Source organism: Ipomoea nil, unplaced genomic scaffold (assembly GCF_001879475.1).
Source record: "Ipomoea nil cultivar Tokyo-kokei standard unplaced genomic scaffold, Asagao_1.1 scaffold2647, whole genome shotgun sequence".
Lineage (NCBI taxonomy): Eukaryota > Viridiplantae > Streptophyta > Magnoliopsida > Solanales > Convolvulaceae > Ipomoea > Ipomoea nil.
Window position 1 is genome coordinate 513,707 of NW_017619075.1, and position 60,948 is coordinate 574,654.

Here is a 60,948-nt window from a genome sequence, read left to right on the forward strand (position 1 = left end):
AGGTTTAATTGCTATTTTAAAAAGTTTAGGGGCCTAATTGACTTTTTAAGTAAAGTTCGAGAGCTTATTTGATCATTTTCTCATTTTTTACTAACATTGCCCTTCACTTTCTATCGTGTTGCTTTGTTTTTGACCGAAAAGTTAAAAAACATAGAAACTAACCTTTCGGTCAAAGCAAGCAAATTTACTTTGCTTAACATAATCCAACATTCCATAACCAAATAGCTTTATATTACATATATCAATTTTAACCAAACACAGCAATCCAACATTATATTTCCTAAAATAATCTGACATTTCGTGAACTAACCAAACTCATAACCCGAATCATCACCCGTAATTCTTTGTCGTGGCACTATTAAACTAGATATCGGCCAAGAACCTTGTGGTTTAGTGGCACCAAGTTGTTCCCTTATATGGGAGGTTGTTAGTACTCTTTATGCTTCAGTTGATTGAGAAAGTATTTATGAACAGATAACCGTTACAGAGTCAATAGTACGAGTTTGGTGTAACCTAAAGACTATACGTCACATCAACATAACCCGGTAAGGCTGGGATTATCCCAGCCAATATTGGCTTTGCAAGCTGATGTGGCAAAGCCACATATACATTTTTTATTTTTTTTTAATGAAATGGGTTTGCAAATTTGCACTGCAAGCAAATTTGCAAACCTTGAAAAAGCTGCCGCGGCTGTACTGCCGCGGCAGCTTTTGTATATATTTTTTTTAAATTTTATTTGATTTTTGTACTTTTTAGTATTTTAATATTATTAATAATGTTATTTTAATATGTTGAGCTCACTTTTGAAGGTTGATTGGATTTGCAGGGTTGTAGTGTGAATAGTAGATGATTTACAAATGGGATGATGTGGAAATGGGACCTATTTTTGAGAGTGGGAGATGTTTGTAGGGATAAGGACAGCCTAACGAGTCAAATTTGGTCCGTATTTGATATTGATAAATTTTGGCAAGAGGTGTAGGGTGCAGGCAGGCAGGCAGGCAGGGGCATTTCATATCACACGTCCATTTCTGATGACAACATTCTGATTTCTGAATACTCCCAAACAGTACACTATCCATCCATCCATCCCCTTTCCCTCTCATCTGCACTTTCGACATCATATCTCACAAACTTCCCATCTTTCACTCCCATACATCCCGCCCATACACACGTTTTTTAATTCTCCATTTCATAATTAAACCATTCCGACTTTTATACAACTTTTGGTTGAAAAGAAGGAATACGAGAGAGATGAATTGTAATTCTATAGAAAAAAAATAAGGGAAAAATAAAATAAAAATTCAAATTTTATTGTTTGGTGAACAAGAGTAAAATCATTGAGAATTGAAAGAGAATAAATTATAAAAATTAAAATGTTTTTGTATAATAATAATAATAATAATAATAATAATGGCAAAGTTGTTATTTGCTGTGAAATTTCAATTTCAAGAAGGTCCTAGGAATTTCAATTCAATGGTGGGAGAGAATTAACCAAATTATGAATTGTACATTTGATAGAATTTGGTAGAATGGAATTGCAATTCAATCCTACCAAACGTCCTGTTATTACTCGAGCAAATGTCTTATGATAAAATATTGTATTTTATTTTACTAGTATTTTAAATTTGTTGTAATATATTACGAATATTTGGATCCATATATAATTATTTAAATTAGAACATCAAATACTCTGTATTATACTATTATATAATGCAATTGAAAATGTGGTTTGGATCATTTGTGTATTTTGAAGTTATCATTACTTGAATTTGGACAAATAATTGCTCAAATTAATAGATAATGTGTAGATGTATGCATACAATGCTGTAACTTTGGAGATTTTATTTAGCATTATTTAGTATTTTTTATAAATTAGACAAATGTGTTCGTTCTCTAGCAACTCAGTTAGGGCATCCTCAATAGTTGGAGATTTTACCCCTAATTTTTGTGGGCCCCAACCTCCACCTCATCATCCACTATCTCACTCAATCACAAAATCTCTTCTTCCCATTAGTTTTAAGTTTTTTAACAACTTTTTGTGGACCCACCATTTTATCTCCATATTTTAATTAATTATTTATTTATTTCATTTATAAATTTATAATTTTAGTGATAAACATAAATGATACCTAAAAATAATATGTAAATTAATATACGTAAAAATTGTAAATAAAAAATGTTAAAAATTGTGAAAAATGTGTTATTTATAGCAAATAAAATCATAATTATTAATTACAAAACTCATATGTAAAAATCATGATTATAACAAAAATCATATTATTAATATATAAAAATCATAAAAATAAAAACAAAAAAAAAAATTAATTGGCAACAAGGCCGTTGCCAATCCAAAATCAATTTAATCAATTGATTTCAGAGTGGCCGCCAGTTGGCGGCCACTCTGAAACGCCTTGGCGGGCGCGTGTGTTACACGCGCCCGCCAGGCTGAAGGGTGAGACGCACCTGCGCGTCTCACCCTTCTTTTTTCTTTTTTTTTTTTTTTTTTTTTTAAAAATTCTGACAATTTTTTTTTTTTTTTTTTTTTTTTTTTTTTTTTTTTTTTTTTTTTGCAGGAGAAAAATGTGGTATGTTTTTTTGCTTCCCATTTGTTAAAAAGTTAAACATGGAGATTTTATTGTTCCAAAATTAGGGAAAGAACTCCTATTGGGGATGTCCTTATAGGAATGAATTGCTATCTTAATTCATTTATATGGAAGATATATTTTTTTGTCTAGATATATAGCAATTTTGTCATTTAAAAAAACATAATATCAACGATTATATTTACACATTATTGAAACCTCTTTGTAGACGACATTGGTAGTAGCAACACAATCTCGTCCATCATCTCCTAGAGCTAACACCTTCAGTCCATCAAGATGGGTGACTCGCGTGAAATATATATAATGATAAAATATTAGTCAATTAACAATCCTTTTATATTTTAAGTCAATTAGTAATATCAGATTCATTTTCAGTCAATTATTCTTTTTTATTTTTAGTCAATTAGTCAATTATAATATAACAAGGTAGAAATGTTGACGTTGGATTAGGGTGCAGCCATGCACGTGGCGCCAGCCAAGTATCGAGTACCGCATTCTCCGTTGCAGTCGCCGTTTTCGTACCTTTTCGGTGACCTGGGCGCTATGGTGGGACTCGTCACTTGCGCAATCTTCATCCTTATGTGCTGTAACAGGTGCCTCTCCGGGCCGCGGGGTGGCGATGGGGCCGTGCGGGACCTTGAGGCCGGAGATGACAGGGACTTTGAGGCTGGAGAATAATTTGTTTCTTGATGAAATGGGTTGTATCGATTATATTTTCTAATGTTATCCTTGCTTGAATTCGAACAAATATTTGTCCAATTATTCGTGCAGTGCGCGTGCAGTGCACGTGCGATGCACGGATAACAATTTTTTCCACAAAAGGTCCCTTGTCTATATAAACTTGGGTTCGATTTTTATTGGTAACCATATTCCATAATCATATGAAATCATAATTTCAAGAGTTGTAAATCATATTAAATACTCTGAGGCATCTTTGCCACTCAAATAGTCGTTGCCAAGCATGCTCTCATTGGTTTATGCGACCATTGGTACAATATGAGAAAACCAACTTGACTGAAGGACATACAAACCCTTCAGATTTTCTCTTCTTTAAATTCTCTCTACCGTTCTCTTCTTCTCTACCTCTTTTCTACTGTTAGCCCTCACAATCTCTTGGCGCTACAAGGTAGAAATGTTGACGTTGGATTAGGGTGCGGACGTGTACGTGGCACCAGGCACGTATCCAGTATCGCATTCTCCGTTGCAGTCGCCGTTGCCGTACCTTTTCGGTGGCCTGGGCGCTTTGGTGGGACTCGTCACTTGCGCAATCTTCATCCTTATGTGCTGTAACTGGTGCCTCTCCAGGCTGCTCGGTGACAATGGGGTCGTGCGGGGCCTTGAGGCCGGAGATGACGGGGACCTTGATGCTGGAGAATAATTTGTTTCTTGATGAAATGAGTTGTATTGATTATAGTTTCTAATGTTATCCTTGCTTGAATTCGAGCAAATAATTGTCCAATTATTTGTGCAGTACGCGTGCAATGCACGTGCGATGCACAGATACAAGTTTTTTCCACATAAGGTCCGTTGTCTATATAAACTTGGGTTCGATTTTTATTGGTAACCATATTCCATAATCATATGAAATAATAATTTCAAGAGTTGTAAATCATATTAAATACTCTGAGGCATCTTTGCCACTCAAATAGTCGTTGCCAAACATGCTCTCATTGTTTTATGCGACCATTGGTACAATATGAGAAAACCAACTTGACTGAAGGACATACAAACCCTTCAAATTTTCTCTTCTTTAATTCCTCTCTACAGTTCTCTTCTTCTCTACCTCTTTTTTACTGTTAGCCCTCACAATCTCTTGGCGCTACAAGGTATAAATGTTGACGACGTTGGATTAGGGTGCAGACGTGCACGTGGCGCCAGCCACGTATCCAGTACCGCATTCTCCGCTGCAGTCGCCGTTGCCGTACCTTTTCGGTGGCCTGGGCGCTATGGTGGGACTCGTCACTTGCGCAATCTTCATCCTTATGTGCTGTAACAGGTGCCTCTCTCAGCTGCTGGGTAGCAATGGGGCCGTGCGGGACCTTGAGGCCGGAGATGACGGGGACCTTGAGGCTGGAGAATAATTTGTTTCTTGATGAAACGGGTTGTATCGGTTATATTTTCTGATGTTATCCTTGCTTGAATTCGAGCAAATAATTGTCCAATTATTCGTGCAGTGCGCGTGCAATACACGTGCGATGCACGGATAAAAGTTTTTTCCACATAAGGTCCGTTGTCTATATAAACTTGGGTTAGATTTTTTTTGGTAACCATATTCCATAATATGAAATCATAATTCTAGAGTTGTAAATCATATTAAATACTCTGAGGCATCTTTGCCACTCAAATAGTCGTTGCCAAGCATGCTCTCATTGTTTTATGCGACCATTGGTACAATATGAGAAAACCAACTTGACTGAAGGATATACAAACCCTTCAGATTTTCTCTTCTTTAATTTCTTCTACAATTCTCTTCTTCTTTACCTCTTTTCTACTGTTAGCCCTCACAATCTCTTGGCGCTACTAGGTAGAAATGTTGACGTTGGATGAGGGTGCGACCGTGCACGTGGCGCCAGCCAAGTATCCAGTACTGCATTCTCCGTTGCCGTACCTTTTCGGTGGCCTGGGCGCTATGATGGGACTCGTCACTTGCACTATCTTCAATAATTTTGACTAAAATAATTATGAGTTTGGTTTTACAAAAATGCCCTTAAATTTGGGCGGGAAAATGGTAAAAGGAAGATTTTAGTTTTAATTATATATAGATATAGATATAGATATAGATATAGATTTTATATGCAATTTCTCATTCTTACTTTATATACTTCGCATGGTTGAACCTTAAAGGGATGTTTATTTATTACTAGGAATATAATAATAAATATTTTGTTAAGAATTAAATAATATATTGACCTAAACAGTAAATTAAATTAAATTTGATGAAATAATTTAAACGTGAAGATAGATGCAATAATATACAGATTGTTTTTTTTTTTGGTAAGAAAAAGGGCCGAAGCCTCGGGGATTAATGAAATCTACTAAAAGTTACGCTGTTGGCATCACGAACCAAGAGCGGTTTGATGTCATCAGGAGGTTGATCGAGGATCGTTGTACCCCATGACGCGCCTTGCCCCAAATTAGCAAGATAATCAGCACACTGATTGCCTTCACGAAGAACATGCTTGAGTTCGAAGACGAGAAAGGACTGCATTAAGGTCTTGCAATCCGCAATGAGCGTATCGGCCTCCGGAGTGTTGCCTGAGCTGTTATGAAGAACCTGGGTGGTGGACAAGGAGTCTGTCTCAGCAATGAGCTTGTCGTAGCCCCTGTCTTTTGCTAGGCGGAGCCCTTCTCGGATACCCCAAAGCTCGGCGATGAAGCTGTTGGTGACCCCAATTTTAGTTATGAAGCCTGCCAGCCAATTTCCCTGGTGGTCTCTAAGGATGCCACCCGCACTGGCAAGGCCGGATAGAGCTTTCCTTGCGCCATCCGAATTGAGCTTAATGAAACCCGATTGGGGTGGGGACCAGTGAACCCAAATCTGTGACGCTGGTAAAGGACCCTTTCTGGAAGCGAGAGACTGGCTGGCCTCCGAGGCTTCTGAACAAGCACGTTTGATAATGACTGGAGAAGGTGTGATTTGGTTATTGAAGGTCACATTGTTCCTAGCCTTCCAAATGTTCCATAAGACGTAGGGGAAGAGAGACCGCCACTTCAAATCTGGAGAATACCCCACGCCGCCTGCACAGTTCTGCTCGATCCAGCGTCCAATGGGGAGGTGATTGCTAGCGTTGAAGTTCCGCGGTGGTGAAGTGATGCTCCAGCAGTTCCTCGAATCTTCACACTGCCGGAAGAGATGGTCAAGTGTTTCTTCCTCAGCGCCACACCTTGGACAAGAGCTGTCGATCGTCAAGCCCCGTCTTTTCCTCTCTGTGTTCACTAACAGACCATTTTTGACGATTTTCCAAACGAAGAGCTTGACTCTTTCGATTGCTTTGATCTTCCATATCCACTCGTGAGAGGCCGCTGAATCATCAGTACCTGAAAGAAAGGAAAAGGCAGAGCTAACAGTGACAAGCCCTGTGCCTGAGTGAGGCCAGTTGAGCTTGTCTTGTTGGCCATTAGTCAAGGGGACGGGAATAGCTCTAATACGGTCCACCATGTCTCCCGGAAGGAGGCTTTCGAGGGCCGCATAGTTCCACCCACCATTACTGATAATAAAATCCTTAACATGCATGTTACCACCACCATCCGGTACAACAATATTAGGGGAAGTGGCTAGACTTTTATTCCCTAGCCAGTTGTCATACCAAGAATTAACGGAAGAACCCGTCCCAATTTTCCAAGCAATACCTTCAGTGAGAATGTTTTTCCCTTTTAGGATGCTGCGCCAATTCCAGGAACAGTTGGTGTAGACATTGTTGTCAAGGAAATTTCTGTTTTTGACGTACTTTTCCCACATGACCTTAACCCACAGCTTACGTGGGTTGGTGAGGACCTCCCAGGCTAACTTGGTAAGGAAGGCTAAGTTGAAATCTCCTGCCTTACGAAGACCTAATCCGCCAAGATCTCGAGGCTTGCATATTTCTGACCAGTTTATCGTATGGATTTTCTTAGTATTCTCCGCGTGGCCCCAAAGAAAGTTCCTGCACACTTTGTCAATTTGTTTACAGGTACTTACCGGGAGGGCCATGGACTGCATAGTATAGGTCGGGATCGTAGCTAAAGAGGATTGCACTAGTACTCTACGACCCGCCATACTAAGGGAACTGGCTTTCCATGTCGCTAGTTTCCTGCGCATTTTGTCCACAACAGAGGTGAAAGAATCTTTGGAAACTCGTCTTTGGAGGATAGGTATACCAAGGTACGAGCCAAGGTTTTCCGTTATCGGGATACCCAACCTATTCTCAATAATATTTTTAACACCTGCAGTAGTGTTAGGAGAGCAGAAAATCTGAGATTTAGCAAGATTTACCTTAAGGCCAGAGGCTTTGCTGAAACGCTCGAGGCAGTTAAGAATAGTTCTGGCTTGGCGGTCCGAGGCTTCGTCGAAAAGCATAAGATCGTCGACGAAGAAGAGATGGGAAATCCCAATACCCCCACGAGAGATATGCACTGGTTTCCAGGAGCCTACAGCGACAAGGGATTGGATTTCATAGGCCAATCTTTCCATCACGAGGTTGAAGAGATAGGGTGCAAGCGGATCGCCCTGTCGAAGCCCTCTCCCAGGCACAAAAGAGGGTAACCGGCCTCCGTTCCAAAGGATCGAGATATCACTTTCTTTAAGTGAGAACATAATAAGATTGATCAACTTTCTCGGGAAGCCGAAACCAGCAAGAGTGTTGTCAAGAAACCCCCAATCCACACTGTCATACGCTTTGTGCAAATCGATTTTTATAACCATGATTCCTTTGCGGCCCCGTTTTTTATGCATGGTGTGGACCATTTCTTGGGTAAGAATCACGTTATCTTGCGTTGAGCGCCCAGGTAGGAAACTATTCTGATGGGGGCCAATAAGATCACACATCAGTGGCCTCATTCTATTCACAATAGTCTTAGAGATTACCTTAAAAGCTACGTTGAGTAGCGTGATTGGTCTAAAGTCTGCAGCCGATTCCGGATTATCTTTCTTTGGAATTAGAGTCATGAACGCATGGAGAAGGGACTTAGGAACCATACTAGAGTTAAGGGCCTGATTCACCAAGTGAGTTAGAGTTGGCCCCACATCTTCCCAGAAATGCTGGTAGAAGGCTGCTTGGATTCCATCCGGTCCCGGACTACCGAATTTTTTCATTCCAAAGGCAGCTTTTTTGACCTCCTCCACGGAAGCTCTCCTAAGCAGGTTGTTAGCCCTGACTGCCGAGATTTTGTGGGGTTGCCCGACTGGTACCAGCTCCGTGTTTCCCTCTAGATCAACTCTGCAAAAGAGAGAAGAAAAATAGCCGATGATATGAGTAGATAGGATATTTGGGTCATCGGTCCACTCCCCTTGAGGTTTAAGAAATCTAATGCGATTCCTGTTTCTTCGGATCATGGCAGAATTATGATAGAACCTTGTGTTTCTGTCACCATCTCTAATCCAGTCCATTCGAGACTTTTGAAACCAAAGAGCTTCTTCTTGGTCAAGGACCATGTTGAGCTCGTCAGCGAGCTCTCTTTCGAGGGACTGGAGAACACAAGAGGTGGCATAATTATTCGCCAATTGAATTCCCCGAATTCTAGCTTCCAGACGTTTTTTCCTATTAAAGATGTTCCCAAAGACTTTTTTATTCCAATGCAAGCTCTCCTTAGTAACTGAAGAAATAAGGGCCTCGATATTATGGTCACCAAGGGCCGCTGCATCCTTCCAGATCCTTTTGTAATCTTCTCTTGTCAGCCACGCCGCCTCAAAACGGATTGGTCGGTTACTAGGGTCCGGCGGCCTACCAGCTTGTTCTACAAACATAATCGGGTTGTGGTCTGAGTGAAGTCTCGGAAGGACCATAATTTTTCCTTCCGGGAAGGAGTGCTGGGCATTAAGATTCCAAAGCACTCGATCCAACCTGCGCAGCTGAACGACTCTGTTACCTGCAAAACAACACCAAGTGTAATTTTGACCCGAATACCCCGGATCTATTAGGCCACAAAGACTAAAAGCATCAATAAATCTTTGTAGCGAAATATTATTAACAGAAGTACTTCCCCATTGTTCCCCGATAGACGCGATGTCATTAAAGTCTCCAATGACGATCCAGGGACTGTGAATGGAGCTTCCAAAAATTTTACAATCCTCCCAAAACCTGTGCTTAGCCATCAAATTAGGCCTAACGTAGGCAAAGGTAATGTACACATCCTCCGGCCTCCGGTTCACCCTAACATGGATGGACTGAGAGGTGTGCCGGATGATCTCAAGGTCGATTTGACCTTGTTTCCAAAACAAAAGCAAACCTCCTGCGAAGCCCAGGGGTTCGACAATGAAATGATTCACATAGCCTAAAGAGTGGGCTAGCTTAATCATATTACTCGCCTTAGAAGAACGAATTTCAAGAAGGCAAAGAGCATCGGCTTTAGACGTATTCAGAAGCTGTTTAACGTGCCTCCGAACTCGTCCATTCACAATGCCTCTACAATTCCAAGAGATGATCTTCATTAAGAAGGGATGGCGGAAGGGGAAGTTTGGGAACCGCCTTCCCTAGGCGTGAAACAAACAGCAGCTCCATCCACCTCAAGGAGGGGAGCGCCCGTAGCCAAGTCCATGGTGGCAGTTTGCATGCCACCAAATTGGAACGTCAAGGCAGATCCAACATGATCGTGCCATAAGTCGGGAGGCCGGGAACTAGCGAGACCACCACGGCTAGCCCCCAGGTTACCCCCTCTACCTCTAGCGGTACCAGTGGGTATTTGTCGGAGATCGTCGTGCCTACCGGCCACTGTAGGCGAAGGGGACGAAACCTGGGGAACCTGTCTGTGAGGTTGCCGCCGGGGATGGGTGGCAGAAGACCTACCTTTGGAACTTTCTCCAAGTTCCCTAACTGGCTGCTGATACTGAGGCGGAGCCGGTTGGACGTTGTTGATCCCATTCTCCTCCAAGTCAGCCAAAGAACTAAACTGGTTTCCTTTCGAGTGCTGCTGTGGTGGAGTCGGTCGCCCTGTTGGTTTATTCCCCCTGGAATGACGACCCTGCTTCTTGGTGTGTTTCTCTCTCGTTTTCCTAGTCACAAGCATCCACGAGCCATGCCGTGGGTCATCAGGAGACGGGTAAGGAGAAACCTTACCATTAACAGTTGTGTGTTGGTCCTCTTTCTCGTACTCCATGACTGGTGAGGAGTTGAGGTCCATGTCATTAGACACCGGTTGTTTACCTTTATTTCGCGGGCAAGCTTGTTCCCGATGTCCAACCACGCCACAACCATAACAAACCACATGAAGCCCTTCAAACTCGATGATTTGAAGTTGGTCTTGTACCCAAACCTGTGTAACCAATGGTTTATCGAGGTCCACCTCAACCGCAGCTCGTGCAAAACTTCCTCTTGCCACCATGGTTGTGGTACGGTCAATTTTCAAGGGCTTGCCAACTCCCTCAAGAATGCTTTTAATGATATCATCTCTGTAAAATTCAACCCACAAGTTAGGTAGCCGGACCCAAACAGCAATTTTTGAAAGCTTCGCGGTGGACGGGTTAAACTCCGGTTCCCATCTCTGAACCACCAGATACTGGTCAAAAATTTTCCACGGGCCATCAAGGAGTACGTGGAGATAGTCTGTGCTATTGCTAAAGCGAGCCACAAAGCAGTTATATCCAAGATCAATGAAGTCCATCCTCCCTTGGATACCCCACAGGATCGGGAGTCTGCGACTCAGCACGTTATAGTTTGCATTCTTCCCCAAGAACTTGATGATCAGGGCCATCTTCCATTGTTGGCACAACTCCATCCGAACGCTTTTCGGGATCCAGACTCTAGGTCTACCATCATCCTCATATTGTTTATCTGGTGGAGGGTCGTCCGTCAGAACTGGATCTGCGAAGGCCCAATCCGTAGAATCTACACGCGGCGGTTCCCCACCATTAAAGGTGCTGAAGGAGGCTGTTGCATCTGCAAACGTTCTCTTCGCTGTTCTAGATTTTTTCTGCGATCCTTGAACCGGATCGTCGTCAAGCATCGGTTGCACCGTGTCGTCATCAAGCATCGGCTCCTCCAGGGGAGGATCCGATTCTTCCGCCGGCGGTTGCATGGCAGCCACCCACCGCACGCCGCCAGTAACGGCTAGGGTGAGCGGGAAAATTACCTTAAATAACTGTCAAGAAAGAGGGAAGAAAATCGCTTAGTAGAGAGAAAATATTCCCATCCCCTTTAGATCACAAGCATATTAGCCCTTATAATATACAGATTGTGAATTAATATACGTGATGTTTCACAACCCTTCATCACTAGCTAAGTCACTGTATGTGGAGTAATTTATTTTGTCCATCCACTTGCCCTTGTCCGCCTTTGTATTCATTATTTATTAGTACCCAAAAACTAATACTAAGCTTCTAGCTAGTCTACTCTCACCACAACAATTTTAATTTTTACCTAATCAAACACGTACTATACCTCTCACCCCTCTCATATGATAGGTTACGTTACAACTCTAAATTGTAAATATAATTACAATAGTTTAAAACAATCTCTTTAAATGCACATGTTCAACCTACTATACGATGCATTGATCCAACAGTTTAAAATAGTTACTCAGCGGATTATTGATACAATTTCGAAAAATTGGATGGTTAACTCTTGGGTGCACACGAAGAGGCGTTGTATAGAAAAAGAAATGCAACTTATGTTTTTAAAAGTACATATATTTTTATCACGTGATATGTATTGGTTGGATGTAAGAGAAAGTATTTTTTTTCTAAAAAAGAGAATGGGTTCCCCGGCTCATAAAACTAATAATTAGTCGATATGTTATTAGATAATAATAGATGTAGTAGATCAAACTCTTTGGATAAAAAGATACATACTACCCTATCATTTTATATATGTTTGATTTTCGAAAAACAGTAGATAACTAATTTAGTAAACATCTACAAAATATGAACTTAATAAGAGTCAATAAAGTTAGGTCCTAACATGAACTAAAAAATATTGGTGTAATTGTTTGGTAAAATTAATGGTTCATATTATTTTGATTTTAGTTTTTTTTTTCTACTTTACCCTCTATTATATAATTTTCTTCCCTTAAATATCCCTACATTCCGTTAATATAAACTTTAGTAACAGAATATTCCGTTAAATATTTTATTATTCTTAACTTACTCATTGATTTCTATAATAAAGTTTTTAGGTTCGAACCCCATCTCAATCAAAGTTTGCATAATTGTTGACCATATAATACACGAATATATCGTGTATTAAAAAATACAATATAAAATTTAACATGAACTTTAGTCAAATAAATAGCTTGGCTAAATACATAGTATTCAAAGTTGCGCATAAAAAAAGTACAAATAAGGAACATTGAAAATCATTTTCTTGCAATTTTTTTTTAAATTAGGTTAATTTTTTTTTTTTTAACTATATCATTATAACAATATCTATTGTAACCATATATTTCGAATTATTTATCTTCAATTCATCCTCTATTGACAACAATTGTTATTGACAAACTTCCAAAACAATTTGTCTCAACAACAAATGGAAATAAAAAAGAAAAAATCAACGATTTCATTGTTGTGGATAGAAAATAGGAAAAAGTATCCAATTGGCCCCCTAAGTCATTCGGATAGTGCAATTAGATCCGCTAAGTAAAAATGGCTCCATTTAGATCTCCTAAACTTATAAAATAGTTCAATTGAGTCAAAGTTAACCTGTATAGCAGGTTAATTCATCCCACGTTTGATACATGTCGCTTTTAAAATATTTTATTATTATTATTTTTATTATTTAAAAAACTTTTTATTTATTATTAAAAATAAAAAAACTAAAAAGAATTTCAGCCACCTTCGGACAGCCGGTGGCTGCCTCCTTCACGAACAGTCGTGGCTGTCCGGCGAGGACAACCACAGTTGTCAAACATGAGGTCCCGATCTAGACCTCAAACGGCCGGGAACGTGGGCAATGACCATGGTCGCCGCCCTCGTTCTAAACGACCATGGCCGTCCGGGCCGTCCCCAGATAGCCATGGCCGTTGAAAAAAAATTCAACTTTTTTAGACGTCCATGGCTGTCAAGGGACGGCCCCGGACATCCATGGTCATTTGGAACGAGGGCGGAGGCCATGGCTACCGCCCTCGTTCCGTCCGTTTGTCAAACATGAGGTCCAGATCTAGACCTCATGTTGACAACCGTGGTTGTCCTCGCCGGGCAGGCGATGACTGAAATTTATTTATTTATTTATATTTTTTATTTTTAATAATTTAGTAATAATTTTTTTTTAAAAGAATAAAAATAAAAAAATTTAAAACGACACATGTCAATCTTGGGATGAATTAACCTGCTATTCAAGTTAATTTAGACTCAATTGAACTAGTTTATAGGTTTAGGGGATCTGAATGGAGATTTTTTTACTTAGGGGACCTAATTGGACTATCCGAATGACTTAGGGGACCAATTTGACATTGTTTTCCTAAAAATAAGTACTCCACTCTATTAATCTTATTAAATTAAATAAATTAGTAGATATAATTTATTTAATTTAGAATTATATGTTTACAATGTCTTTATTCAAAAAATTAAAAAAGAAATATAATTTTATTAGTTATATTATTTTTATTTGCTACAATTCTAAGATTCTTTACCTTCAAATTTATTAATTAATTATATTAACTAGATTATCCATTGTCTTCTTTTTACACTATATCTTGTAATTAAATATCAAAGATATAATACAAAATAATGTTATATATTTATTTACCAAGTATTTTATTAATACCATAGAAAAATAAAAAACAATTTGAAGCCAATCATATTAACTACTTGGGGAGAATTTGTTGCTAAAGAGGGTATTCAAATAACTCAATGAATTGTAGTGGAAAACTTCCCCGTAATATCTCTGGACTACACCACATTTGTTCACTTTAACGGGACGTTTGGTTGGAGGGAGGGAATTAATGAATTGCAATTCCATGGGAGATAACCTACTATCAGGTGAAATTACATACATTTGGGACTACCTCGCATTTTCTTTTTATTTTTTTCATTTTTTATTAAAAATTATTTTAAATGCTAACTCACCATCCACATAAGCAGACAACCTGATAAATGGGTGATAATCTATTATCAGAAATTGCATACATTTGGAGTGTTCAATGATTTAATTGTATTTTTTTTCGTTCAATAGCCTAATTGCTCTTTTCGGTTATGTTCAAGGACTAATTTGAACATTATTCCCATTTATAAATATGTTGGATATGTGTTAATGAACCTATACTAGTACGTAGTAGGATATACATGCTAGCTAGCTAACCTGGGACAACGAGTCTATGATAATACCTGCAAGTTGGTGAGAATATAAATACCATATCATGCAACTCTGCTAGCTGCACCATTTATAACTCCAAATAGAAATATACCCTGATTTCCCAATTGGGGTTTAAAAAAAAAAATTACTTCAATTTCCCACTTCATCTGACTATATTATGAACCCAATAAACTCATCCAAGACAAATAAAAAAGTAAATTAAGTCAACTTAATTTTAAGACTCAACACTAAATTATACACTTCTGTTCACAAGGAACCCAATTCAAATTCAAATCCCCCATGTTTGTGGCAAGAATCTAACCCCCATGCACCCTGTTATTGAAATCAAGTTTAAGTGAAACTTTTCATCTACTAGAATAACATCTAATAGTTTGGAAGCAGATAATAGCTTTGAATTCCATTGTCTTCCCACAGGTTTCCACACCGAAAATCAATTTCACTGTTTCTAAATCCTAATAGTCAAAACAGTTTTGCTCTTCACTCCAGTAATTGATGAAGTTTGGGCAGTTGTTGCAAGATTATATATATTGTCAAAGATTCTGCTTATAATTATTGTAATGGATTACTTATTATTTTAGTGTTTAATGAATATTATGGGAAGAGATGATTTGTATTTAGCATATTTTTTGTCTTGATTTATGTATACTGCGCTGCTATGCTGAATAATAATAATTTGTGATATTTTTTCTTTTTGGTTTTGCCATTTTCTTGCTCATTTTTTTTTAATAGAAAATGAAAACATACAAAGACAATTTTCTGTTGTGCAGTCAAATACCCGAAATAAAAATATTTTTTGAAAATGACTCATTTTTCAGAAGTTATTTTTCTACTTTCCAAACAGACTCTTAATGTTTACCTAACCAAACACGTTCTACACCTCTCACCTGCCCCTCTCATTATTTTTATTTTGTGATGATATAAGGTATGGTAACGTTACCGCTCTAAATTGTAATTCACGTTAGTTCAACCTACGTTGCATTAATCCAACAGTTTAAAATAGTTACTAAGCGGACTATATATTGATACAATTATGAAAAATTGGATGGTTAACTCTTGGGTGCACGCGAAGAGATGTTGTATAGAAAAAGAAATGCAACTTATATTTTTAAAAGTACATATATTATATTTTTATCACGTGATCTGTATTGATTGCAGTGGCGGACCCAGGAATTTTTTTCAGCGGGGGCAAAATATTAAAGGAAAATTGATAATTAGAAGAAAAAAAATGAAACACTTAAAAAGTATAACCATAAATAATGTTGGATATAGGAAAATTATAAAACACATCAAAACATTATAAAAATATTCATAACAAAATATGAATATAATCAATTTGATAAAATAATTTGAATAAAAGATCCATTATAAATTACACGTCTCATCTCATTATTAATATCAATGAAGATTATATTATTGTGTTGAAGCAATATGCACTATTAATAATATTGAAAATGTGAAATAATGTGAAAAGATAGTGTTAATGGTGAAAATGTGAAATAAAATGTCAAAAAAATTGAAAACAGACCACACACTCAGCCACAGATTCAAACCCTAGCCTACCTTTAAGCCAACCATGCGCTCTGCCAACTAAGCTAAGTTACATTCTGTTATCATTTCTCTATTTTTTAATACTTATACTAAAACTTCTAGTATATATACACATATACATACAAGGGTTATATAAGAGGTGGGGGTGGGGTGAGTGGGGGCAGCTGACTCCACTGCCCCCACTGTGGGTCCGCCTCTGATTGATTGGATGTAAGAGAAAGTAACTAATAATCTCAGCCGATATGTTATTAGACAATAATACATGTAGTCGATCAAACTCTTTGGATAAAAAGAAAAACACTCTCCTATCATTTTATATATGTTTAATTAATATGCATATGTTACCCCCTAACCGTAGACAACTAATTTAGTAAACATCTTTTTATAAACCGCTAATACTACCAGCTAGTCTAAACAACGTACACAATCAACTATCAACTATTAACTAGTTAATTGCCAAACATTCTAGACCTGTGTGTACACAAAAGTGTTAGTTTAGAGCAATGAATACATAATATGTAATGGTGGGAGTACAGTTTAACAGGATTATTGCATTGGTTTGATTTGTTTGGATGGCAAAATGGAAAAGAATTGAATTCATCATATCAGGTGATGAAAGATTCAAAAATGGAATGGAGAAGGAAGCCTTTCTTTGGAAAACTGTACTTATGATTTGATTTGGAATATATTGATTGGTACTACTTCGTTAGAGCGTATTTAAATAATTAAATAAATGTTGCATTTATTAAATATGTGTTGATGAACCTATACTAGTACAAGGATATTCATGCTAGCTAACCTACGACTATGACTCTATGAGTCTATGACTATACCTGCAAGTTGGTGAGAATATAAATACCATATCATGAACTCGGCTAGCTAGCTGCACCATTTATAACCCCAAATATAAATATGCCCTAATTTCCCAATTGGTTTTTTAAAATAAATAAACTTCAGTCCCCGACTTCGACTAACTATATTATGAACCCAATGAACTTATCCAATACAAATAAAAGATAAATCGAGTCAATTTAATTTTGAAACTCAACGCCAAACTGTACACTTCTGTGCACAAACAACCCTGATAGGGATATACCCCTGGGATCCGAGCTATATAACCGGTAACCACCTGTACACCCGACCTCGGCCAAGACGGGCATGCCACGCCATCCCGCACGATGACCCGACCGACCGACTGAAGGCGCTTGCCCCGACCGTGTCCCTTCCTTGTGTTGGATCGCTGCTAAACCGACCGGCCCGCTCTTGCCGGTCGGACCCGATCCGGCTAATGGTCCATGAACCCAGAAAGGGTCAGACTGTGATCGCCGTGTGGCGGCGAGACATTCAACCCCACCTGTGACCGGTGCATGCCCGCCACGTGCCCACCATGCCGAGAACTCGGAGATGCCTTCTCTCACCCTCTATATAAAGCGCATTAAATACAACTTGAGAGGGGCTTTTGGCATGAGGCAAGACCGGAGCTTCCCGACCCTTCGTTAGGAACCCGAGCCTCGGCCTTTACCCGTATACGTATTGTACCCCGTATATACTATATCAAACCCAATTCAAACTCAAATCTCCTACTTTCAAAAAACTCAAATCCCTATTATTCGTGGCAAAAATCTAACCCCATGCACCATACTATTGAAAGTAAGTTTAAGTGAAACTTTTCATCTACTAAACTAATGCATTGAGGGCTAATTTATAAATTGTTGTTGGCTATGGTTAGCCCATCATATTCATCTAAGTGTAATCAAGAGTATTTAATTTAAATCAATCTATAACTTCTTTTTCTTTTTCTTTTTGTTTTTTTTTTTGAAAAAAAAAAACTAATTTCTGAAATATTATGGATCAATTATTGTCATATTTTTATGAATTGAATAATGAAATATTCTATAAGCTTTTTTAAATTATTCTCAATTCTATATCTTGTAAACTTAATTTTATACTATTATTACAAATGGAAGTCGCCTCAATATAACATATAATAGAAAGAATTAATACCCAAAATGGTCATCGACTATTTTTTTTTTTTTTTAATTTCGTCCTAAACGACTTTGATGACTTAATGTAGTTCCAGACTTTTGTATTTTTGCTCAATTTAGCATCCGTTTGTTATCCCGTCAAATTTGTGTTAAATAAAGGGATAATTAAGTCATCTCAATATTGGTCTTTCTTTACTCTCAGCCCTGCGAAGTATGAAATCACTTTTTCTTTTACGAATTACTCCCAAACCTACGAATCAAATTTTATATTCATAGGTCTGGGAGTAATTCGTAAAAGAAAGAGAGATTTCGCATTTCGCAGGTCTAGGAGTAAAGAGATGCCAATATTAAAATTACTGAATTGTCACTCTATTTACACTACTGTAAATTATGGAATTTCCGACCACCTGAAAATGATCTTAAATTAAGTTGATACCAAAAAGTCCAAAAAGTGGTCGGAAATAGCAACAAAGGTTTTTCCGGATACTAAAAGTGGTCGGAACAAGGCTTTTGACTTGATTTAAGATCACTTTCAGGTGGTCAGAAATTTCATAATTTCCAGTAGTGTTAACACCAAATGGATGGAATAACAAATGAATGGCTAAATTGAGAAAAAATACAAAAGTCTGGGAGTACATTAAGTCACCAAATACGTTTAGGTCGAAATTGTAAAAAACGATTATAGTCTAGGATCATTTTGGATATTAATTCTAATAGAAACTAATTTATAGGTAAAATGTTCTAATTGCATATTTTAAAGAGTTTGAAAGGTAATATAGAAATGTTTGTATATGATTTTTTTTGAGGGGATGTTTGTATATGATTGATTTTCTCTAAATAATTAATTGGAACTTATTTGGTCATTTTTCCTTCTTATTTTGTGTATTATATGCACTTTTTTCGGAATATCACTGACCCTGTTACAATATAGTATTTGTTCATATATACTTTCTCAACTTATTGAATCACAAAGAGTCGCACAAAAAGTCGTAGGCACTTTATTCTCTCCTTTTTCTTTTCCATTTTATCAATCTAGTTTACTATTCACTAATCAAATCAACAATTCTTTCTCTATTTATTTTCTTTAATTTTTGTTTAACACATTTTAAATTTGACTTATTATTATTTTAATATATACTTTTTCTGACACATTTTACATTGTCATGTTTGCTATTTATTTGCCAAGTCATTTTTTTTTTTTGGTACGAGTCAATTATTTTTCTTTGATTATATTCTTTAGTATTTTATTATAAATTTTAAATTTACTCTTTGGGTATTTAATAGAACTTTTAATATAACTTCTAAATATATAAATTTTATATACTAATTTAATAGGAAACTTTTTGAAATATATACTAATAAACTTAATGTTATGAATATCTAAATTGTAAATAACTTAAATTAAATCTTGTTAACAGAACTAGACACAAAAAGAATAAAGGAAATAGTACTTTTGGCATAAGTTTTAAATATATATATATATATATATATATATATATATATATATATATATATATATAATTTATATACTAATACTAAATTAAATACAAAAAAAAAAATGAATAGTAAATAATCAATTTAACCTTCAATAGTTGAACCAACTACATATAATGTAACAAATGAATATTACAATAATTTTTGAGTTGACACTGAAATATGACTTTATTTTTTAAGTACTATTGACTCTATTACACTGTAGTATTCGTTCTATACTTTTTTTTATATGTTGCAGTCCAAAGAATCAATACTCCACCAGAATTAGACGTGCCATCTAGCACAAAGTACTTGACAATTGTGAGTTTATGTTAAAATTAATGTCATAAAATATAATGACTTGACCTTTCAAATTTATTTTATATCTAAAAATTATTTTTTTTTTTAAAAAAAACATAACATAAAAGTTTGAAAGTAATAAAAAGGCAAAAAAATGAAGTATAGATTGCAATCAAAGTAATAATTCAATCCTAATGTACTTCAATTCGGTTCCCCACACACCAAAGACTAAAATTAAACATTAATTTGAACCACTTTTTTTAGGGTTGACAGTGAAAACTTTTAAGTAAAAATATTAAGGTCTCCAGCCGGCCGGCCGGCGACGATGGTTCACGGTTGATTAATCTGATCTTCATCATGCTCGTTATCCTGCTCAATTTCCGAAGCGGGTTCGTCTTCTTCGTCGAAGCAGTCGATGGCGTAGGCGGCGTGGGCGTCCCCGAAGGCCTTGATGTGGTCTTTGAGGGACCTCTTGTGCTTGAAGTCGGAGCCGCAGGTGCAGTACCAGAGCTTGCCGCAGTTCTTCTCGTGGGTTCGCCAGTCGCCCCTCACCGCGAAAGCTTTGCCGCATTTCCGGCACATGAACGGCTTGATCCCGTGCTTCCGCTTGTAATGCGTCTGAAGGGTTCGGAAATCCTTCAGCGGCTTCGCCCTGGGGTGGTCGATGTTGTTCCGGCACCCCGCCGCGCAGCAGTAGCACGGCAGCCGGAGCATCGCCGTCGGCTGCGTTCCCCGAAGAGACTCCGGCCCTTTCCTGTACTGCGATCCGTGACCCCACATATGCATCTAATTCACGTAAATTAAATTACACTTCAAAGTACCACCCAACATATACATACATACTCAACATTTTAATTTCTTCATCAAAACAATGTGCAGGCAGTATTAATTGCATATATAAACTCGACCTTTGATATTGACTTGATAACCACATATTTACAGTTTATATACCCCAGCCAAATTAATCAGGATGTTGACTTGATAACCATGTAGTTACAATTTATATATATAAATAAAAAATGGACAACCCCAACCAAGTTGGTCAGGACGTTGACTTGATAACCACAAAGTTACAGTTTAATTAACTTCCACTAGAGTGAGCTCTTAACATTTTTTATTTGAGCTAATCAGCTATGGGCAATTTATGTTAGTTTATCTTCTTATAGTCCTTTGCCGGTTAGGACTACAAGATAGGACTTACCTAATACACATCCAAATTAAACTACCTTGTAATGATCTTTTGTTGGTTAGGGTTATAAGAATTGAAGCAATAAATCAAAGTAATTACTAAGGATTTTACTTTTTTTTTTTATTTAAAAAAAAAAAAAAAAGGATTTTGTGTGAACTCATTGCATTCTCATACAGTCCAGGGAGTATAATGAATCTGCAATGTCACACAACAAACCCATCATCATGTGAAGAAACAGAATCACTATTTGTATTTATTGAGTGGATTTGCTTTTGGAATGGGGAATAAGGCTTGTCTTTGATATATATATATATGCTAAAGTCAAAAATCTTTCATTTCCTTAAGATTTCCTTAATATTTGATGATCCTGTAGAGAGCTGCACAAAATGATTACCATCAAATATATAATTATACCTGATCTGAGTATGCATCTACAAATTAAAGAGATAAAATATATTTTTTAACTAAAAATCTTGAACTGAAGATACGAGGATCAAGAAAGAAAGAAAGAGAGAAATAGGGGGTCTACATGGGGAATTTCTCTTAAGGTTGAGTTCTGAGACTGAGAATACCTTTCCCTTTTGTTTTGATGAGGGGCCATGTTTGTGTATAGAGACCCCAGGAAACGGAAAAAGAAACTGGGCAAATGTTTTGTGCAGTTTGACACAGATACCGATGTTACAAAAATTACAAAATTCAAGGACAAAAAGCATAATGGATGTGTTGTTAAATCAAACAAAAGACTGTCCGATGACCATGTTTTCAGTTTGGACCAGGTAGGCTGCTAGCTAGGATCGATGATGGATAGATTTATTCCATCAGAATTTCAGATCCCCAAAACCCCATGCAGAAAAAGGGCAGATGATATACGAATATATGATGATGATGAGAAAGAAATATACATATATATATATATATATATTAGTATATTACTCCCTCCCTAGTCCATAGTATCCAAAGATGAAAGTGTGAAATTTGTTCTTTAAGAAAGAAAGAAGGAAAAAGCAAATTAAACCCTAACAATAAGGACCCATGTTGTACTGTCGTTCATTCATTCATACCCATATCAATCAAGCTTGGGAATCAAAAGCAAAAGGTTGAAATTATAAGTGAGCAAACAAGCACAAGGGATGGGGTTTCTCTTTTTTTCTGCAAAATCATAAAGGGGAAAGAAGAGAGAGAGAGAGAAAAAGAAAAGGGAAGCTTTTGGCCTTCTGGATAAATTAAATCATTGTACGTTCTCCTTCCATCTTATTAATTGTTTGGTTCATCAAATTAAATCAAGCTTTGATGTAATAACATACATACCTGCATGTTATTGTATCTATTGAAAGTCTTGAAGCAAAGAGGGCAAGAGAACTGTGTAGGGCCAATCAAAATCTGGGCAGGGGTGGGGATCCAATACTGACCCTTGTGGAGAGTGCTCGTAGAGGGAGAAGATGAAGAAGAAGAAGAAGAAGATGATGAACACCAGTACTGATGATGATTAGTACCCACCACACTCACTTCTTGATCTTCCACCTTGTTGTTAATATTATTATTATTATTATCCTCAGAGTTTGAATAAGAAGAAAGCCTTGAGATGAGATCAGCATCGCCTGGGAGCCCCAAGTGCAAAGCCACACTAACATCACTTTCTTCTCCCTCCTCATCTCCCTCGCCATAATTGGACACAAAGCCGCTGTCCTCTTGATTCTTGGCACTGACGTCATCAACTTCCATGGCGGAGAAAGATGATGATGAATCTTGCTGGGCAGGCCTTGTTGGGCTTAAACTGAGGAGAGGGAGAGCTTGTTTGAGAGGTGGAGAAGGTGGGGGGAATTGGAAGTTGTAGTTGTAGGAGTGAAAAGATGATGGAGGAGAGGAGGAGGAGGAAGAAGAAGGAGGGTGATGGTGAAAAGGGTTGAAATTATTGAAGCAACCATGGAAATAATTGTAATTGGTGTAGGGATCACTCATGATGATGATGTGAGGGTAGTAGTAGGAGAAACAGTAAAGTGGATGGGAAGCTAAATAGGTACATACATAAAGGAGGAGAGGGACAAGATATAAAATAATACTCCGTAAATAATTAAAGATATAGTAAAAACTTAAAGAAGCTGTAAACTCCTGGTGGCCTGGGTAGATCTCTTGTGCGTATGGACATTTGATTCTGTCTGTTGAACAAATAAGTTATTGGGATTTACAATTTACATCTTCTTATATATACTTTGTCAGGCCAGGGCGTGAGAGACCCTTAGGATTAAGAATTCAACCTTTTGAGAGAAGAAGCGACAGGACAGAGATGATCCATGATAATTCAAGTCCGTAATCTAGTTGACAATTGAACGATTTGATATAGTTTTTTTTTTAAAAGTTAAAATTTGCTTAAAAATATAAAAAGAAACAAACATTGCAGACAAATCTTGAGAATTCTTATTGGTAGTTATCTTGAAGTTTTGATGAAAGAGGCATCTCAATGAGTTACAAGTTCTCTAAAGTGTTTATATATACACTAATATCCATAGTAGGATCAATCGAACACATGCATCTTAGCTTTTTATTGTCAACGAAGAGAGTTATTATTAATCTTATTTGGATTAGTCAATCAATTAAAATATGTAATGTGACAAGTTTAAATTTTATTTCATATATATAACATACATGAGTGTGATATATTGTCATCGATACCACATACTTATGTATGTTGCGTTGAGTAGATTCATTAAACTTGTCTTGATGTTGTCTACCTACTTTGAATCATTTTTGTTTTTATAGATAATTTATGATCGGTTAAAATTTTGTAATTTTGAATTATATAATTAGAGATTATTTTAATCCATTATTTTTCATAAAACAACATGATATTTTATATGATTAATCAATAAATTAAAAATTTATAAAGTCAATGCACTAGCAAATTAAAGACACAAGCTAAGCTAGCTAAGTCCATACATCATAGATGAAGAATCTATATAAAGGGAGAATTAGAGAGATGGAGTTGAGTAAAAAAATCTTCCAAGAAAAAGGGTATGTTGAAATGTAACAAAGTAAAAACCCTAGTGAATTAAAAAGGAGAGACAAGATGTTACTTGTGAAATGTGACTAAACAGGATAGAAAAGAAATGCCAAAACAAAGCATTGGATTGAGAGAGAGGGAGAGAGATTGTAAGCATGGAAAGAAAAGAGAAAAGAATGGGTGAGGTGATAATCTTGGGACTTGAAAGAAGAAATCTTTTCAAGTTTCAACAGTGATAGAAAAAATAAAAAGTAAATTCACACTCAGACCCACTGATTTCTTTTTTCACCACAGTAAAAGAAACTGCCAATTAAGACAATGTCAAGAAATTAGGGTTGGCTGCTGTCTCCTGTTTCTTCTTGAGATTGAGAGAGATACATACATATATATCGGTATATTGTATGTATATATGTGCCGTGTAGACATATATATATATGTACGAAATAAAAAAACACAGATAGCAAGATTGTGTTGGAGAAGAAAAGCAGCAGCGGGAAATGGGAATTGATGAAGTGATGGAATTTTTGTGAGAATAAATGGGGTGTCAAGTTTTGGGAAACATGGCGTTTCAATACTCTCCGGCAATCTCTTTGGTGGAAGAGCCTTTGGTCGATCGGTCTGAGTTACAACGTAACCAAAGTGAGAATTGAAATTGTGAGCAAATTTCTTTCCCGGAGGTTAGTGAACAAGGTAAATTATTGAAGATTGAAATGAGTAAAGGATGTCATTTCTTTAAAATAATAAGGACAAAGATGAAAAAAAAAAAATTAAGAAACTATTAACTTATTTTGAAAGGCTACTTAAAAGTAGTGTTTCAAAATAAGATCTTATTTTAAGCTACAAGTTTATTTTGGAAACATTATCAAACAAAACTTATAGCTTATTAGTAGCTTAAAATAAGCTATAAGCTCCTAAATAAGCTCTGTCAAACAAAGCTTAATGTATCGTTTCAAAAATAAATTCCTAACTTTTTTTTTTTATCTTTATCCTTATTATTTTAAATAAATGACATCCTTTACCCCTTTCAATTAAAACCCTTCACCACCCAGCAACTTTTTAAAGTTCTAACTCCAATCGTCCGTTCAAGTAGTTATAATATCTCCATCAACGAAAATTTAAGTGAGATCTATATTGAGATGAATGAAGGAGATTCGCAACAATATTGCTACTTCATTATGGGATGCTATCATGATTATGCTAATAGTTTCATTTCAAACTGTTAAATTTTAATATGTAAACAAACTTATTATTTAAATTTTATGAAGATGTCTTTTTTAGTCTTTTTACATTTATCATCTTATCAAAAAGTTAATTTTACCAAACACTTTTAAGCATAATCAACCAGATTAACATCTCTTCAATTTTCAGCTTCTAGCTTATAGCTTTTCAGCTTTTAGCTACCTTTTCAGCTAGGTTTGCCAAACATAACTATATATGTCTATATATTAACACTTGTAACTATTAGTAAAACAAAATTTATTAATTGTACTTATTTTGAATTAATTAACCAGTTGAGTTAAGCTCCAAAGAACAATCGTTTCGGAAAATAAAATTGTAAAATGAATACATAAGTATTATGTGCAGTCCATTGGTTCAAAATAGTGTCATTTCTTTTAATGAAAAGAAACGCACGACACCTGTTTCGTCTAACTAATTCTGTGGCAGTATAAATTCCACCGAAGAATATTTTACGGTAAGTGTAACAAGGCAAGTAGTATTGCTTAAGAGTTTGAGTACAAAGTATTGACTGTCCCCCAACTTGTTACAGGGTCTACGTACTATTTATATTGTAGTGTACAACGTCTCTCTGCTCAGAGTAAAGGACTCAATAGTTATGACGGAGCCTACATTAAAGGCATGGTCCTTTCCTAATTGCTTCTTCTTAATAGGGTGAAGTAAATATTGTGGCCAAGCACCTTGTGCTTAGATAACATGTAGTGGCCTCCGTTTCATTAGGTTGATAAAGTATATTTGAACAGATACTATGATGTAATAAAGTCAATTACATTTTATATATATACACTCTAATATCATTACAGTACAACTAAAATATCATTTTGATTCCATTAGAGTTTTATTTGACAATATACACTCAATACGTAAGACATGTTATTCAGTTTCATTTTATAATATACACTGTATAGTAGTTTCATTACAGCACAATTAAAGTATCATTTTAATTCAATTACAATTTCATTTGATAATATACACTCAATATATGAGACATGTTATTCAATTTCATTTTACATACACTGTAGTTTCGTTATAACACAGCTAAAGTATCATTATAATTCAAATACAGTTTCATTTGATAATATAGATCAGACTTAATATGTGAGACATGTTTTATTCTAGACGTATTATAATTTTATTTTACTCTAAGCCATCATAAATACGAGATTAATTAAGCATAAGTGTCGTTGTTTCTTTTTTACTTAAAGAAATATAATAACGTTATTTTGGTATAATAGTCCACCGTATAACAAATAACAATTGATTGATGCTATAAGTGATGGATAGAGACGAGGAGGAGGCCCTCATCATCGATCCACCAACGAAATCCGGTTGTAGTCTGTCGACGTGGACCTAGAAGGCACTAAGCTTGGAGAGCATTCATATGGTCATCCTCATTTGTAGTCCTCGTCCTAAACTCAATCAACCTAAAAATCTAAAAATATATATATGAATTTAATTCATTTATAAGAAAAAATAATTACCAGATAATAAAAGTGTCAATTACTATAAATAGAATATGATAATTACATTTTTGTAAATAATGAAAATAAATAAATTGAATTACATTATACTTCACATGTTTGAGTGATCATTTCAGGTGGCAGATGAGATGTCATAAATTCAAGAATCATTGTAGAAGGTTGCTTCTTCTTACATAGATACTGTACTCGTTGGAGTTGTCACCAGCATTTTAGTATATATATGCGTTATTTTGCTATTCACCATTTCTCTCCTACCCCTTTTGGATCACCATACATTTTCCCTTTTTTTTTTTTTTTTCACAACTAACTGAAAAATCTAAAAGGGAATATAATTAATCACCATACACTATTGAGGTTACTCTTAGGGGGCGTTTGGTTCACGGAATCTTGGATTACTCCAGATAATAAGATTATCGTACCTCCAGGAAAGTAATGTGAGATTTTGGGAATGTAAGATTATCTTTTAGGACCTCGTTGTCAGAACCCTTTGATTGAATAGTATATGTAAATTAACCATGCATAACTAACAAGAATTCATCAGGAAATTAATCTGCTTCTGCTTCATCAATTCAAGCGTGCATATATGCCATAAAAAAAAAAAAAACATGCATGGCTTGGGCCATAAAGTAGCATTAGTTACAACTCATGAAGAATTTTGACAAGCTAAGTGTGCAACAATTTTATGGTTCTAAATAGAGTGGCCATGTTGTTTAACATGATCAACTGAGACAGTTCAAACAACATTAAATAATTAGTTATCTTTTCCACAACTACCCGCCATAACAAATGATGGAGCATGATTTTTATACCAGAAGGTCACGAGTTTGATCGTCTTCCTGCTGTGTGGATGTTGATCTTATTATGATTAGTTGACAGTTTGATATAATATTAGTAATTAGATATTCGGGATGCATTTTTTACATAAAACAAGCAATATTTTTTTACTGCATGCCATGCCTGCCTGCCGAATTTACTATGCCATTTTCCAAACATGCATCTTGGTACCGATGACTGAGCAGCATATATGACTTAGTACACCACTTTCTGGTCGCTTGTATGTACTTGTATTGACTGCTTTTGGTACCCACATTATCCTCCCACACTCACCCTTTATCATGTGTGATTATAGAATAAAGAGATGAATTGAAAGCCCCATAATGTATGTGGGGTTCACTTGCACGTACCATTAGTTTTCTGGCTTTAGTTACTCTTTGTGGTCTGAACTTGATCCACTCATAACAAACTACACAGCCAAAATTTTATTCAAACACTTTCATGGTTAAAAGATCGATGAAGTCTAAATGGTCAATTTCAGCATCCTGTCATTGAAACTAACGTTTGACATAGTAATAAGTTTCTTAACTTGTTCTGATACCAATTCAATTGTTATCAGATCAAACGCTTATTACTACATAAAAGATTATAACTTGTAGCAAAGACAGCAACTTTATTTTCTTATACTTGGTGTAACAACCAGCGCTGCATTTTGATGGTATGATGTTGGATCCAGCTCTCTAAGCCTTCGCCCAACAACGTAACATCAGACTAGGTAGTCCGTTCACTACAAGAAAAATGCACATAGACAACGGTTAATAACCGTTGTCGTAGGGGTATAATTTCTGTTGTTGAAGCCGGTGTTGTTGTAAGTCCCGCGCATAGACAACGGTTTTTTAACCGTTGTCTTTTCTAGAAACGACAACGGTTTTTTAACCGTTGTCTATTAAGTGTTGTTGAAACCGGTGTTGTTAAAAGTCACGCACATAGACAACGGTTATTAACCGTTGTCTTTTCTACCAACGACAACGGTTTTTTAACCGTTGTCTATTAAGTGTTGTTGAAACCGGTGTTGTTAAAAGTCACGCACATAGACAACGGTTATTAACCGTTGTCTTTTCTACCAACGACAACGGTTTTTTAACCGTTGTCTATTAAGTGTTGTTGAAACCGGTGTTGTTAAAAGTCACGCACATAGACAACGGTTATTAACCGTTGTCTTTTCTACCAACGACAACGGTTTTTTAACCGTTGTCTATTAAGTGTTGTTGAAACCGGTGTTGTTAAAAGTCACGCACATAGACAACGGTTATTAACCGTTGTCTTTTCTACCAACGACAACGGTTTTTTAACCGTTGTCTATTAAGTGTTGTTGAAACCGGTGTTGTTAAAAGTCACGCACATAGACAACGGTTATTAACTGTTGTCTTTTCTACCAACGACAACGGTTTTTTAACCGTTGTCTATTAAGTGTTGTTGAAACCGGTGTTGTTAAAAGTCATGCACATAGACAACGGTTATTAACTGTTGTCTTTTCTTTAAAAGACAACAGTTATAAACTGTTGTCTATTGTGTGTTGTTGAAATCGCTTTTGTCACACCCATAAACTGTTGTCTTTTGTAGAAAAGTCAACGGTTTCTAATTGTTGTCTGTTGTAAAATAGACAACGGTTTTTAATCGTTTTTCACCTGCTTAAATTATAATCATATAAAAATAATAATTTATCCATTCACCATATGTTGCAAAATGTAGTTACATAATTGTGCACAAGCTAATAAGGTTCAAAATAACAAGTCAAAAGACTTCCATGACCAATTCTAATTATCATCCAAGTCATAATACTACTACACAAAAAAAAATTCCACTAACCAATTCAAGTCCAAATGATCACAACGTTCTAATGACCAAATCATACCTACTCTATATGACTTGATAGAATATCGGCCCATTCAGCACGCACCAGATCAATAACCGCTTTGTCATAATCAACTTGTTGAAACTACATGTAAAAAGTAAGAAAATAAATTAGTATAGATATAAATAATTTGCAATGAAATGCAAAATAAGTTAGGAGTAATTCGGAAAGCTCTCCAATCTGGAAGGTTATAGTACAAAAAAGCTAGACAGGAAACACTAAAATGGCATACTAGAGTGTATTCGAGTAAAATCAATGCATTGGCAATACTTTCCTAATATGAATACAAATGCCCCCAATTGACAACTACCATGTGGGATGGATGGCATTTATCAATCTACCAGTCATGCTTTGCCTACTTTCTATTTTTTTCTTCCTCAAGGCCCAAGCAAAATAAAACACATTGCATCCTCTATATAATGCCACTGCAACCAAAAATATCAATACCAAACCACAAGCACACTTTAATTTGTATATAAGGATTTTGGCAGGCAGGATTTTGGCACTTAACACCAAACCACAAAGATTAAGCACACTTTAATTTGTATATATCAATACAGTATGCTTTCCAGTCTTCCAAAAAGGAAAGATAAGAGATGAATTATCATTATTCATCACCAAAAAAGGTAAGACATTAAGAAAATAATTGCTGACCATATAATTTCAATGAACAACAAATCAGAACAGCACACTGATTCACTTATGCACATACAAACAGTTAAGCTCACATGATTCTTCATTTCATGACTATATGCTCATTTTAAATAATCACCTAATGCACTTATATATGCACATACAAACAGATTTTCACTTCAAACAGAATTTTCATGTACATATATACCAGTGCTTGAACAGAATTTTATCATCGAAGTCTGGCATATTCTCAATTAAAGTTTTCATGTACGCCATGACAAAGAAACCGCATTGGTTACTATCCGGTTGACGAGGAGCCTACGAATGTTAAATAATATTTGCATTACAATTTAGCTATATACAAACACTTATATAGTTAAAAATATGAAATTACCTTGACAATTTCCCAAGCAGTTTTACTGCGTCCTTTCTTTCCATTCGTAGAGGACGCATGGACCATTTTAATAGCCCTTCATATATATTGTTGATTATTCAGATTATGTAATAATAAATCGAAAGAATGAAATTTTAAAAAATTTAAAAAAAAAAAAAAAAAAAACCTAGCTTCAACCATTTGTTGAATCAGGTAGAATTGAACCATTTGTGAAAACCATTTTCTATAAGCTTTACCTTTGGCACCAATAACATACTCCACTGGTCCATACTCGTTTTCAATCTGCAGTAAACACAAAGACAATAATAGTTATACAATTAAGCCAATATATAATATAATCCATCTTCTTCCTTAGCTTCAATTCTAACCTGATTCATAATAATAGGTCCACCGTCAGGTTCAAACATTTTCTCCACTTTCATCATGTTCACAATTTTTTCAACAAACCGATGCATACCCACCTTGTTGTAATCACCATAGTTTAGTAAACCAGAATATATAGCAAAATATATATGAACAAATTAATTAAGTAGACAACCTTAAAAGGCTAATTGTCTGTTCTAAACTCAATCCCAGGCACAAATTTTAGCCAAACAGGGAATCCCCTGCACCACAATTCATACAATTAAGCTAGGATCCCACTTTACATGATCATATATAACTAAATGTATATGCATATAAAATAATCTTACCCATAATTCCATTCTCCACAAATATAAGGCCCAATGCGGTGATGAAGATACAGCCCTGCCTGATGTGCCAGTTTGAGAGCATTTATAAAAGCAAACAAGAAGAGAAAAAAGAGATGATTCGCTATAAGGATAATAAAGAATTATTGCTATGATTGGATAAGAGATATCTCTGGACATTAGCTTTTAAGAATCAAAAACCAGATCAGAATATTGGATCAACTTTGTAAAATTTCCAAAATAACCCTTTTTGTTTCCTTTATCTAATTGTTGGACATGCTAGTTTTGTTCACATCATACAAGTTCTCCAAATTATTTCAATAATATTTCATGTTGAACACACAGAATTAACATAATTAGAATGTTATTAGATGCAAGTAGTAAGCTGTGGTTTTTTCTATAAACATCAAAATTCAGAGTGGTTTAGAAAATATAGTGTTTGCATCTCAAAGTACATTTTGCTTCTTACTTTATTTATGAACCTGTATAAATCTTTTTGACAGATTAAATTTTTAATCATATAAATGAGTAAAGCAAATGTTTCTTTTTAATTGACATGAACAAATGCTAAATAGACAGCACTAGTAGTTCTGCTTGAAAAGTGATCTTGTTAAACTTCAGTGCTTATTATATTAAGGTTAAAAGTAAGGTTTAAATGTTTAATTCTAAAAGTATGATGAAGCAAATAACTAGGGATTTTAGCAAAACTAAAAGTTACTACTCGTACAGCCCAGGTTTCATAATTCATATACAGAAAATCAACTCAGTCAAAATCATAGCCAAAATCAAACTAAAGCTATATGCCTAGTAAAATACTAAAACATAGGGTAGACAAAATCATAGCCAAGAACACTCATAGCTTTCACATATGGAAAATTTAACAATACAATAAAGAAATTAGGAATTAGGGTTAAAAAAATTGAGGACTAACCTGGAGGGATGATGCAGCAACGGCGGCGGAGGTTGGAGGCGGCGACGACGGCGGAAGTTGCAGACGACGACGACGGCGGGAGTTGGAGACGGCGACGACGGCAGAGGTTGGAGGCGGCGACGGCACTGTCGGAGGCGAGGGCGGTATCTTCTGGACTTCGACACTGGGAGGCGACGGTGGTTTTGTGTGTTTGCGCTGAAGTGTTTTGGCAAAATTAGTTTTGTTTTGTGTTTTAATTCCTTCTTTGGCGCTTTAGTGTTAATATTCAAATGAAGTCAAAATTTACAAAGAGGGAATTATTTTATTTGAGAGGGAAGAAGATTTTTTACAAATTGTGCAAGTTTTGAAATTCAACATTTAAAGAATAACATATATATCTAATATATATTAAAGTCAAAATTATTTTAACTTTTATTTCTTTTAAAGAATAACATATATATCTAATATAATAAGCAAAATAACGAAAGTTTTATTTTTATTTTATACTAAATCTTCATTTTTTTACAAATTAAATAACTATATTGATGATTTATTATAGGGACCGGATCCACCATAAATCGGGTATATAGGTATATAACATGGGTAAGAAAATAGTAGCTTTATTACTCGGGACGCTAGGTCCAAAATAGTAGTTTTATATAAAATAATGTACTTTTGAAAAATGTACATTAAGTACATAAATAATGTACCCTTAGTATATTAAAAATGTATTTTGTTAGTTATGGTCCACACAATTGTGTGGACCATGGTCCATGCAATAATGATTGAGTACCAGGTATATAGGTACAGAACGGGGGACAAGAAAATATTAGCTTTATAGCTCGTGGTGATAGGTCCAAAATAGTACGTATAAAGCCCGAGGTACAAGCCTAGACTGGCGACCCAAATACAAAGATCACGTCCCATTTCCCTATAATGTAGATTCATAATTTCTATACAGTATATTTCTAATTTAAATACAGTTGTATAGATTAATAATTTCTATACAGTAAATTCATAATTTCTATACTACAGATTCATAATTTCTGTATTGTTGATTCATAATTTCTAAACTGTATAGTTATCAACACTTGGGAATATGAACATCGCAAATTATAAACATAAAGTTCAGTAATTGTGAATATAGATCAGAGTTATTCAATCATTATGAATATGCATTTCAATTCAAAAATTATGAATATATAGTTTGGTAATTATGAACATAGAGCTAATTAAAATCGCGGCAAAAGAAATGGGATATAGCTAACTGTACGGCATCGATCAACTACTCTTTCATATCCATTCTCAACGTGTCCCGGGCATGCTGGGAGGGTCGATTAACAACATATAGCTAACCTTGTTAGTCATTCGCTAGCCGGAAGGGTCGATTACCAACATAGCTAACCTTGTTAGTCATGCGCTAGTCGGAATGGTCGATTACTAACATATATATAGCTAACCTTGTCAGTCATGCGCTAGCCGGAAGTGTCGATTACCAACCCCGGCCCCTATCATACAACCCTTAACCCCTACACATCATCCCGCACCATTATGAACACCACCCCATATTGTTTTTTATACTTGATAATTATTATTATTTTTTTGAATTCATAGATTGGTCGTAATTGTAATATAATTGAAAATAAAACTTTAATAAATTTACTTTGAAATTCTGGTGAATAATTTTATATTTAAATATGAACGAAAATAGAACTATTAAATTAACTTTTGAATTGTATTCTTTCTCTGTTAAATTATAGGTAAAACATAAAGTGTAACACTTTAGTACACAAGAGTTGGTATGGCTTGGTGGATTTAGCTTTGTTTATTATGTTAAAGGTCTTAGGTTCTATCTTTTATGGTGGCATTCTTAACCTATTTTATGCAATCATTGTCTTGGTTCTCAAAGACAACACATAAGCAAACTGGTAATATACTAGATGTTGCACTTAAATACATAAGTGTTAGTGTGGCTTGGTGGGTTTAGCTTAGTTTATTATGTTAGAGATTAGAGATCTTAAGTTCTATTCTTCTTAGGGGGAATTCTTCGACTATTTTCTAAAATTGTGGTTTTGGTTTTCACAAACAACACAGAAGCAACTCAGTTATATACCAGATGTTGCACCTTTAGGCATAAGAGTTTGTGTTGCTTAGTTGGATAGATTGCTTACTTGTTAAGTTTGAGGTCATAAGTTCAATTCTTGTTGTTAACATCCTTGTTTTTATTTTATATACCTGTTAAATAATGATGCGCAAAGACAACGGTTATTTAAAACTGTTGCCTTTGTAGTGTTGTGTATTCAAATACGCTTAAAGACAACATACCAAAGACAACGGTTAAATAAAACCGTTGTCTTAAACAAATAAAGAACGCGCAACGACAACGGTTATATAAAACCGTTGTCGTTTTAGTGTTGTGTATTCGAGTGCGCTTAACGACAACACACCAACGACAACGGTTAAATAAAACTGTTGTCTTTTTAAAAAAAAAGAGCTCACAAAGACAACGGTTTTAAACAACCGTTGTCTTTCTAGTGTTGTGTATTCCAGTGCGCTTAAAGACAACACACCAACAACAACAGTTAAAAAAACCGTTGTCTTATTTAAAAAAAACGCACATAGACAACGGTTTTAAAAAACCGTTGTCGTTGTGGTGTTGTCTTTTCACAAAATGCACAAAGACAACACACTTATAACAACGGTTAAGTAAAAACCGTTGTCTTTGACAAAAGTGTTGCATCAAAGACAACGGTTTTGGACCAAACTGTTGTCTTTTATACAAAAGACAACACTTTTCTTAAAAACTGTTGTCTTTCTAGTGTTGTCTATGTGCATTTTTCTTGTAGTGGTTCAACCCCTAATGAAATGTCGCACAAATTTTTTTTTTGAAGAATTAGAGAATTGAAATAAACTCAAAGGTGTTTATAGACATTCCTAAAAATTGGTATTATTATTTGCAGTACTAGGCACAGAGAAGTGATTGTGGTTAAAGTGAATTGGTGAGGTTTAATTGTAGTAAAGCTAGAAGAAAATGACTGGCCTGGAGCTTATAAATTAGGGTTTTTTATTATACAACAAGAAAAGGGGTTGTAGAAAATGAGGAGGGATTGCAGTATTGAAAGAATTTCATGAATTCATCGATCACCTCCATAATGTGGCCTTAAAAGGCCAAGACAATTAAGGCTCATGAGACAAAGCTGTCAAACAAAGTGGGCTAAATAGTATGCAACTGTTTCTGAGTTTATGATGTTCAGTCGGCACGCAAATTATGCTGTGCAACCGAATGCACCTTGCAAGGTGCGAATGCACCTTGCAAGGTGCGAATGCACCTTGCAAGGTGCATACGGTTGCAAAACGGCGCCGTTTTGGTTAAAAAAACGCGCGTCCCACTTAAAGAAGAAATCAGGTTCGATTCCCGGCAATAGCATTTTTATATATTCAGAAATTCATAACTATATAACCACAATTTCATAACTATATATCCACAATTTCATAATTATATATCCACAATAATGCTATTGCTGAGAGTCGAACCTGATTTTTTTTTTTAAGTGGGACGCGCGTTTTTAATCAAAACGACGTCGTTTTGAACCGTATGCACCATGCGCATGGTACATTCGGTTGCACAGCATAACTATTGCAGTCGGCACGTACCACATAAATTATATTGTGTTAGAGGACAGCATTGTTTTACCCACCCTATAGGCCATAGTCATAAAATGCATGGGCCTAGCTAGCATTGGTGTATGTTGGACTAATTCTCATTAATGTTTAAATTAAAATTAAATGAGGAGTTGAGTTCATTCTCAATTTTGTTCTTAACTAATACAGTACTTTGGTTTAACCTAATTTCATCTTCTTTCTACAATTTGGTATCATCTCAGTCAAATATTGCCGCCATATGAGAACTCATTCAGGACCTTCAAATCAAACTCACCACACCGTAAGTCACATTTTTTGTTAACTAATATGCACACAAACTCGCCTATAACATATATTTATTTTCATTCTTTTGATCTAAACCCTATGTCCCTATGAATCAAATGCAGTCGAAATGTGTGGGAACAATCCAATTAAGTTGGTCCAGTTATTTGATTGATAACTATAAGTTTAAGGTTTGATTCTCACTGGGAGCAGCCTATTGGTCATTTTAGTTTTCAGGTCGGGATGTAAGGGGGTTCTTGGGGTTGGAGATTCAACCTTTTAGGAGAATAAATGTGTTTCCATCCCGCACGAGCTTAGCTCATTAGTTCAATAGGCAGTATTTGGGAGAAGCTAAGAAACCAAGATTCGAACCTTGACTGCGGTAATGTGGGGATTATGTCCAAAGTAGGCAGATCACTTATGTGCACCGGCATTTGACCCTATGTATTGAGTCATTTACATCCTCCCAAATACTCTACCGGGGTGTGAGAAGCCCTTAGGTTGGGAATTCAACCTTTTGAGAGGAGAAGTGTGTATCCAAATTAAACACTAAGGGGCTTCACAAGATTATAATATCTTTAACATATTGATTAAAATAACCTCTACTAACATAAATATCTAGCTTATACCAAATAATAAAATTATATTGTCTTTATTAATATCCCAAACAAAAAGAAAGAAATTAGAAGTGAACAAAAAGAAAGAAATTAGTATGATCTCACATATTATGATGCATGTGATATATTTAATTCTAACACAAAATACATATGATGTGAATATGTGACGTCGCCTTCAGCACGTAGAAATTAAAAAGCCATAGGTAAGCCATTATATTATTGTGGTTTGATGAATAAATATAATAAATTATTAAAAGCAGAAACAACATGTGTGGGTACATGTGCATCTCTACTCTCTTGCACCATGCTTAGCATTTAAGAAATTGACTATGGTCGAAAGCCGGACGTACACCAAAAAGGAAAGGGTGTTGCTAAACGTGGAGTGGCCACATATAGAAACCATCATAAATTCATAATTCATAAACATTATCCCAAAAGATTAATTCTTCAACTCAGGCCCTCACACTACGACCCAACAAACCATTTAAAAATATGTAAATCATGGTAACTCGGCTTAACACATAAATTAAACCTTTATTTACCACACAAAACGAACCCACATTGATACGATGAGTGAATAATTCTCGTTGAATCAGAATTGGTCGTTACAGGAGATAGGTAAGAGATAGAGAACTAATCTGACTAACCATGTACAATAGCTAATGGTTACAAGACTAAATCAAATACAATAAGACTAAGTCTAATGTTACATTAAATTGTACCAACAATATAATATGCCTAACACACCCCCTCAAGCTGAAGGTGGTGAAGCAACAACATTCAGCTTGTCCCTCAAAGAAGCGAAGCAAGCAGAAACCAGAGGTTTGGTGAAGATGTCGGCCAGCTGATCCTTCGTAGACACAAAATTGAATGTAAACTCCCCGGTCGTCACTTTATCCCGAACAAAATGGTAATCAATCTCCACATGTTTAGTCCGAGCATGAAACACTGGATTCGCACACATGTAAGTAACTCCTAAATTGTCGCACCACAGAGTTGCGGGTGTACTAGAATGTAGGCCCAGTTCCAGAAGAAGCGACATAGCCCATGTGACCTCGGCTGCAACATCAGTCGGGCCCTTATACTCAGCTTCAGTGGACGACCTAGCGACAGTTCGCTGTTTGCGTGACACCCATGAAACAAGATTCGTGCCAAGGAAAACAACATACCCACTAGTAAACTTCCTGTCTATAGGACACCCGGCCCAGTCGGAATCCGAGTAAGCGTGAACGTCTGATGACGGAGAGGCTGTTAGACGTAGTCCATAGGTGAGCGTACCCTTCACATAACGCAGAACCCACTTGAGCATGTCCCAGTGCTCGTCAGTAGGAGCATGCATGAACTGACATATCCTGTTTACAGCATAAGATAGGTCTGGCCGAGTGATGGTGAGATACTGCAGCGCCCCAGCCAGCCTACGGTATTGCGTTGGGTTCTCATAAGGATCTGTAGACGGAGATGCGACTTTAGTGATTGTTGCTGGAGTGGAAAGAGACTTGCAATCAACCATGCCAGCACGGGTAAGGATGTCATCCATGTATCGACGCTGTGACAACAAGCCGCCATCCACGGATATCGTCTCAATGCCAAGGAAAAAAGTCGGAGTCCCCAGGTCTCGGATCTTAAAGGCCACTGATAACCGCCCAAGCAGAGTAGTCAATAAAGCTGTGTCGTTTCCCATCATTATAATATCATCTACATATACTAGTGGATAGATACGTGAGTCACCTGATGTGTAGTAGAATAGAGACACATCAGTCTTAGAAGCTACAAAACCTGTAGAAAGAAGGAACTCATGTAGTCGATGAAACCAAGCCCTTGGGGCTTGCTTTAGGCTATATAGAGACCGCTGCAAGTGGCAAACATAGTCTGGGTGTACCGGATCTTCATAACCAGGTGGTTGACACATGTAGACAGTCTCCGTTAGACGCCTATTCAGAAAGGCGTTGTGGACGTACATCTAGCTGCCGTAGAGTCCACCCAAGAGAGAGAGCAAGATACGCACTGTAGTCGGTTTGACAACGGGGCTAAAAGTCTCAAAAAAGTCCTCACCGGCTATCTGATTGAACCCCTTGGCGACCAAGCGGGCCTTGTACCGCTCTACTGTCCCATCAGCCTTACATTTGGTGCGGTAGACCCATTTACACTCAACTATATTCATGCCAGGTTTGGCCGGGGTGAGACTCCAGGTGTTATTATGTAGAAGAGCATTGAACTCCATATCCATGGCGTCCCGCCAATGTGGGTGGCCAATCGCTTGACTGTAACACGTAGGGTCCACGGTGGCCGTGAGGGCCTGGAAGGACTCATCCGTGCCCCGTGTCATGTGACGGAGACGCATGACGTGTCCCCTTTCTTGGGGCTGTGCTCAGACACGTGCCCGAGCCCGAGGTGCGCGAACTGGAACCATGGCAACCCCTTGATGATCCTGGATAGCCATTGGCGGCACCTGCACCGCTATGGGAGGTTCATCTAGCGGGACCGGTGGTGATGTATGAGGTACCAAGTGCCCCGACCCCCAAGGCGTGGAATTGTGTGAGTCAACCGACCCCACCTTGCTTTGTGCACCTGTTGCATAGGGGAAAACACTTTCATCAAATCGAACATGGCGACAGATGAAGGTCTTTCCAGATATTAGGTCCATGCATCGATAACCCCTATAGGACGTTGGGTAACCTAGGAAGACACAGGGTGCAGAGCAATACTCTATCTTGTGGCGATTGTATGGCCTTATATAAGGATAACACTTGCACCCGAAGACCCGTAGGAAAGTGTATGGTGGTGATTTGTTATAGACAGACTCGTAGGGACTGACATTTTTTAGTGCAGATGACGGTAGGCAATTAATTAGGAAAGAGGCAGTTTCAAAAGCAGAAGCCCAGTGTTGTATAGGTACCGAGCTTTCTGCGAGTAGAGCAAGCCCGGTCTCAACAACATGTCTGTTCCGGCGCTCTACTCGGCCATTCTGCTCATGCGTATAGGCACAAGATTGCCTATGTACGATCCCAAGATTTTGAAAAGTTGTATGTAAACGGCGATATTCGCCCCCCAAATCCGATTGAACCGACTTGATAGAACGTGAGAATTGGCGTTCTTCCATGACTCTAGACGACTCAAATATCTTATAAATATTTGATTTTAACCTCATAGGGTAAAACCAGCAAAAACGCGTACAGTCATCAACAAATAAAACAAAATAACGAAATCCCTCGACCGAAACAACGGGTGCTGGTCCCCAAATGTCAGTATACAAAAGATCAAGTATATTATTACTACGGGAATTAACTCTATCTAATGGGAATCGAGAGAATTTCCCGAGTTGACACGACGAACATAGCTTTGCACTACTTGATTTGGACGGAGTGACCGGACACTTGAGGAGAACATGATGTTGAGCACGCTCATGTGGATGACCAAGCCTACGGTGCCATACATCCGACGTGGCACGAGCGGTTATTAATGCAACTGGTGACCGAGACAAAGACATACGATAGAAACCACTTGTGGTAGGACCCCTAAGGAGCACCGCTTTGGTTCGGCAATCCTTCACAACAAAGTGATCACAATGAAACTCAAAATAAACGTTATTGTCAATGGTAAACCGATTAACTGACGATAAAGGTAATGACAGATTAGGCACATGTAAAACGTTATTTAATTTTAATGACCTAGAAACAGAATTTAACGATGCATAGCCAATATCAGAAATACCCAAACCTGAAGCGTTTCCAACCCGGAGCACATCACCGCCATTGTACGGCTCGGAGTGGGTGAGCATCTCCGGATCAGGTGTGGGGTGCGAGGAGGCGCCGGTATCCGGGTACCAACCATCTGCCGTCACCGTCTGCTCATCACCGGCGATCGTGGCGTGGACCTGCGTCGGCGGCTGGCCGGAATATCTCCTATAGCAGTAAACCGCCCTGTGTCCTTGGGAGCGTCATATCTGACAGCGGGGAACTCCACCGCGGCCTCTGCCATTATTGTTGCGGCCTCTTCCACCACCACGGCCTCGCCCCTGACCGGAACCCGCATGCCAAGGACCACCATTGTGATGGTGATTCTGTTCACGTCCAACCGCCAAGGTTGCATGGGATCCGCCGGCGGGAACTGAAACGCTGCCTGAGAATTCATCTGCCCAGATGAATTCTTGGGCTTGGAGGAAATCCGACAGCTGGGGAATGGAGACCGTCGTGCCCGACGCTGCCAGGGACGACGCCATCGATCTGAATTCCGGTCTGAGTCCCCGGAAAACGTATAAATTCTGCTCGTCCAGCGATACGGGCCTACCGGCGAGCACTAACAAGTTTTCCACCAATAATTGAGCTCGCCCGAGATATTCTCCCGGAGAGCTGTCACCTTGGCGTAGTGACTGAAACTGGGCGAGGAGATTCAAGCAGCTAGCCCGAGTCAAAGAGTCGAGGGCCGCCGTGACGGAGGTCCAAACCTCATGCGACGTGCTGCGTCCGACCGCCAGGTATAGCACCTCGTCGGACATAGACGAGATCAACAACGACAATATGGACTGATCCTGCTGCTCCCATATTGCATGCGTCGGGTTCGCCGTCGTTGTGGACGTCGTTCCACCCGAGCCGTCGTCGCTCGGCGTCGGGGTGGTTACAGTGGCCGATGGACACGGGGTGTCGCTGGTCACAAATCCGAGAAGACCTTGTCCTCTTAGAAACGGCACCAACTGAGTGCGCCAAAACAGGTAATTTTTTGTGGTGAGCTTTTTTGGCACAAAGTGGTGTGCCGTGGATAGAGTGTTTGGGGTGGCCGGAGAAGGGTGGGTGGCGGCGGTAACGGTTCTCTCACTGGAGTTCGACGACATGTTTTCGAAAGAGGAGAGAGAATAGGGAGCACCTAGCTAGCTGATACCAGATGAGTGAATAATTCTCGTTGAATCAGAATTGATCGTTACAGGAGATAGATAAGAGATAAAGAACTAATCTAACTAACCCTGTACAATAGCTAATGGTTACAAGACTAAATCAAAAACAATAAGACTAAGTCTAGTGTTATATTAAATTGTACCAACAATATAATATGCCTAACAGATACAACTGAAACTCAATCCCGAATCATTATTTTCAAACTCCACTCATATATGTAATCAACAGAGCTATGCATGCGGAGCAGGCATCATAATTCATAAACATATATATTTGCAGCAGAGCAGTTAACGAGGGAAGGGGACATGAAATGCATTCTTCACTGCAAATTATATTAAAGTAAAGGTATTTTCAAAAAAAAAAAATATATTAAAGTAAAGGTGAATTTTCTAACGCAAACGCATTGAATAACAATAAATATATTTAGGCAAAATGGGACAACAGCCAACAGACAACTCCACAAATCTTAGGAATGGAATAAATATGGGCGGGTGTGTATACGTACAAGATCAGAGTGAATTGCACATGGGCTTCTGTAGGTTTGGTGGTGGTTATATATGTGAATGAGTTTAATTTGGTACCTGAGTACATAAATGTGTATGTAATTTTTGATATAAAAACATGTATGCCTTATAGTATAAGAATTTGTATACATGTAACATGTTTAAATTTGTCATAAATATTAAACCAATATTTAAATTGTTTCCAATAATGGAAATATATAGTATTCCCATAATGGGCCAGGTCGGATTAATTTTGAACTGCCCAAAGTAGGTTGCCAAGTTATCAATAGTTATGCGGTGGACACGGTTGGCAAATTATGATGTGCAACCGTGTGCTAATAGGGTGTTAGCAAACAGAGTTTTTGACAAATTATTTGTGTTTGTGTTTCGTAAGCGTTTATTTATGTTCATTTGTTAAGGTAAACGAATCATTAATAAACAAAAATTAGAGCTCGATTAATAAACGAATAGAGTTTGAACAGTTGTATGCTCGTTTGTTAAGAAATCGTAAACAAGCTCGTTTGTGTTCGTGAACAAGCTCGTTTAGTGTTCGTTTAATAATGTTCGTGAACATGAACGTAGATTATTTTTTGTTCACGAACGAATTGTGATCCTGAACATGTGCAGGTGTATGGTTATTAAAGGTTCATGAACGTAAAACAACATGTTCATGAACGTGTTTGTTAACGAACATGTTTGTTAACGTAAACGAACACGTTCGCGAACGTTAACAAACACTAATAAACGCTTAACAAACGAACACGAATGGAATTTTCAAAAACCTTAACAAACGAACACGAACACGAACACTAATACTCCAAAATTCTTAACAAACGAACACGAACAACCTTTATTCGTTTATGTTCGGTTCGTTAACAGCCTACGTGTATACCATGTATGGTGCACACGGAATTGGATCCATAATTTCTATACTATAGATTCATAATTATTGAACTCTATATTCACAATTACAAAACTCTATGTTCATAATTTTCAATATTCATTTCCCAATTGTTGAACTCTGTATTCACAAATCACTAAATTATATGTTCATAATTTGATAACTATACAGTTTAGAAATTATAAATCTATAGTATAGAAATTATGAATCTATAGTATAGAAATTATGAATGTACAGTATAAAAATTATGAATTTATAGTATAAAAATTATGAATCTATAGTATAGAAATTATGGATCCAATTCCGTGTGCACCTTGCATGGTGCACACGGTTGCACAACATAACGTTCCGGACACGGTTCTATGTTCATAATTACTGAACTATATGTTCATAATTATAAAGCTATATATTCATAATTTTTTACCTTCATATTCATAATTATTGAACTCTATTCACAATTATAAAACTCTATGTTCATAATTACTGAACTATATGTTCATAATTATAAAGTTATATGTTCATAATTTTTGAACTTCATATTCACAATTATTGAATCTCTATATTCATAATTACAGAACTATACGTTCATAATTATGTTCACAACTCTATGTTCATAATTATAGAACTATATATTCATAATTATGAACAGTTTTGGAACCGTATTCACGGTTCCACAACATAATTTGCCCCAAGTTATACGATATGGACAAAGGTTCACATTGCATTGTGAACCTTGGTCCAAAAAAATATATATTCATATATTATGTGCATGTCGTTAGCATATGATGTGTTTTCAATTAATAATAAATTGAATTTTATTTTAGAAATGAAATTTGAGAAAGAAAAAAAAATGTGTTTACTTATACAGTTCTCCAATTTTAAATATAGAATGGAGAATATTTTTTTTAAATAATAATAATAATAAAATAGAGAGATGAAAAATGGAGAACTGAAATAAAGCATAGCCAATTAAACTTTTTTTTTTCTTTACAAAAAAAACACCAACTGACACTATAATTTGTGATTCTCGTGTAGCATCTATATTTAATGCTATTAGGATGGGATCTAGGTAAAAACTGCAAACTAATCTCAGTCATTGATCTAGAGAAGTTCGACGTCTCTAAAGTAAGGCAATTTAAAAAAAAATGCATGACATTTTTATAAATATATCAAACTTTGAAGTGCATCATGCATAACTACAAAGTGCATCTAATGATATGTAAAAGCGCACTCAAGAGGTTACATTTCACATATCACTACGGGTGCACTTTGTATTAATGTTCAATGTATTTTGTAGTATTAATCGGTGTGTTTTATAGTATTGGTTGATGTATTTTAAAGTTTAAAATATTTACCAAAATGTCACCGTATTTCTTTTTTAAAAAAAAAAAATTCCTTACTTTGGAGTCGTTGATCACTTTCAATTTGACGGTCAGGATGATTTTATTTTATTTTATTTTTTAAGCAACCGTTCTTATTTTATCCAATATATATACAAGAAATAGTTTACGGGGTAAAAACCATAAGGAATCGTCACTGTTTTGACAACTAATAAACTACATATAAAAGATATCATTGTATACAAATGTTTTTTGTTGTTAACTTAAATGACTGAATTATATTAAAAGTTTTTTTTTTTAATGCTACTGGCTCTATTACAATGTAGTATCCTGAGGCTCAACTCACAACCTTTCAAATGGAAGTTCAACCCGGATACCATTAGATCACATAGTCTTGGTTATTAAAAGTGTTTAGTAAACTTAATTGATGAATTAGTTCATAAAAATAAACGATTAAAAAATAATATGTTTTATTACCAAATATTTTCTTTTATATAAAGATTCCAGTGCGGTTGTTCGATTGATTAATGTGCGTGAGTTTTATACTTAATATGCGTGAGTCTTGTGCTTAATGTGTCTGAGATTTGTATTTAATATGCGTGAGTGTAATGTTAATGTGTGAGTATTGTGCCTAAGTTTTGTACTTAAGGTGTGTAAGTATTGTGCCTAAAGTATGTGAGTTTTGTGCTTAATGTGCGTGAGTGTGTACTTAATGTAAGTAGTTGTGTGAGTTGTTATTGAAACTTTAAAATGCATGAGTTTTATGCTTAATGTGCATGAGTTTTGTGCTTAAAGTGCGTGAGTAGTCGTGTGCTTAAGGTGCGTGAGTGTGTACTTAATGTGAATTGTTTTTTTAAACTTAAGGTACGTGTGTTTTTGTGATTAACATGCGTGAAACTTGTGTTTAACATGCATGAGACTTGTACTTAACATGTGTGAGGCTTGTGCTTAACATGCGTGAAGTTTGTGTGCTTAATGTGTGTTGTGTACTTTAAGTGCATCAAATTAATGTTTAATGTGCGTCCACCCGCACAGAAAGCCTCAAATGCACCTGATCCTTTCCCCATATATATATATATATATATATATATATATATATATATATATATATATATATATATATATAGAGAGAGAGAGAGAGAGAGAGAGAGAGAAGGGATCAGGTGCATTTTTTGCTTCCCATGCGGTGGATTAATGTGCGTGAGGTTTATACTTAATGTGCGTGAGTGTTATGCTTAATATGCCTGAGATTTATACTTAATGTGCGTCATGTTAATATGCGTGAGTTTTGTACTTAATTTGCCTGAGTATTGTGCTTAATATGCGTGAGATTTGTGCTTAATGTGCATGAGTAATAAGAGAATTTTCAACAATCTGGAAACATTAATCCGTGCATGAGTAATAAGAGAATTTTCAACAATCTGGAAACATTAATCCGAGGAACCTCTTGCAAACCAATCACCAGTAGATCAAATGCTCTGTTTCTTTCCACTAGTTTTTCTATGTCATCCATACTCACCTTCACCATAGCAGAATAAATCAATTAATAAATAAATAAATAAACAAATCTCAGGGAGGGGACAATGGTTACTGGGTATGGGGAAGAAGCTGATATCCATATTTTCTGCTGCATTTTACATATTCACGCACATTAAGTACAAATCTCAAGCACATTAGACACAACACTCACGCACATTAAGTACAAATCTCAAACACATTAGACACAACACTCACGCACATTAAGTACAAATCTCATGCACATTAATAACCGCACAACCGCACGAGAAGCATTCAACCGCACGAGAACTTTTCAGTATATATATATATATGTGTGTGTGTGTTAATTTAAATTAGCATTATATTTTATTACACATCAATATTAATATCAAAGGCATATCTGTTAACAATTGAGGATTCCAAGGAGCTTCGCATCCTAATTCACTTTCCAAGTGCTCTTTTGTTGAGATAACAATTGGTCAAGTAAAATAATACTCCGCAATCACAATAATAACATTGGCCAAAATTGTTACACTAATAACTAGCAAGCCACAAGCTAAGCTACCCAAAAGGATGAAAAAACCAAAAAAAAAAAAAAAAAATGGCTACTCTCAGTTCCGTAGGCCAACCCCAAAGTGAAACCTTCCTACGCGCTGGTCATTGAAGGCATATTCAAGTCTTAGAGGCCCCAAAGGAGAGTCCACGCGAATGCCAAGCCCCGCTCCATAGCCACTTCCAGGTTTTAGCCTCGCCCCAGCAGGATCGCCTAACGTGAAAACAAATGTCACAGACACAAATCATTTTCCGGGTTTCTAAACGCAAATGTAAATACGTAACTGTCAAGCAAGGGTGGAATCAATGCATACCAGGCACACTTGAGCCAGAACCGAGGTCTGTCCCGTAATCAGCAAATATCGCTCCCTCCACTGGCCCCCTCTGCAACACAGCATACAAGATTATTATGGAAAAAAATGTTAGGGATGGATCAACAGTTGAGGTTTACCCTCTTCACGGGTTCAACTGCCTTCACTTACCAGGGGAAATAAAATTTCGCCACAGCCAACCACATACGATCGACCTGAGCCAACTGCACCTTCTTCATATCCTCTAACACTGTTGGTACCACCAATAACAAAAGCTTCATGCGGAGGGAAATTACCCACAACATGACCACCAGACAAACTGCAGAAAGATCATTTAAGATGGTCGGTAATCTAAGAATGAGACACCAAATTTAACAACATATTCTAAGGATAATTGGAATATAGTTGAAAGCTGAAAGACTCCATTTAGCTACATTTCTTACTCCTATAGAAAGAGGATTACACATTTACACCAATAAATACCTTAAAAAGAACCTCACAGGACCAACAGCCAAGTCCTTCAAGGCACGAGCATTTACCCTACTGAAAACTAGCCACTCTGGCAATACAGGAATCCCCTGGTCAATGTTGAAAACCAACTGTATAAAGAAAAGGAAAACAATCTATTATGGCTTTGGCAACAAGAAATTCGAGCACGAGAGAAAAGTAATTGAAGAAACTAACCATTGAAGAACCTTTGTCACCAGAACCAGTATACATGGTCTCAAGTTTAGCAAGTAACATATCATCGTGGGTGTTGCCACTGTAGAGAAGTTGGAAACATAAGCATCAGAGAATGTGAAAATAAAAAAAATGTGAAATTAAGGTGAGGTAAGCCAACATGTCAATGATATTACCTTGCAGTAAGGGGGCTGCTATAGAAGTCCCTTATAATAGGATTCCCCTTATCATCACGAGCACCAGCACGCTACACGTTTCAGGTCAGAATACATAAATATCTAACAGAATGCAAAGGAATTTTAAAACATGAATAACATCTTTTTTTTTATATAACCGAGGATTGGCCAAGTAATTTGCTCCACAAAGGATTGGATAAAACAAAATTAAAATAAACCAAGTTAAGCACCCACATCACTCAATTTTTTAAGAACCATTAGAAAATGTGCTCTTTTTCCTTCCCTTTTTTTTACATTCTTGTTAGTGATACTCTCTATATACTTCAATGGTATGTATATACTCTATATATATCGTTTTACTTAAAATGATAGATGTCTAGTTATACCGTACTAGATATATTTATTATGGTTCTGCAACTTACTCAGAAGTCAGAACATAGTTATCAGACACCATACTGACCAGATACCTCTTGGCAAGAATAAGAAATGGTAAAGAGGATAAATGCATAAGGTGATGTAAATTAGAATTTCAGATAAACTGTTTGATTGTCTAAACCATACATGCCATGGCAGATTTATTCAACAATGACAAAATTTACTTTATTTAGGTCATTATTTCTACAATTTGTGAAATAACATAAAATTTAATAGTTTAATACAAAGAAAAAGGAGAAGAAATGAGTTAAACTGACTGTCTAAAAATGTATTTAAAGTGATTAAGACCACGAGAGCTCTTACCAAGTTTCATCACTAATAGATTTAAATCATAGAATCATATATAAAATAAAAATAAACAAAAAAAAAAAAAATCTTTTCTATGATTTCAACTTAAGTTTACCCAAGAACAATCAGGGAAGACAAATATTAAAAGCATCAAATGGATATTATGCATCTATAGACTACCTGAAAATTAATGCCAGCAGTTGCATTCCACTTCGGCCTAAATGGGCGGCTGTATTCTATCCCAGCTGTTACACGTCCTATAGTCAGACTACTATTGTCTGGTTGGTTTCCATGAACAAGTGTGCCAGGTGTTCTCGAATTCTAGGTACAACATGAAATAGAAATCAGTTTGTAATGATGTAAATGAAAATTATAGTATTGAACCATATAATACCTGAACCATGATTGATCTTGACGTTCTCTTATCATCTCCTTCAATCCATGGGTCTATGTATTTTATCCTATATATTGAGTCAATCTGCCCCCTCTCTAGTGACAAATTGAGTTTCTGGTTTCTCCCAAAAAGATTCTTATGGTAAATGGCACAGCTGCATTTTTTAAAAAATCCATGAGCATAACCTTGGAAGTAAAACTACTTGAACAAGACTGGTGGTGGAACTATGCAAGTTTAAGAGGGAAAGATATTCAGCAAGCAATATTGTTGGACTAAGTTTCATGCAAATTGAAAAACAAAAAATTTAGACCTTTTGCTACAAGGTCTTAGGTAAAGCATAAAAGTTTATTAAGATCCTGCCAAATCATAAAGAATCCAGAATTGTGGACATCAAAAAGTTGATGATGAAGAAAGAAATTGATGGAATTTCATGTAAAAATTGCACAAATGCAAATATTGGATAAGCTTGAACACTTGGTTGATCAAAAAACTCACAACATATAGCAAATGGTAAAACTTAAAATGGGTCAAAATAACACATGAGACTAATAATTCGACACCAATTACCTTCCAATTAATCCAGCAAGCGGCCCATTTGTTATCCTATGGATTGAAGGATTGAAAGATAAATAAGTTAATAGCTCTGAACAAAAATGTTTTTTCCAAAACATAGTAGTTTTCAGTAAAATATATCACATACCCACTTGAAATTCCGCCACCAGCAGTAATACCTCTAGCACTCTTACGCTCAACAAGATTCATTGTCAGATCAACCTTTCCAGTATCTGTTACATATCAATATGTTAACCTCAAAAAGAAATAGTACAATTTAATTGTACATAGACTGCTGCTATAGCAAGATAATACACATGAGGTTTTAGGTGAACTACCTCCTGCAGGTTGGGGAATGATGCTAACATCTTCCATAATTCCCATTGCCAGCACAGTCTCAACATCTCTTTTCCCCTGAAGTGCACTGTATACCTATATTATGGTAATAAGCAGTTCAATAAAAAATAATTAATACAGTGAAAAAATATCTTACAGAAGAGGGTCCAGGAAAACATGTACCTGTCCTTTCTTGGTTAAAAGTTGCCGAAGTATAGTTTCAGGTTTTGTTTTTCCAGCAGTTGGTTCACCCCTGGTGAAACAATGAATAAATCATACAAGAAATATGAAAAGTGGCACTATTTGCTTAAATACAGTCATTTTATAGATCCTTACGTCCTATCAACAAAACGTATGTTTATGTTGTTGACTTCAGCTTCTGAAACTTGTAACTTAAGAATACCTCCTGAAAAAATCTCAATACCTGACACCTAAAGAGAACAAGAAAGAGAAACACAAATCAAACTTTAAGGCCAAAATAAGACTTGAGACGGATTTCATTTCACATCATGGAGGTAACAGGAAATAGAATACTACAGTTCTACAGCGGATCAATAGCTAACCATGCCAATGAGACCACGGTCCATGTACCAACCATTGATTGAGCTAATTATTTCATCTAAGCGTCTAATGTTAACAGTTTTCCCTGCATCACTTGACAACAACATAAAGGATATAAGCATGAAATAATAATAGCTAGGTAAGACAATTAAAGATAAACATAAATGAACAGAAGTAAATGAATAAGTATGTGGATGATTAACAATAGAAAGGAAAACATACCATATCCATCACGAAAAGCATCTTCTACAAACTTTGTTGGAAGAACATTGGCTCCTTCACACACCAACCCTTGAAACTCTTGGTTTGGTTCTACCTTGTGGCAAAAGATACTGATATGAGAAATAGTAGCATCACTCAACAAGTAAACATTATATTTTCTACCCCTTCTATTAGGAAATTCACCTAAAGAAATAAAAGGAGTACTGAAGATGCATTTCTTATTACACTTTCATGCATTCAAGGCTTCCAAACTTTGCAGCAGCATAGAAAGGACTATTCAAAAACTTATCATGAACAAAAAATGTAATCACAAATACCAGTAATTTGATACTGAGTACAAACAAACATCACTAGACAAGTATTAAATAACAAATTACACATATGCAGCTTGAAAAATATATGCATATAAAGCAAATATCCTGATAGATTGCATATCAAGGTTTTCCCAACAATTTACAATATGATAATAGCAATGAGTAAAATAGCAGCTGTCCTATTATTGTCTGGTATTACTGTCACCAGTAAGTGCTGAAAACAAGCATCTAAACTGAAACGAATTTGCAAGGCAGATTGACCTTAAATCATCACAACCATGGAAAATGATCTAATAGAATAGTCTAACAATAAATTACAAACACCCAAAAGCATTAAGTAATCTTAAGATACATATTGTGATTTAGACCAATGCAAGAATGCAATTCCATCTACCACCAGTAAATGTAAACTTTACACAGCAAGAGTTCCCAGTTTCTTTTTTAGCATATTTCATCTCAGTTAATTTTAGAAAGATAAAAATAAGGAAATGATGACAGCCAAAATGGAATCCCTAGATATCACAAGATTTCTATTTCACTCTTCCTTAGTCTTTTCCACCATTCCTGTATCAGACTCCCAGTAGTTTGTCCCCAAATTTCAAATCCTATAGCTCCTTGTTTAAAGCCTATAAAATCTCCTTTTCCATGGAAAATAAAATAAATGTTTCATCAAGATTAAGGATACATCACTGATCACCCAAAACCATTACCCCTGAAAACATTGCATAGAACAAAAGTTTTCCATTTCCAAGTCAACTCCTTTATCAAACTAAAGGTCATTTCATCAACCTAACCCCAACTCTCTATGCACATTGCATAGTGCACAGTGCACACTTCCATACACGTATATATACCACGAATAAAACATACAAAGTATGTAACTTTAGATTAATCCAATGAAGAGCATACGTAATAAATATATTCCGGAAGTACCTGAAAAACCAATTGAATCCCATCTCTGGTATCAACAGCGACGGGCATGCAAGAGCAGAAGTACCCACTGGCAACGATCCTATGCACATCTTCCTGGACCTCCTGGACAGTTAGGGCCGAGTTTGGTCGGCAAGCCTTAAGAGCATTGAGAGCTTCAGCCTCCAAATCCTTCCTCTCAAGCTCCTCACCGTCCTTGCTCCTCACCAACACCTCACTTATCAGCACCCTCTCCTCCCTCGCACTCTTGGGTGGCACCGGCTGAGTCGCCGGAAAGTCAGCATCAGTTTCCCGAGTCTGGGCCAGCGACAGTGAGGAGCAGCACAGGAGAGGGAATTGGGGGTTGGAATTGAACCTTTTGAGGGTTTTGTGAAATGGGAATTTCAGGAATTCGGTGAGCACACTCTGCGGGTTGAAATTTGGGGCAAATGGGTTTGGGAGCTTGGGAAGTTTGCTGAGGGTAAGATGGAGGGTAGATAGTAGAGGGTTAGGGGTGCGGGACTGGGACGGAAAAGAGAATGGAGGGAGTTTGATAGAGGAAGATGTGAATATGACGTCGCTTTTTCTCTCCATTGTTGAGAATCCCTTAAACTCTGCGACGAAATTTTGGTCCTGCAATTCCTAAAGGCGCCGCCGCGACAGAGGTGTGTTGCTGACAGTATAGACAGTAGAGTGCTGAGTGAGAGGAAAAGGATGATCGATCACCGATGAATCGATGATGGCCGGATTTACGAAATTACGGGTCGAGCGGGCCCAGTTTAAGATTTGGGTTTCTCTGTTTGTAATTTTAAGTTGGGCCCATAATAATTCTAGGGATTGTTATAGTCCGCAAATTATGCCCTGAACCCGTGTCCACCATGTATTGTGGACACGAGTCCAAAACGACGTTGTTTTCAGGAAAAACGCGTCATTCTAGTTTTAAAAAAAAATTGATTTTTTCTTGCCGTTAACGGCATTATTCATTTGTGGGATTATGAATGTACAGTTATGCCGTTATGAATGTACAGTGTAATTATGAATGTACAGTTATAGAATTATGAAATTATGAACACAGAGCTTTGACATTATTAACTTACAATTTTGAACATATAGTGATAAAATTATGAACATAGAGCTCAAAAATTGTGAACATAGAGTTTCGAAAATTATGAATGTACAGTTATAGAGTTATGAATGTACAGTTATGGGATTATGAATGTACAGTTATTGAATTATGAACACAGAGCTCTGACATTATGAACTTACAATTATAAACATACAGTGATAAAATTATGAACATAGAGCTCTAAAATTGTGAACATAGAGTTTCGAAAATTATGAATTTACAGTTATTGAATTATGAATGTACAGTTACCGAATTATGAATGTACAGTTATGAAATTTTGAACATAGAACTCTGACATTATGAACATATAGTGATAAAATTATGAACATATGCTCCTATAACGAAGCGGTCTGAAATTTAAAAAAAAAAAAAAAAAAAAAAAAAAAAAAAAAAAAAAAAGTGGAAGATAACGGTGCCACTAACGGCACCGTTACCGTGTCAACACTGTAGGCTGGACACGGGTCCACAGCATAACGATTGGTTATAGTCCACATTTGCAAATTAATTTTTTTTTCTTTTAATACAAACAAAATTAATATATAAAAATGTATCATTACCACTACCGCTACCACGTCACCACCACCACTACCACATAATAATAATAATAATAATAATAATAATAATAATAATAATAATAATAATAATAATATCAATATTATTATTATTATTATTATTATTATTATTATTATTATTTTATAATAAATATATTGTTCATTTTCAAGAAAACGAAACAAATAAAAAAGTTATGAATAAGGATTAAATAGACCCTTGAACTATTGATGAAAGTGCAATTAGCTCCCTCAATTACAAAACGCTTCAGTTAGGCACTTAAATCTTTTTAAAAAATACAATTAGACCTTTTTACAAGTTATCATCAAATAATTGGTTAAAATTAGTTGACTTGACATCCACATGAATCCTAAATGCTGACATGTAATATATTTAAATAATTAAATAATTTTTTTTTAATTATTAGATGCCATGGCAGCTTGGTAGCCAACCACACTGCCATGGTAACGTTGTCTTCTTCCAGTTTGGAAGAACTGGAAGAAGACGCTTCATCTTCATCCATACTGTAAGACGATGTGTGAGCTTCCATGACAACGTTTATGGAAAAATAGACAAAAGTAATCAAACAAAATAACAAAATAAAATAAGTAACAGCCGGCAAGTAATTTGTCATTTGGTATTCTTCTTATTCCCAGAATTTATCACTTCATCCTTCTTCTTTCTTGATTACAAATTCTGTCATTGGGCCATGACATAGGCCCGGGGCAGGATATATATATATATATATAAAAAAAAAAAAAAAAACAGGGGCAACTCGGTCCTAGGTGAAAGGCGAAGCCGCCCTGTGGCACCGTTTACTTTTCAGGCGGCCTGGCTCACTAGACCCGACATTCACGACGTGGTCCACCGAACTTGGAGGACTGACCGGGGTTTCATTGAAAACACTAAAATCTTGGCTACGGAGCTATCCACCTGGAACAAAGAGTTGTTTGGAAACATTTCAGACGCAAGAAGATTCTTCTGTCTCGACTCAGTGGCATCCAGAAGGTCCAGGCTCACAGGTACCACAGGGGCCTTGCTAGTCTCGAAACGAAGTTAAAAGCTGAGCTTGAAATGACCCTGCACCAAGAAGAATTGTTATGGTACCAAAAATCCAGGGAGGAATGGATTAGCTCTGGAGATAGGAATACAACATACTACCATGCGGCGGCCACAGTGCGCAAGTCACGCAGTTCGGTACATCGGCTCTTGGATGACAATGGCGTATGGATCTCGGACGCCTCTGAAATGCGCTCTCATGTACGAAATTTCTACTCCCAGCTGTTCTTGGGGGAGTCCAATGGGATCCTAGGAGGAGGCTTGCATGCGAACTTTCCTCGCCTTAGAGAGATTGATTGGGCTTGTTTTAACAGGGCAGTGTCAAAAGAAGAGGTCCATAATGCTTTAAAAGATATGAAGCCGTTCAATGCACCGGGACCGGATGGCTTTCAAGCTGGTTTTTACCAACATATGTGGCCGGAAACGGGGGATGATGTTTTCAGACTGGTTCAACAGGCTTTCTTAACAGGGGTCCTTCCGGAGGGGCTGAATGATACTCTTATAGCCCTGATTCCTAAGGTGAAGGGTCCGGAGACCATCAAGCAATTCAGACCCATTAGTCTCTGCAATGTCAGTTACAAGATCATCACCAAGACTATCACGAACCGTCTCAAGTTGATCCTCCCAAAGATTGTGGGACCGTACCAAAGCTCGTTCGTACCAGGACGTCAAATCACGGACAACGTCCTTATTTTTCAGGAAGTCATGCACACTATGCGAGGGAAACAAGGTGCGAAAGGGTATATGGCGATCAAACTGGACCTGGAAAAAACGTATGATCGCCTATCCTGGGACTTCATTCAAGATACGTTGGAACAAGCTGGCTTCACCGGACTGCTTAAAGACCTCATGATGACATGTATCCGAATGCCCACGCTGTCTATCCTTTGGGGCGGGGAAAGATTGGAGCCAATTCGCCCCACCCGGGGCATTAGGCAGGGGGACGCTATGTCGCCGGCTATCTTTGTTTTGTGTATGGAACGGCTCAGCCAGTTAATTACCTCTGCAGTTGAGAATCAGGTTTGGAAAGGTATAAAGCTTGCTTCTAATGGGCCCGTTCTAACTCATTTATGTTTCGCAGATGACATGGTGCTATTCACGAAGGCGTCAGTGGCGCAGGTCGAGGTGGTAAAGAACGTTTTGGACAGATTTTGTGCGGCTTCAGGGCAGCGCATAAGCCTTAATAAGTCCCAGGTGCTATTTTCAAAAAACACGGCGCCGGGGCTGGCAGACGACCTCACAAGGCGATTGAATATTGCAAGAACGATGGACTTTGGGAAGTATCTAGGGGTGCCGGCAATCCACGGTCGGGTCACGTGCAATACCTTCTCCGATTTACTGACTAGAATCAACTCCCGTCTGGAAGGATGGAAAGCAAAGAATTTATCTTTGGCAGGGCGTGTGGTTTTGGCCAAATCAGTGCTGAATGCCATCCCGATCTACACGATGCAAACCACGGCGCTCCCCAAGAGTTTGTGCTTGGAAATCGAGAAACGAATGAGGAAATTCATTTGGGGCGGAAACGACACGGTAAACAAAATGAGCCTGGCTAACTGGGATTTGGTTACCACCGCGAAAGAAGCGGGTGGGTTGGGACTCTTGCGGCTTTGCGATATGAATAGGGCATGCATGGTTAAACTAGCCTGGCGTATTAAAAATGATAGTGAGAGCTTGTGGGCACGGGTCATGACCACGAAGTACAGGTGTCCTATAGGAACGCAACAAGTTACGCAGGGAAGGAAAGGGGTTTCAAATGCTTGGAGAGGTATTGCTGAGGCCTGGGATTTTATGACTGAGCATCTTACTCACGTCGTCCGGAATGGAATGGACACGCAATTCTGGATTGGGAAGTGGATTTCACCGGAGCCTCTATATGTGCAGCTGCGAACGCAATTGGCTCTGCCGGACCTTTACGCACCAGTTAGGGATTATTGGGACGAAATGCGGGGCTGGAAATGGGAATTGCTTGAGGATGCCCTCCCAACAGAGATGAAAGCACGCCTCGCCAGTTTCGTTCTCACGGAAGAACACGTGCCGGATGCCTTAGGATGGGACCTTGATCCCAAAGGAATGTTCACTGTGCGATCAGCTTACAGTGCAATTGTGAATGGTCCTATAGACAATACTGATGGAAGCTGGAAGAAAATGTGGCGTATACGCGTGCCCGCCAGAATTTGCATGTTCTTGTGGCTAGTTCTCCACGGAAAGATTTTGACGAATGCGGAAAGAGCACGCCGTAAGTTGACATCTAATCCTTTTTGTTTTCGATGTGCAGGTCACCCGGAGGATTTGAATCACTTGTTTAGAACGTGCCCGGCAGCGAAACAGGTTTGGAATGCAGCACTCACAAGCAGAACGCGCGAACGTTTAGACACTTTGCCCTGGGATGTTTGGCTAGAGACGAATCTACGGGGTAACGGAATGAATGGTTTCAGTGATCATTGGCGGGAGAGCTTCTGCATTCGACTTTGGTGGCTGTGGCGCTGGCGGAATGATGAGATCTTCAAGCAGCAGTCTAGAACCTTGGGGCAGAAGCTCGAGTGGATTGCGAATTACGAATTGGAGGTCCTGGCCGCTTATTCGAAGCGGATTCACCCGGAGAAGGGAACGGAAAATCACACGCCTGACCAAGTGCGATGGCGGAAACCAGCAAGGGGTTGGGTGAAGCTGAATATTGACGGTTGTTGCAAAGCCAAAGACATGGCCGGCTGTGGGGGTTTGCTCCGCGATGAAAACGGAACATGGCTGACTGGCTTTACATGCAACATTGGACGCTGCAGTGCTTATGAGGCAGAGCTATGGGGGATGTTACATGGTTTGTGCATGGCGAGACGGAGAGGCATTACAAAATTAATAGCTGAGAGTGACTCGGCGCAGCTGATTAGTGACTTACGACCGAAGAGTGCCACAAGCGACGTCACCAATAACCTCCTCTGGCGATGCATGCGGGAGGCCAGTGCCTTCAGCGAGATTACCTTTGAGCATACTTTCAGGGAAGGAAACATAGTGGCAGATATGATCGCCGCGACAGCTCTTGATCATCAGATTGGTTACCGCGACCTCTCGGAGCCGCCGCTAGCTCTTTGCGAAAGCCTCAAGCTCGATCAATTGGAGGCGGGGACTCGTCGTCACCACTGAGTTCCCCGGGTTTTTGCCCTCTTTCAGATACAAAAAAAAAAAAAAAAAAAAAAACTATTTCATGCCTAAAATTAAAATTAAATAAAGAAAAAATTATTAATATCAATAACTTTAAATAAGATTAACAAGTTTTTAACAATTTTACATATACAACAATAATTATGAAAAAAATTCTAGGTGTTTTCCTTAATGCAAAATAATAAATAATCGCATAAGTGTCTTCATAAATAAATAATATTATTTATAAAAATGAATAAATAATTTAAAATCTAGTAAACTTATAAACAATAACATTGTTATCATAATAAATAATAAATTAATTATTATTAAAAAATTTATAAAGTAATAATTACAAACATATGTGAAGTTAAAAATCTTTTTTGACTAGGAGCAAGAGATTAAAATATGTCAAAACGCAATAAAAAAAAATGTAAAAAGATATGAAACATAATTATCTAGATAAAATAATTTGAACATAAAGCATATTATAAATCACACATCTTCTATATTATTTATATGATTTTTATAAATACTTTTTCTTTTAAATAGATAAATTTCAAACTTTTTTAGAATAATTTGAATACAATGACACATGATAGAAGCTTCTATATTACATTGATGAGATATTCATAAAAATTTACGGAGTAAATTATCTTTTAATTTTTTTTTTTATAATTCAATCTTAAAATATATCATATAACTCCCTCCGTCCTACTTTTAGGTGTCTTGTTTGGTTAACATGAGTTGATTGAAATTTTTTTAATTCAATTTTTCATAATATGTTTAGTATAAGTATATAAAAATTTATAAATTTAAAAAATGCATAAAAAAATTAAAATAAAAATTTATATCTTTAATATAAAAAATTTTCATAATATGTATAGTATAAATATATGAAAATTTATATATTCAAAAACTACATTAAAAATACTACTCCGTATTAAACACAAAAATCAATAAAAATAAATTTTTAAAATATAAGCAAAGAAATAAAGTTGAGGAATTCTAAATTGTGAAGGGAAGGATTGGATCACCGGCCTTTGGTTAAATGAGGTTAAAATTTAAGTATCGTACTAACCAAGCTAATTCACTTTACTATAAAGCAATTGTATATAAATTTTTTATACTCAATACATATAGACTATATATATCAGATAGGAATAAGGTTCAAATTGGCCACTGAACGTAACATGAAAATGCAATTAGGCCACTGAACGAAAAAGAAGTGCAATTAGGCCATTGAACACTCAAAAAATGTGCAATTAGGCCACTGAACTCTCCAAACGTATGCAATTTTACCGGATAGCAGGTTACCATCAATTTTAGCAGGTTACCTGCTTACGTGGCAGCTTAGTTGGCATTTTTAATAATTTTTAAATAATTTTTAATAATTAATTTTAATAATAAATTTTATAAAAAAATTGGAAAAAATTAAATAAAAAAATAAAATAAAGTCGTTTTTATTTTTAAAAAATTTTTTTTAATAAAAAGTTATTATTAACTTTTATTAAAAATTAATTAAAATTTATTAAAAATGCCAACTCAGATGCCACGTAAGCAGATAACCTGCTAAAATTGAGGGTAACCTGCTATCAGGTGAAATTGCACATTTTTGGAGTGTTCAGTGGCCTAATTGCACTTTTTTTTCGTTCAGTGGCCTAATTGCATTTTCAGGTTACGTTCAGTGGCCAATTTGAACCTTATTCCTATAAGATATAGGATGGGACCCTCCCCCAAGCATGGGCCCTGGACAAGGGCCCAACCTGCCCTTGCCCCAGGACCGGCCCTGCAAACTATAAGAAGATAACACTACCATGACAGTCAATAATTTTTGTAAAAAAGGTATTCTTCCGAATTGGAAGAAGACAACACTGCCATGGCAGCTTGGTTGGCTACCAAAGTACAAAGCTTCCATGGCAGCCAATAACTAAAAAAAAAAATTATTTAAATATATTACATGTCAACATTTAGGGTGTGTTTGGAAACCTGGAAAATGAGTTCTGGAAATCATTTTCCAAGTTTTCATTGTTTGGATGTGCCTGGAAAATCAAGTCAACGGAAATCATTTTCCGTTGACTTTGGGAAATAAGCTTGTTTTGGAGGAAAATGACTTCCCCTTTTTTTGGGGGGAAGTCATTTTCCAACTTTTACACCAACATCACACCACCATCAACATCTTCAACATCATACCACCACCACCTCACTACCACCATCACCACCACTACTGCCGCCGCCACCACACCACCACCGCAACCACTACCACTACTACCACCAACACCATACCACCACCACCACCGCAACCACCGCAACCACTACCACCACCACCACCACCACCGAAACCACTACCACCACCAACACCATACCACCACCACCACCACCACCGCAACCAACGTCACCGCCACCACCACCACCATACCACCGCCACCACGCCACCACCACTACCACCACCACCGCCACCACTACCACCACCATACCACCGTAACCACCGTCGCCGCTACCACAACCACCATCACACCACCACCACTACCGCCGCCACCATACCACCGCAACCACCGTCGCCGCCACCACCACCATACCACCGCCGCCGCCGCCGCCGCCACCACCATACCACCGCCACCACCACCATCACACCACCGCCGCCGCCACCACCACCACCATACCACCGCAAAAACCGCCACTGTCACCACCACCACTGCCACCACCAGTTATTATTATTATATAACAAATAACACCACTACCACTACACCACCACCACAATAATATTTTTTTTTATATATTATTACTTATTTTTTATTATATTTAAAATTATTATTATATTATTATATATTATTATTATACATGTTGTAATATTCTAAATAAAATAATTAAAATATTTAATTTATACAATTCTACTTATTTTCCAGAAAATGAACCAAACACACAAAAATAGTTTTCCAGAATGCAACCAAACATCGGAAAGGAAAATGCTTTCCGGAAAATGACTCATTTTCTAGAAAACATTTTCCAGAAGTCATTTTCATACTTTCCAAACGGACCCTTAGGATATATGTAGATGGCAAATTGGTTAATTTTAACTCATTACCTGATGGTAACTACTTGTAAAAAGAACTAATTGCATTTTTTTAAAATTTATGTGCCTAAATTGAAGTTTTTTGTAGTTGAAGGAGCTAATTACACTTTCATTTCATCAACAGTTCAAAGGGTCTATTTGACCCTTATCCCAAAAAATTATAATTCTTAACTTTCAGCAAAATATAAAAAATATAAAGTATTTTCTAAATAATATATTATTTTATAAAAATTATTATTATTTTTTCAAATTTGTAAAAGGACCCTAAAATATTTTGCTAATCTAAATTGGCAGAAACAAGATCCCACAAAACGACTTCATGATCTAGTCAATATGTACTATGGCTAACATTGATGTTGCTAACATTTCTTCTACCCATTTTGAATCTTAGGGCAATCCCATTTGTAGATTTTAGGAGATTTTTTTAGAAGTAAAAATTGTGAATGATTTTTTAACAAATGGGGAGTTGGATGTTTGGTAATTTTATCTCCTGCAAGTAGGGTTGCAAAAATCGTGAAATCGGCGCCTAGGCGCTAG

The 60,948-nt window shown here is 36.9% G+C and overlaps 4 protein-coding genes and 2 long non-coding RNA genes across 6 annotated transcripts; 1 reads left to right on the forward strand and 5 right to left on the reverse strand.

The window, feature by feature from the left end:
* Positions 1–19,990: 19,990 nt before the first annotated feature.
* Positions 19,991–23,050, reverse strand: LOC109154348 (zinc finger protein WIP2-like). The gene is made up of 2 exons (XM_019302161.1): positions 22,346–23,050; positions 19,991–20,634 (listed from the first exon to the last, which is right to left on the reverse strand). The coding sequence occupies exons 1-2, from the start codon at positions 22,994–22,996 to the stop codon at positions 20,179–20,181; spliced, it is 1,107 nt and encodes a 368-aa protein (XP_019157706.1). The 5' UTR covers positions 22,997–23,050; the 3' UTR covers positions 19,991–20,178.
* Positions 23,051–30,299: 7,249 nt separating this feature from the next.
* Positions 30,300–31,222, reverse strand: LOC109154471. The gene is made up of 6 exons (XR_002049702.1): positions 31,161–31,222; positions 31,007–31,073; positions 30,837–30,929; positions 30,705–30,750; positions 30,469–30,544; positions 30,300–30,392 (listed from the first exon to the last, which is right to left on the reverse strand). It is a non-coding gene; the product is annotated as an uncharacterized LOC109154471 (long non-coding RNA).
* Positions 31,223–37,359: 6,137 nt separating this feature from the next.
* Positions 37,360–38,835, reverse strand: LOC109154370 (uncharacterized mitochondrial protein AtMg00810-like). Its single transcript, XM_019302178.1, has 2 exons — positions 38,661–38,835; positions 37,360–38,384 (listed from the first exon to the last, which is right to left on the reverse strand). Exons 1-2 carry the CDS (start codon positions 38,833–38,835, stop codon positions 37,360–37,362), a joined length of 1,200 nt encoding a protein of 399 aa, XP_019157723.1.
* A 1,710-nt stretch (positions 38,836–40,545) lies between these two features.
* LOC109154371 lies at positions 40,546–41,436 on the reverse strand. The gene has a single exon (XM_019302179.1). The coding sequence runs from the start codon at positions 41,434–41,436 to the stop codon at positions 40,546–40,548; it is 891 nt and encodes a 296-aa protein (XP_019157724.1).
* A 3,521-nt stretch (positions 41,437–44,957) lies between these two features.
* LOC109154583 lies at positions 44,958–53,853 on the forward strand. The gene is made up of 3 exons (XR_002049748.1): positions 44,958–44,967; positions 48,831–48,841; positions 53,768–53,853. It is a non-coding gene; the product is annotated as an uncharacterized LOC109154583 (long non-coding RNA).
* On the reverse strand, positions 46,121–52,198 carry LOC109154582 (outer envelope protein 80, chloroplastic-like). The gene is made up of 16 exons (XM_019302368.1): positions 51,494–52,198; positions 50,247–50,340; positions 50,027–50,109; positions 49,800–49,894; positions 49,647–49,716; positions 49,466–49,559; positions 49,276–49,360; positions 49,143–49,178; positions 48,576–48,729; positions 48,362–48,502; positions 47,459–47,529; positions 47,286–47,364; positions 47,085–47,200; positions 46,773–46,920; positions 46,605–46,674; positions 46,121–46,504 (listed from the first exon to the last, which is right to left on the reverse strand). The coding sequence occupies exons 1-16, from the start codon at positions 52,061–52,063 to the stop codon at positions 46,350–46,352; spliced, it is 2,061 nt and encodes a 686-aa protein (XP_019157913.1). The 5' UTR covers positions 52,064–52,198; the 3' UTR covers positions 46,121–46,349.
* Positions 53,854–60,948: the final 7,095 nt, after the last annotated feature.

Coding starts and splice junctions, on each gene's coding strand:
- LOC109154582 (XM_019302368.1), bottom strand. CDS start 52,063: ATGGAGAGAAAAAGCGACGTCATATTCACATCTTCCTCTATCAAACTC. Junction 46,675..46,772: donor GCGAAATTTTATTTCCCCTG/GTAAGTGAAGGC, acceptor GCTGTGTTGCAG/AGGGGGCCAGTGGAGGGAGC. Junction 46,505..46,604: donor TTCTGGCTCAAGTGTGCCTG/GTATGCATTGAT, acceptor TTTTCACGTTAG/GCGATCCTGCTGGGGCGAGG.
- LOC109154371 (XM_019302179.1), bottom strand. CDS start 41,436: ATGTCGTCGAACTCCAGTGAGAGAACCGTTACCGCCGCCACCCACCCT.
- LOC109154348 (XM_019302161.1), bottom strand. CDS start 22,996: ATGAGTGATCCCTACACCAATTACAATTATTTCCATGGTTGCTTCAAT. Junction 20,635..22,345: donor ATAGATACAATAACATGCAG/GTATGTATGTTA, acceptor TACGTGAATTAG/ATGCATATGTGGGGTCACGG.
- LOC109154370 (XM_019302178.1), bottom strand. CDS start 38,835: ATGGATATGGAGTTCAATGCTCTTCTACATAATAACACCTGGAGTCTC. Junction 38,385..38,660: donor GGGGTTCAATCAGATAGCCG/GTGAGGACTTTT, acceptor TTCTTTCTACAG/GTTTTGTAGCTTCTAAGACT.